The 71069-nt window shown below is 43.3% G+C and overlaps 6 protein-coding genes across 8 annotated transcripts in view; 3 read left to right on the forward strand and 3 right to left on the reverse strand.

The window, feature by feature from the left end:
- Positions 1–5628: 5628 nt before the first annotated feature.
- On the forward strand, positions 5629–7341 carry gal3st1b (galactose-3-O-sulfotransferase 1b; the record flags this gene model as incomplete). The annotated part of the gene is made up of 2 exons (XM_080017649.1): positions 5629–5726; positions 5828–7341. The coding sequence occupies 2 exons, from the start codon at positions 5629–5631 to the stop codon at positions 6951–6953; spliced, it is 1224 nt and encodes a 407-aa protein (XP_079873775.1). The 3' UTR covers positions 6954–7341.
- A 1586-nt stretch (positions 7342–8927) lies between these two features.
- On the reverse strand, positions 8928–19449 carry prodha (proline dehydrogenase (oxidase) 1a). 2 transcript variants are annotated; one of them, XM_080017277.1, is made up of 15 exons: positions 19011–19449; positions 17118–17326; positions 15826–15860; positions 15252–15293; positions 14258–14404; positions 13932–13996; positions 13678–13794; positions 13480–13559; positions 13033–13114; positions 12811–12903; positions 12000–12146; positions 11076–11251; positions 10869–10967; positions 10522–10610; positions 8928–9694 (listed from the first exon to the last, which is right to left on the reverse strand). In XM_080017277.1, exons 1-15 carry the CDS (start codon positions 19362–19364, stop codon positions 9504–9506), a joined length of 1926 nt encoding a protein of 641 aa, XP_079873403.1. In that variant the 5' UTR covers positions 19365–19449; the 3' UTR covers positions 8928–9503. The 2 variants fall into 2 exon arrangements, with proteins under 2 accessions (XP_079873403.1, XP_079873404.1); XM_080017278.1 differs by lacking the exon at positions 15252–15293.
- A 3170-nt stretch (positions 19450–22619) lies between these two features.
- On the forward strand, positions 22620–29032 carry LOC307243463 (scavenger receptor class F member 2-like). The gene is made up of 11 exons (XM_080018286.1): positions 22620–22752; positions 22856–22914; positions 23058–23159; positions 23904–24423; positions 24667–24885; positions 25089–25217; positions 25329–25432; positions 25611–25725; positions 25957–26078; positions 26617–26766; positions 27545–29032. Exons 1-11 carry the CDS (start codon positions 22640–22642, stop codon positions 28513–28515), a joined length of 2604 nt encoding a protein of 867 aa, XP_079874412.1. The 5' UTR covers positions 22620–22639; the 3' UTR covers positions 28516–29032.
- A 5462-nt stretch (positions 29033–34494) lies between these two features.
- On the reverse strand, positions 34495–35517 carry uqcr10 (ubiquinol-cytochrome c reductase, complex III subunit X). Its single transcript, XM_080018039.1, has 2 exons — positions 35310–35517; positions 34495–34808 (listed from the first exon to the last, which is right to left on the reverse strand). The coding sequence occupies exons 1-2, from the start codon at positions 35448–35450 to the stop codon at positions 34758–34760; spliced, it is 192 nt and encodes a 63-aa protein (XP_079874165.1). The 5' UTR covers positions 35451–35517; the 3' UTR covers positions 34495–34757.
- A 1072-nt stretch (positions 35518–36589) lies between these two features.
- zmat5 (zinc finger, matrin-type 5) lies at positions 36590–43152 on the forward strand. 2 transcript variants are annotated; one of them, XR_013844622.1, is made up of 7 exons: positions 36590–36701; positions 37174–37310; positions 39283–39345; positions 39450–39530; positions 40118–40226; positions 40337–40562; positions 41212–43152. XR_013844622.1 is itself a non-coding variant. In XM_080018206.1 (6 exons), the coding sequence occupies exons 2-6, from the start codon at positions 37184–37186 to the stop codon at positions 40482–40484; spliced, it is 528 nt and encodes a 175-aa protein (XP_079874332.1). In that variant the 5' UTR covers positions 36590–36701; positions 37174–37183; the 3' UTR covers positions 40485–43152. The 2 variants fall into 2 exon arrangements, 1 of the variants encoding a protein (XP_079874332.1); XM_080018206.1 differs by having other exon boundaries at positions 40337–43152.
- A 6363-nt stretch (positions 43153–49515) lies between these two features.
- The window catches only part of cabp7b (calcium binding protein 7b), a gene marked incomplete at both ends in the record, with an annotated part of 22092 nt that continues 538 nt past the window's right edge, over positions 49516–71069 (reverse strand). The window contains 4 exons of the mRNA XM_080018204.1: positions 49516–49643; positions 49745–49892; positions 50256–50368; positions 50799–50942. Coding sequence (XP_079874330.1) covers positions 49516–49643; positions 49745–49892; positions 50256–50368; positions 50799–50942 — 533 coding nt within the window. The remainder of the gene's footprint in view (positions 49644–49744; positions 49893–50255; positions 50369–50798; positions 50943–71069) is intronic.

The raw sequence follows: 71069 nt of genomic DNA on the forward strand, positions 1-71069 counted from the left end.
GGTGTTTGTGCAGGCCGGTCTTTTCTACTTTAATTTTTTGAGCCTAATTAAAATCCCTCTCACTCTCATCCTCTTAAATTCAATCCTATCCATTTATGGAAAAAAAAAAAATGTAATAGCATTCATGTGGTTGAACTAAACACAACACTGCCCCTCTTTTCCCAACCGTCTTCACCCAAAAACTCCCAACATTCACCACACAAGGAGTTTGTAGGAAGAGATGTTCCAAATCCTCTCAATCCAATCCAGTAATTTGACGCTCATTTGACTGGTCGCAGTCTCAACGGTGCCTCCCTCCTTTCCTCCCCCATGTCCACCGCCGGAATTGGGGTGGCACGAAATACCCCGGAACACAACCTCAAAGCTTTTGCCTGAATTGCGTCCAGTTTAATCAACGTTGTTGCAGCTGCAGACCCATAAACCAAAAAATCCATACTACTGAAATGGACCTTATCATAGCCTGATACATCATCACCGCTCTGCATCTATCTGCTCCCCAAAAACACCCTGTCAAACACCTCATAATGTTCATGACCTTCTTACATTTCGACACAGTCTTCTCTGCGTGTACTTTCCATGTCAAACTTTCATCAAACCGTATTCCTAGAAATTTTAACTCCCTTACCCTTTCAACTTGTGTACCAGGTGTTGACTTTATATTGTCCTCTTCCAACCCAAGATCATATACTAACGACGTTGAACTCCGCCCAAATTCGACAGTTAAACCAATAAAATGACGCCGGGTTGCCAAACACTGGCTCCAGAGAGGGCCCTACACAAGTTCAACCTGTTTTAAGAAAAGGAACACAGCCAAAGTATTTATTTAACACGTATTTGTTTAAATGGCACATTATGGCGTTTTTCTTTCTCGTCAGAATAACGTATATAACAGAATCGTCGAATAACAGAAATTTGTTTTCTATACCGCCTGCCATCCAAACTGCAAAGCGGATCCACGTGTCCGGTCCGAGTTGAAGCATCCAATAAACATCGACGAAGACGCTTAGAATTATTGGAAGCGAAAGCAGAAAAGGAACATGAATAAATGACAAATATAACAGTGCTTTGCACTGTATGACAACATGGAGTTCAATTCTTTAGCTCCCTACTTCAGTAAAAACAAACAAAAAAAACCAAAAAACTTCACAGGCCTCGCACGTTATATTCCAATTCCTAATTGTTCAACAAAGATATAATATTTTATCGTGGGACATAGATTTAGAGCTTGGAACAATCTGATGTGGGCTTCATTCATGAATAAGTGCACAGCAATGTTCTCACTCCTTACGTATTTCCTAACACACGTGCATATGTTGATAAATCCTCTGCAAAAAACAAAAACAAAAGCAAAAACAAGCTTTCATATTTTGACGCAAAACCCAAGCGCATCCCTCCGACGGCCACCAAACGCAGACGCTAACACAGGCTTCCCCAGACGTTAGCGCAGGGGTGACACATATACGTCCAACGGGCCAAATCGGGCCCCAGAGGAGGAGGCCCATGGGATGATTTTGTTATTCAAAAAAACAATTCTAATTTAAATATTCACGTTTCAATTATTCTACAGCAGTAGTGTGGGCCATGACCCCCTGGTGGGCCATAAAGGTACTGCAGGTGGGCAGCGAGCGGTCGTTGGCAATAAATAAATAAAACGTTTTTAATATCCAGTTTTGGAATTAAGTTTGAAATTACCATGAAATATTTAGGATTAAATATTTACATTTAAAAAAAAAGTAATCAGAACTAATAAAACAAAGCCAGGGGATTTAAAATTTGTGTTACTCTTCATTTACGTGACCTGTTTTTGATCCGGATCGCGTCTTATATCTCGTCACTGGCGGTGAATCGTAATTGACGGAATACCGAAATATAACTATATATAGGGAAATACTTCATCATCGTCCCGAGTGTTGATCGGAGTTGAGATAAAAGGTTCTGGTGGACCGCAGAAGATTTTCAAACTTCAAATTGGGCCGCGGCATTTCCAAAGTTAGGGAATGGCTGATCTACACTACATTTGTGCAGTTAGTACCAATAATATAAACAGTCATGAAGTAAGTAATCATGCCCGAGACAGGTTTATCTGTTCAAAAAAATCCAAATGCATTTAACCAGGACGCTGAGGCCATAGAGTGAGATGGTGATGAGGCCGTTGACCTTTGCACTTACACTTGAACCCCAGGGCTGATAAAAATGTGCTGCTGGGAGTGCGTCTGCACCAAGCGCACTCCATTTGCCACGGGGGCGATGCTGAGCCTCGCCGCCGAGGAACTCTCCAACGGAACTGCGGCATGAACACTGCGGAATTTCGAGTATGTTTGAATAAATACAGGATATCTGAAGGAAAAAAATCCCCCTCATAAGTTCCAATAAAAATAATAATATTTGTAATAAATATAATTTTCCAAAAAAACTCATGAGCCTCACTGGTAGATCCCTCATATCGATGACAAAAACACATTTTCAGACAAAGCTCCTTCACACCAGAATGTGGACTATTCAGAAGCGGCTCTTGCCACGTGTGATGTGGCTGATTCAGCCCCGTCTAAAGACAGTTGAGCCATTTGCAAGTTATCAGCCGCCCCATTGTTCGCTCATCTATTCTGTGCGGTGCTCAGACATTAAAGCGGACCTATTATGCTCCTTTTTTACACGAGTTAATAAGGTTCCCAAAAATCTTTTTTTTTTCTTGCAGAAAATACCTCTCAGACTATGCATTCTAGCCATTCTAACATGCCTCTATACCATCCTGTTCCAAAATCCTCTGTGTCCTGCTGTGAGCCAACAGGGTAGGAGCATAACTTTCGGGTTTTTGTTGCATTTACTCCATAGTGTTCACTGATTTCAGCCATCTCTCTACGTCGTCCTCAGACGAGGCTTCCATCGGTGTCTCCAGTCATCGCTGTTCTCCATACATCTGGCCAGCTCCTTTGTGCTTTCCGCACCAGCATCTTCCCTTAGCACGTCCACATAGGTAGATGCGTGACGTCCTCAAGATCGATGCCCGTGTGTTGGTTCCCACAGTACAAGCTTTTTGGCCGGTAGTTCTCGGTGGCGGTGGCAATGGCCTGCTAGTCTCATCCTCCTTACTGCTATCTTCTCTGATACACTGGGTCGTGCCCCATACAGACGTTGGTTGGTAATGTGTTCGTCCTGGTTGATGTTCAGTACCACACGTAACATTCTGGTGTAGCACCCATCCAGGGACTTCTGTAGGGCCTTTGTCAGTGTCCAGCACTCGCAGCCGTATAGGAAAACGGACTCCACGGTCGCAGAGAAGAAACCGATCTTGATGCGTCGGGGGAGGTTGGATTTCCACACACTGGTCATGCCATTGAGTGCTCTCCAGGCTGCTCTCCAGGCTGTGTGCTTTCCTCACATTAAGGTCCTTTTCCGTGGAGCCGACCCATGTGCCCAGGTATTTAAAGTCATTGACCTCTTTTAGCACTGAGCCTTCTGTTGATATTAGGGGCGGGTGTTCCTGCGGGAAGTTGTAGGTCATGACCTCGGTTTTCTTTGCGTTTAGCATGAGGCCGACCTTAGCACACTCTAGCTCAGGAGATCCTGTGCCTGCTTCACATTGTTAGATAGCAGGCAGATGTCATCGGCGTAGTCCAGGTCTGTCAGGGTTTCTGCAGGGTGTCTCGTGGACCTTTCTTCGTGCGATAGTGATAGCCCATTCAGTCCACCAAACTCTGTTTCTGAACAAAGTGAACAGAACTGAACATCCAGTTGCTAAATCTTCGCTCATATTAGATCTACGAGGCCTCATTTAAAAGTTTGTTCCGACTTTGGTTGGCGTGCTCCAGGCTTGTGGGAGACACGGCAATGTGTCCGACGGACTACTCGGTTCATGTAAACATCGGAAAATAAAATAAAATACATATAATTAATAGATTATTCTACAATAAAAACGCACAATTTTTTATTGGTTTTGTTTGGAGAAACGCACAGCGGAGTGCGCGCCGCAGCCTACGGTCAACTTATTTTTTTCTGTTATAAAGAAACACAGCAGAATTATTCTTTCAATACTTGAATTTCCACCGTCTGCGGTTTCAATACAGTCGGTATTAATTCCTATTTCCTTGAAAATATTTGTTTGTTGAGGTACTCAGATGGGGGGCGCTTCTTACTCTACTGTGTCTCCGTGTGACATAGGACTGAGAAACCAGCGTCAACGGCCCATTTCACCGCATGTTTACTGAGACAGGCAGCTCACAAAAAAACACAACCCAGACTGAGCTCTCTCATTTCACCGTTTGTGTGTTTGCAGGCTCCAAACTGAAAAAGTGAGTTTTGCATAATAGGCCCCCTTTAGCCATCTGATGAGTGACATTACTTTGTTGCTGCTCTGACGCCCTATTCTGTGCCTCCTCCGCCCCCGCGACGTACGCTTTCCAGTCTTACTTTCCCTTTTCCTTTCTTCTTACTTGGCTTTTTATTCTACTCTATTTATTATTATTATTATTATTATTATTATTATTGTTAATAATAATATATTTTTTTGATTATTTTTTAATCTAATTTCTTTTCACCGCTCAACTTTTTTTCCATGCTCATCGTCCGTAGACATGCATAATCCTGTCCATGGGAGCGCGGAAGCCATCACCGGCAGGTTTCCTCCCTTGACGCTGACTGGACCGACGGGATTCGAGGGACTCGAGTCGCTCAACCGGCTGCAGCGGCTTTCTCTGCGCAAGCGGGCGGCGTCCTCCCAGAAGAAGCATCTCAAACCGCCCGGAAAACTTTACCCCAAGCTGATGCTTAAAAAATAAATACTACGACTACTACTACTACTACTACTACTAATAATAATAATAATAAAACACCAATCTCATGCCGTGGCTGTGTTCACCTCCAAAGGTACGTTAAACCCGTCTCTAGTTATTCCGCTTCAATCCTCCACAAGCGCTTGTTTATCGGCGTCAGTGCGGAGCTGTTTTCGGTGCGGGTTCTTTTATTTGTTGTCGCTCCGTCTCGATCACAAAAAAAAAACCTAAAAAAAAAACTAAAACAAAAACCCACCAAACACTCAAGACCGTACGCGTTAAATTACTCGGATCACTCCCAGCATCAAGAATGAAAACAACCTCATCCGTGCTTTTGGACTTTGCGCTCGGGTGCGTAAAGGCGGGTTGTTGCGGTGAACGCGCTCATTATCACGCAACCGCGGTAACGTCTAAATTGCAAAACTGTCGCCGCAGTGTTTTATCCAAAATGCGACCGTGCGGATTTACCCCCCCCCCCCCCCCCCCTTGATTGCCGTTGAAGGTTATTTGGTTTAACTTGATCACACACAGATTCAGCACAAACATGTTTGGTGTGTAAACATGCGGGCTCGGTTTTATACGGCGCGTTTCTCTGCCCGTCGGGGTCGGTGTAGGTTCCCACGCCGCCTCCCCTCTCCGCGCCGGATCGCAGCGATTTTAAGAAGTCGGACGGCGGTTCAACCTCAGTCGTACAATAACAGGGTGAAGTCACTCGTACGGGCGTTGTGAGGTCATCGGGCTGCGTGTATTAAAGTGTGTTTTGTGCTTTTTTGTTCATGCTGCAGGATTTTCTTTTTGTCTTTTATTATCCCAGGTTTTCCTCCAGCGTTTCGGTATGTTTGGCACAAGAGAAAGGAGGATGAAATCGGTTCTGCGGCAGCTTATTATCTGGGGATCACTGACCAGCGTGATGCTGGTGCTGTACCTGCTGGCGAACCCAGCGCAGCACAGCCGCAGGTGAATATTCCGAACATGGAAAATCTCCCCCACACTCTCTCTCGAGTTCAATTTGATATTTGATATCTGATCCATTTTCATTTGTTTTTTTTTAACCACAGCGACTCCTTCGCTCCCCCGTGCGCTCCTCGAGCGCCCGAACCGCGGCGCGGCAACCGGACGCCGGGGGAATGCCCGCCCAAGCTGAACATCATGTTCATGAAGACCCACAAGACGGCGAGCAGCACGCTCCTCAACATCCTCTTCCGGTTCGGGGAGAAGCACCGGCTGAGGTTCGCCTTCCCCGACGGACGCAACGACTTCTTCTACCCGGCGCCCTTCCTCGCCTCGCGGGTCAAGGGCTACCGCCCCGGCGAGTGCTTCAACGTCGTCTGCAACCACATGCGCTTCGATGCCGGCGAGGTGGCCAAGCTGCTGCCCGCCGACGCCGCCTACATCTCCATCCTGCGCCACCCGGCCGCCCTCTTCGAGTCCTCCTTCCGCTACTACCACAGGGCCATCCCGCTCACCTGGGGGATCCGCGGCGACGACAAGCTCTCCCAGTTCCTGCGCAGCCCCCGGAGCTTCTACGCGCCGGGCGCCTTCAACTCCTTCTACCTGAGGAATCTGCTCCTCTTCGACTTCGGCTTCGACAACGACATGGAGGCGGACGACCCCCGCGTGGAGAGGGTCCTCCGCGCCCTCTCGGAGCGTTTCCACCTGGTGCTCATCGCCGAGTACTTCGAGGAGTCTCTCATCCTGCTGAAGGACGCGCTGTGCTGGAGCATGGAGGACGTGGTGTTCTTCAAGCTCAACGCCCGCAGGGGCTCCTCCGTGTCCCGCCTGAGCCCCGAGCTCAGAGCCAGAGCCCTGGAGTGGAACGGCGCCGACTGGCGGCTCTACCGACACTTCAACGCCACGTTCTGGGCCAGGCTGAAGGCGTACGGGGAAGGGAGGATGGAGCGGGAGGTGAACGAGCTGAGGAGGAGGAATGCCGCGCTGAACGCCATCTGCGTGGAGGGCGGGGAGGCGGTCGAAGCGGCCCTCATCGAGGACAGCAGCTTGTCGCCGTGGCAGCCGCTTGGAGAGTCCTCCATCCTGGGATACAACATGAAGAGAGATATTGACCCCGAATACAGGACGCTCTGTCGAAAAATGTTCACACCGGAAATCCAGTACCTGTCGGAGCTGGGGGTGAGCCTGTGGCTCACAAGATTATGGGGCTGGATTAAAGATGCTCTTTATTGAATTATACTGTTTTAAATCTCATCAGAACTCTGTTTACGATCCAAAACCCAGGTGCCTTCTTACACGTTTACTTGAATATCAATGTGATGGACTTATGGTACCTCTTCAGACCCTGTTTGCAAAATACTAACTTTGAATCTATCCTCCTGCTTTCTGGATAAAGGTTGTGTCTTAAAGTTAGTGGCTCAGCAACTGGCAAGCAAGCAAGGGACAACAAAGAGGGTTGGTAAGAATTTATATATTTTTGATTATTTGTTTACTTTTTTCATTGGAGTGAGTCATATCAAATTCAATAAGTGATTTTAACTATGTTTTTTTTAAATTTTGAGAATACAAATTCAATAAGTGATTTTAACCGTGTTTTTTAATTTTGAGAATAAATATTGCATTACATGAGGCAGAATGTATGATTCATTTGAATGCAGTCGGGCAAGAAAGCGTGCGTGCGTGCGCGTGTTTCCATGTGAGACTGCACGCGCATTTTTACAACAGTTTGCAAAAATGCGTCATTTGGTTGTTCACATCACACTGTTTCTGTGCAAAGGTCACGAGAAAAAAACCAACCCAAGCAACAACTGCATAGGGAGATGCTCAACTGTTGGGAGAAGGCGCTGATGAAGCTTATTTATACTGTATGGGTGGCTGCAAAGCAACCACCAGGGGGCGCTATGGTGCTTTTCATCCTTTGAAAGAAAGAGACCCGCAGTCCAAGAAAGTAACAGTAGTTATGACTAAAATGTTTAGTGACTTATAGCTGCTGTTTAATGTGTGTCATTAGAAAAATTGAAACAATATCCTCCTTCTGGAATCACTGTTCCCGATTTTTTATTTATTTATGAGATAGTTAGTTATACATTTTATTTGTATTAGAATTGACATTTGAGCCAGGCCATTAACTCACTAGAGTAAATGATGACACCACAATAACAGACCAACATTTCACCCAAGGCTCCACCTTGTTTTCACAAACAACAAACACTTTACTTCTCGGGGGTCTGGAATGTCATTTATATATAAGCTTGAGAGGCCCATTTCCTGACATTTCACTGACAATTCAGCCCTTTGTTAGCAGCTAAAGTACAACTTGTCTCGGTATAAACCAGGCTTCTAATTTACCGCTCGTGATTCATTATGCACTAATGAAATGACATTATGAGTCCAAAAAATGTAGTATATAGGAATATTCTCAATATCCCTTTTGAATATTTATTTTTTTGTGGATGCGATCTTATATTAATGGATCATGAATTTTTACACTTGTTCTGATTTTGATGTCGTAATTACAGGCATATTCATCATTTCAAAAAGGGACTGATTATTTACACGGATTGAAGTAACTTTGCATAGGAGTTAATAGTCTGGCATCCTATATATATCACTTCTGAGCTGTTGTAACATTAGTTATATAAGTAATTATGATAAGCTCTATATGACTAATGCCATTTCTGTGTTTCACTTTGTGTTTGGCTGGAATGCAAATGCTCGGATTTGCATCACTAACCTCGAGTCCACGGGTCCATACACTATTTTCAAGAACATACCATAGCGCTTTCTGTTCCCACCAGACAGTCAAATAACTGTACAGTTATCCTTTACATAACCCTGTTTTTGTAAGCCAGCCATTGCATAATCGCGAAATTTGACACGGGGGGGCCTCGCAGACACCTGCAAACCCTTTTCACAAGACGTAGAAAAAAGATGGATGTGTCACAGATTGTCAGCGTTTTTTTGTGAAATGTGTGTATTTATGCTGGAACAAAGTACAGGGTCATCTCACAACAGGATCCCTGGAGCTCGTAAGACATTCAGTACCCTGCTCAGTGAGGGATCAGGAGGTCAGATTCTCAGGGCTCATGGAAAACATTTCGGCAACTATGCTGCCCCCTGCATCAAACCCAATAATGTACAGCCTTGGAGTTAGTCAAGACTTGCCACAACTTGGATTACCCAGTAATTTACTTTAACCAAAACAAATTCACTGGCAGTGTTTAATATAAAACATTTGATCCAATATATTTTTGACCTTGCAAAAGCATAGCTCTAGGAAAATAAACAATTAAAAAATTATTTATTACTTAATATTTGACACAATCTACCAGCTTTGGTGGAAAATTGTTAAGGACTGCCTAGAGATGTAGTTCACAAAACTGAACAGGAGAAAAAAATAAGTTCACCTATTATTAGCACAGTAATAACTAAACACAAATCATGAACTAGTCAACACAACGAGACTCATAAATGAATCAATGAAAAATTCTACAAACAAACCAAAAACCAATAAGTTACACCAAACAAAAAACATTCAAATCAACATTACACACCGTGTCGTAGCCGTTAACTCCCAGTTAAAGTCTAAACAGGCACCTGACAACTTTTTTAGATGACAATTTAAGCACAAATAAGTAGAATAAATGTACAACAGGTGAAAATAAAGTTTCGCGATTCAGGGCGTGACGGCACCGAGGAAGGTTCGTCTCGCTTCACAAATGCTTACACCGAATAAAAATGGAATGCTTAAAAAAACCCACGTTGAGGGTGTGTGGGTGCGGCTCAGTAAACAGGCTTGTAGAAGACCTCGCCTCCGAGGAGCCGGCGCTTGAGCTCCTTCCACAGCAGGCTGCGCTCCCTCTGAGAGCCCTTCATGAGGCCGCGGTTCTCCTGCGCGCGGCGGGACAGGTACGGGATGACCTCGTTCACGGGGCCGTACGGGACATACTTGTAGACCGGAAAGCCTGCTTGACCTGCGCTCCAAAAAAAATTACAATTAAAATAAATAGATTGATAGAAGGGGACAAACGGCAGAGCGGGAACACAACGTCTGCGTCACTCCAAGTGCGTGCACAGCCCCGATGATCTTATTTGAGTCATTTATCGGATATATTCTATATTATGCTGTTACTTAATGATATACACTGATCATAATTTATTTCACATTACACTACCATATAACAGCTCATAGATTATTCTTATACTGTTTTGAATTAAGTTTATAGCGTACTTTACTACACTATATAATATTGTTAGAAATGTAATAGATCTACCATTGCCACTATATTGGTATTACTGTGCAGCTTGTCCAATTTTGTGTTTACTTTTCATGATATTTTATCAGAAGATAAGATTTAGTCAGGAATGCTGTCGTCCTACTTAGTCACCAGTCAATAGTCCAGTTTTTAATGATCCAGTGACCCTTCTTCACCTTTTGATTTATAAAAGCATTAGAAATTAAAGGTGCTGTTTCAACACAGTCTATGGACACAACTCTCTGAAGGAAAGTTTTGATTATTACCATGTTATGTATAAGTAAACTTTAGGATCCGCACCACTGACCTGCAGTGGTTTATTTTGTAATCTTTATCAGACTGCTATGGACACCAAGGCCTTGAGCTTGTTTGTTTCCAAGTTAGCTACCGTACACATCGCTGGATGAGCTTTTCCAATTGCGGACGTAAGCAAAGACGTCAGAATCTGAAAGTTATATATGTGGCCAAAATGGTCTCACGCCCGGCCTTCGTGTTTCCGATTGCATAACAATCTATTTAAAGTATCCGTCTATACAGCCACATACCCAGTGGGAAACTGATCTGGTCACACATGCCCAGCAGCTGTCCAAAGTAAACTTTATTCTCTGTGGGGGGGAGGCCCATCTCATTCATCCTGAAATGATTCAAAACAAATACATAGTGAAGCCCAAAATATTGTTATTGAATCATTTATAATGACTAAAGTTAATCTGTGTTCTTAGCGCACATACTACAACAACTAAGCAATGCTGACAAACCATGACAGTTTCTTTCAAAGCAATGGATCTGTGTTAAGTCAGAGAGGCTAATACCAAGGTCTCAAAACATGGTCAAACTAAATATGTCGCTGTGTAAAACTATTTTTGCCTGATCTACATCGGGTTCAACGTACTTGTCTAGCGTGAACTTCACCGTATCTTCGTTGTGGGATGCCACCATAACGTTGGCTTTTCGGTTGTGCTCGATCTCTTCTAGGACGTACTCCAAACACCTTCACGCAGGACAACATATGAAGTTATATATATTCAGATACAAACAAAAATACTCTGCAACTGACTGTAAAAACCCCTCTTTGATACTGAGTGAGGCCCTTACTCACTTGTGGTACATTCTATTCGTGGCTTCATAATCTGGATTGATAGGGTCTTCGTATCCGATCTCCTTGGCCCGGTCCCTCTCCTGGTACATGTAGGCCCCACGAACCAGTTTGGCTCCAAAATACCAACCCTCCCTCCGGGACAGCTCCACATCCACAGTCACATTGTCATAAGCTTCCTGAAATCACAAATTATTTATTACATTCATATTTTAATTATTTCCAAATGGAGTTCACCTTCCATTGCATTTTTTTTATTACATTTCACTGCATATATGTATGAAAGTAATGTGAGTAAGTAAAGTAAAATGTGACAAATAAAAAAAAAATCTTGAATCTTGTTTTTTCCAGGAAGGCGTGGAAAAATGATCCGGCACAAATAATTATAATTTAGACAGGACCTAATTTTACATCCTTTGGCAACATGAGCTAGTCACATATTCATTTTCGAACTGTGGCAATAACAAAGGCAAAGAAAATCTATAATATAGCTGTTGTAAAAATTGCTGCACCCAAATGTATTTATTCCTGTTATAGTTGTTTTAAGAGAGTAGGGGGTTATGTGGCACTCAAGTGATCCTAAAGATGGTTATCCTGTCATCCTTAGGAGGATCATCTTAGAGATGACATAACACATTGCGTGAAATATCGTCGTTTTCAGTGACATACTAAAACCAGTGGGACCATAGTACACATACGGAGGATGTAATTGGCATTCATTGCAAATGTCAGAAATATTATCTAATATTCAATATGCAGCATTCCAGTCTGACAGGACAAACAGCACAGTCTTTAACAACCCTGCAAAAATAAAGACGATTAGTCACATACTGTAACGCCAGGAAGGGATTGGACGTTGTACTATACTATAGAATGTACATGTTTTTTCAAGATTAATCATAATGTACAGGGTGCTTTCGAACCCACCTTGAGGTAACACTGGTAGGTGTTGAAAATCAGGGGCTTTTCTCTGTTAAATATCCTCTGCATTTCCAGGGTGAGTCGGCTGATTGCTGGTTGGAAGTACGTCTGCTCCGCGTCCACCATCAGCCTCACACCGTTCTCCACGGCATGCTGCGACACACAAACACCTTCATTTCCCTCACTTACCGGGCAAGCCAGAGCCTAAATATGGACTAGTAATCCACCCAGAGTAAAGTTTTTAGTCAATGTGCTATAACGAGTATCTGTAACAGACTGGCACATACAGAGCGGTTCATAGAAGTGGTAACATTTCCTAACATTTGTTAGCGGTAAGTAGTGGTCACATTTTTGTGGTAACAAGTTTTAAAGGGGACCTATTATGCAAAACCCAAATTTACAGTGCTTGTGCACATACATGTTGGTCTCTGATGGGCCTGCCAACACACAGACAGAAAGACGACTCAGTCAGTTCATTGTGAGCTGTCTATTTCAGAAAAAGTGTCCTGAAACAACCCGTTCACTTTTGCAGCCAAACACGATCAATTCAATTCTATTCAATTAAATTCAAGAGGTTTATTTGTCACATACATATACACCTCTTGAATTGAATTGAACTGAATTGAATTGAATTGATCGGGGTTGGCTGCTTTAGTAGAATTGGAACAGTCCCCCATCGGAGTAACTCAACAAACTAATCTTTCAAAATAAAAAGGAGTTAATAGCAACGGTCGTGACAAAAATTAAGTCATTTTAATAATTAAAATAGGGCAGTTGCTCATTTCAAACTGCAATATCCATCTTTTTATTGCCTTACCTTGGCCAGGACATCCATTCTCTGCAGCATCCTCTTCATCTGCTTCTCTTCCTCCATTGTAAATTTTTTCAACAGCGGCTCCAGCTGCCCCGTCTAAAAAATAAATACACAAACACCTTGAAGGTTGGGACACAGAAGCCCCAGTGATATCTTGGCAAGAATCAAAGATAAATATTTGAGTGGGGAAAAAACAACAACAAAAAAAAAACGGAGCCATCTCACCTCTAGATTTGGGACCATCAGGAGATCAGAGATTCTTGTAGTGTCATTTATAAGACTATTCCAGTCCAGCAGATCTATTGCCCTGTGAGCAATACAAGAAAATGCCAATGAATGCTAAATTCTATTCAATATCATCTGAGATGCAAAATGGCATAAATACGATGGTAACGTGAAATAAAATCGGTTGTTCGAAGGATTGTCCAGAATATTATGAGATATTCCAATTCTGTGTTTACATTTAATGATATTTGATCAAAATATATGGCTCAGTAGGGAATACTATCATCCAAATAACTCCAGTGTCACGGTTCAGTTTATCTCGACCCATTCATACATGCACATTTTAATACAATTATATCACATTTGTTGATAACAACCAGTCAGGCTATCATTTTAAATAACCAACAAATACATAACTGTTGACTGCTTAACTACTTCATGCCTCACCCCGATGAGCCCAATTTCTCTCCGGTAAACCAGTTCTCGATGTCGTTCTTGGCTCCAACGCCGAGCCTCGTTAAACTCTCCTGCAGAAAAAACAAGTGATTCAATAATACATCATAATAATACAAATGTATTGGATGCAAGGTACTAGGAAGGGTGACTGGGTTCCAGCATCTCCCTTTGGCTTCAGGCAACACTGACCATCAGCTGCTCGGATTCCAGTTTTTGCTCTAACGCAGCCATTCCCGATTTCCCTTGCTGCGCCGCCAGAAGGTTGAAGAACCGTCTCCATTTGACCAGAACCTCCGAGAACTGGAGCTGTTTGAGAAGAGCAGTTGAGCAAAATGATATCGCCGCATCGCCGTTTGACTGCGTGTGGGCCAAAGAGCCGAGGTTAGACGTGTGAAAAAAAGAGGAACATAATTACTGAGGTGACGGTAAGCAGGGAAACTCACGAGGAATTGCGGGCGACCCAGGGCGGTCATTTTAACGGCGGAAAAGCCATCCTTCGAACTTCCCCCTGAAAGGCAAAACCAAAAAACCGCTTAGTCATACAAATTTCTTCCTTTATCGCAAATACCTGCAAAGTCTGTAAGGGGTGCAGTATTTTGGCTGAAGCGGGCAAGGAAAGCTGACCTCCTGTTTATCTCCGGGGACTGAATCGTATCGCCCCTCACCACTTCCCTTTATGCCGATTTAACGATTTTAGAAACCGACTCGTTCACCATTTTCCACAATGGATGTTCAACGTAAAACACGTAAACCCCGAAGGAGAACCCACCGGAAGCTCGGATGCAGTTTATGAAGGTCTCCATCTGGTTGTCACATTTGGATTCGTCGGCGTAGAAGTACGTGCGCGCGCTGATCACGCCTCCGCGCCGGTCGCCGAACTGGCGATGTGCTCGGTACTTCTTCTCGCGATCCACGTCTGGAAGCGGGAAAAGAAAACCCGGAGACAAATTGGGGCAGTGGCTCAGGAGGTGGAGCGGGTCGTCCAGCAAGCGGAAGGTTGCCGGTTTGATCCCCGGCTCCTCCTGGTAGCGTGCTGATGTGTCCTTGAGCAAGACGCTTAACCCCCTAACTGCTCCCCGGGCGCCTGTATATGGCAGCCCACTGCTCCTAGACATGTCAGTTATTAGGATGGGTGAAATGCAGGGAAATGCAAATTTCCCCGTTGTGGGACTAAACGAAGTATATATAAAAATAAACAGCCAGATAGTTTGTGTCACTAATAGGATTTGCTTCATGAGGAGCCCGATGCTTTTTGTATCAAAATTTGCACGACGTCACGTTATGTCATCAGACCGAACGGACAATCACACAATCAACTTTCAACTGATATCACATTGGCATTAAACGTCTGGCTTCTTACGTCTTATCAAAGAACGGTCAATACAACACCTGGCATTATAAGGACACTGAAAGGAAATGGAGCAAGATAAAGAAATGAGGGGAGATGCAACCATTTTATATTCTGTAGGGAAAAATAACAAATCAGGAAATGAAGACGAAGGAAAGTATTGGTGGAATACACCCAGTCCCATAATTCCACACACCTACTCCCATACTCCCACACCCACTAGCACCAGTTAAGAATCATAAGAACCAGTGGCAGATAGAAGAACCATTGGCTCAGTATGTCAAAACCACTCGGCAAGCACATTCAATAATAAATGCAAAAGAGCCCTTCTCCCATTGAAAAAAAAAAAAAAAAAAACGGTGTTAGAAAACGTCCCCCAACACAGAAATCGAAGGCATTTTAGAAACAAGTTTACTGTCGTCAGACTCCTGTGCAATGAAGAATTCGGCCGCCTGTGCTGCAACAAATTAAGTAGAAATCATCTTAAAATCGACTTACAACAAGGAAAAGGGCAATGGGCTTTTATTTTCAAATCGAGACCGCCAACAAAACTGTTTCCCCCGTCCAGCGCAAAACTGAAGCTTCAGTCACATCCGCCTTAACCACATTGTTTTTTTCCTCTGATTGTATTATTATATCACACTGCGTGCACTGTGGCAGTGACTTAAAATCGCAAAGACAGTGAATTGCCAAGTTGAATGTCGTGAACATGAACTAGCACTGCGTTGTATTTACACAGGATTCACCTCCGCTCTGCTCTTGCTTGGGATGAAAATTTGATTTTGATGATTGATGATTATGCAGTAAGAATCCTGTTGATTTAGTTCATGTTTTCTATTAGTCGTTGATAGACAAACAACCCCCACGGGATAATAAAGCGTTATCTTGTCGCACACGTCGCCGATAAAGGATGAAAACGACATTTTTGGTGGTGGACTCTGAGACTGTATGTTTCAGCAGTGAGTATTAGTTCCCAGCAAGAGACAAACCTGGACTTTCTTTTTCCGCTTCAGACACACATGAACTGAAAGAGAGGAAGAAGCTTTGCATCAGTCATGTCGTCACACGTCCGGCAAATGAATACATGTACATGTCATTGAATGCAACAACTGCAGTCTTTAAAATGTTCTGAATGAGATTTGCTTAATTGTGGTTTTAATGCATTATTATATAACAAAGCCCCTCCCATTACAGTAGCCATATCTGAGCCATGTTTGCATTATTATGTGAATGAGTTGCACATTGAGAAGAAGGGCGCGTCACGGCACGCACTTGGCTGCGCTACTAGAAGCCTTATATTGGCCTTTGTTATCTAAATAAGGTTAAAACAACGTCTGCGTCGTGATAACGATTCTAAACAAAGGAACGGGCAGTTCCTCCTGAAACCGGGGGCGATGAGAAGGCTGCAGATGCCTCTGACGCTGACATTCTGGACATTTCTCCGTCGGCATTCATCCAAATGAGCCGCAACGTGAGAGTCAGAAACGACCCCGGGGGCAGAATGTACACGGCGTGGTTTCCTGGTTTCCAGGAAACGCGTGGTACTTGGCAGTACCTCACCTTGTCACGTATGGAATTTTAAGACGATTACTTCAAAATGTTTAAAATATATTTCTCACCTCTCAAGTCATGAACATATTACTCACATGTTCTCCTCGGTCAATGCAATGGGCCTACATTTTTGAAGCTCCCACACTATTTGAAGGTGACACGCTATTGCCCAAACCGAATGGGAGCTTGTTTTGCTTCTGTCCCGTGTTACATAACACCCGTGGCGTAGCCAGGGCAGGGCTTATTATGTTACTGAAACAGACTGGCATGTGCTGCTGCCGCTGGTGATTCGGTTCCTGGAGTTGGATAATCATGCTCCCAACTCAGCCAATCAGAATAAAGGGGTCCGGTCAACTTGACTAATGGGGGTTAGGCATTTCTTGGCAGCCGCAATGAAAAAAACGATACCCTGTCTACAGTCGGTTTCAAGTGGATGGCGGGTCACATGATGGGATGTAATATGAACTATGCAGGGAGGAGGGGAAAAATGTATAGAGCTCAAGTCTGGATTTTTTTTTCTTATCTGCACAGTTAAAGTTCTTGTGTTCACTGGAAATGATTAATTTATAAATTATAATAAAAGTATTATTATAAAAGTATATTACAGTGTCAGACGCAACTCATTAAAGTGCACAGTTTTGAATATGATTAGGATATTTTTCCTGAATTAAAAAGTAAAGGCTTCCTTACAAAAGGCCGATCAGTTTGCCAAACTCCAAGCCCTACTCACTCCATCTCCTTCTTCTCTGCTTCCTCTTGGGTTAAGTCCTCTTCCACACTGTAATCGAGAACAGCCCCTACACCAAAAGCCTGGTTCTTCTGAATCAGGGGTTTGATGGCGTTATGGTCTTCCCCCGCCACAAACTGCCCATAGAAGGTCATCTTCATCAGCTTCTCAAAGAGGCGCTGGCCAAAGACCTTCTTGCTTAGTGCCATCAACTGGAAAAAAAAACCAAACAAACAAACATATTTTTACTTTGTATATACGGTACGTTATATATGTAAGAAAACTAGCACAATTTATTACGTTTTACAATGTGTGATTGTTTTTGTTTTTTGTCCATTTTTTTAATTTTTTTGGTTTATGTATATTGCCAAATGTTTTTCTTCTTGGTTAATTTTTACTTTTATTGCATTTTGCCAGTTCTTTGCTATTACTGAATTATTAGCCTGTTGTTTTGATGCGATCTGTTTGAAGACCGCAATTTCCACCCAGAGAAGAACTGCGGATCTATTGAACAGGATATCTACCGAACAAAGAAGCAGCTATTTACATTCTGTACAGAAAACAAATCAGGAAATGAAGACAAAGGAAAGTAACCGTAGAACACTGTACACCCACTCCCAAAACCCACACTCTCACACACCTACTCCCACACCCACTAGCATCAACCAAGGTTCACTTTCCCTTTTGCAAAACATGCAGACCAGCGCGCCCCAGCCCTTTAAATCCCTAACTAGACCCAGCAAGAACCAGTACAGCTAAAAAAAAACAGTATCAGCTAGAGCAACCAGTACCAGCTAGAGCAACCAGTACCAGCTAGAGCAACCAGTATCAGCTAGATAAACCAGTACCAGCTAGAGCAACCAGTATCAGCTAGAGCAACCAGTACCAGCTAGAACAACCAGTACCAGCAAGAGGAACCAGTATCAGCTAGAGCAACCAGTACCAGTGAGAGGAACCAGTATCAGCTAGAGCAACCAGTACCAGCGAGAGGAACCAGTATCAACCTGAGCAACCAGTACCAGCGAGAGGAACCAGTACCAGCCAGAGCAACCAGTACCAGTGAGAGGAACCAGTATCAGCTAGAGCAACCAGTGCCAGCGAGAGGAACCAGTATCAGCTAGAGCAACCAGTGCCAGCGAGAGGAACCAGTATCAGCCAGAGCAACTAGTACCAGTGAGAGGAACCAGTATCAGCTAGAGCAACCAGTGCCAGCGAGAGGAACCAGTATCAGCCAGAGCAACCAGTACCAGTGAGAGGAACCAGTATCAGCTAGAGCAACCAGTGCCAGCGAGAGGAACCAGTATCAGCCAGAGCAACCAGTACCAGTGAGAGGAACCAGTATCAGCTAGAGCAACCAGTGCCAGCGAGAGGAACCAGTATCAGCCAGAGCAACTAGTACCAGTGAGAGGAACCAGTATCAGCTAGAGCAACCAGTGCCAGCGAGAGGAACCAGTATCAGCCAGAGCAACCACTGGCCGGAGGCTCAGTATGTGGTGTTTTGTCTTTGCACAACAGCCAAGTGATTAACGCAAAAGAGCCCTTCTCCCACTGAAGCACAGTTGTTAGAAAACATCCCCTAGAAGTCAAGGGTATTTTAGAAATAAGTTTACTTTCGTAATGTGCTGCAGCACATGATGTAGAAATCATAATTCTTTATTGATTTATTTATTGCGTAATGCCAATTTCTATGCTATTATTATGAGCCTGTTGTTGTGATGTATGTTTCAACAGCGCAATCCCCACCCAGAGAACAATCAAGCATCTATAGTACAGTATATCCACCCGACAAAACGAATAACTAACTTAATTTCAACTTAATTCGTTTTAACTTGATTTCAAATACAGTACAGAAGACGGCTGCCAATGGGTGTAAAGTGAAGTTAGCCGCCAACCTACCTCCTTGTTTTTGTCAACAAGGAAGTCGAAGCTGCACAGCTTGAAGACCAACAGACTCCTCAGCAGCTCCGCGTTGCCCTTGCTCCGGTACGCTTCCCTGGTGTTGCCGAAGTCCACCGCGGCGCGGGCCGGCGGCCGGACGTCCCCGGCGGCGCCCGTCGCCCGGGCGATGACCTCCGCCGCGACGGCCTTGGCCGCGGGGGGATGCTCGGAGTCCTCGTTCCGGGGCTCCTGCTCCTGGGTCGAGGCGACGGTGGACCGGAGCCTCGCCGCAGGTGGGACTCGTGTCCGGCGGCGGATGCTCGTCTCCGCGTTGGCCCTCAGCAGCGACGCCGCCAGCCTGGTGTACGACATTGTGTCTGGGAATGGGAGTATGTGATGGTGTTTATTTGTTTTAAGTGTTTTTGAATAACTTGACCGGCTGCTCACTTCAAGTGCCTTTGCTAGAACTGTTGTCAGGTCGGGTGTCTCAACATATATATAAATGCTGGGTTCTAGCGGCCCCGCCCCCTCTGCCTGGGATTGGCTGGTGAAGAATGACGTAGTCCCAAGTTAACGTTCCGCGGGAGCGCGCGGGTCCATAATTAATTGATTATGAATCTGTTATTAAGTCCGTTCCTATTATTCTTTACGCACGGCGTGAAATGCACTGGATTGTATAAGAGAGAAGGAGAGCAAAAACACCGAAAGAAAAACCTACAAACAGATTGAAATGAAATGCACAAGAGAAGTCACGGCGATGACAGGTTAAAGTGCGATTTGGGCCTCGTTCTATGGACCACGTCAGGCGACAGCGACACGTGTTTTATTGATTTCAATCTTCCGCTCCTTGTTTGCGTATTAGCTCATTTTTCATTCCTTTCTCTATTGTATTCTCTCTGTATAAAATGATGATGTGCAGAGAAATAAAAGACCACTCTGCTTCACTTCGGTCCCCGAACACCCTGATGCTGGTTTTTGGCCCTAATGACCTCCTGGCTCCACATTATGCTGCTTATTACACGACTACCTACAGATTAAATGATGCCCCGCGACAACACTCAGCATTTACAAATCAGCTGTGTAATAATCTGTTTTATTCTCTATTTTATATCTATCTATTCTTTCTGTTTACATAACATAAAAACAAAAACAAATAAACAACAAACAACATGGAAGCAAGGGCTGAAAACAACTGATTCTCCTGAGCTGAGCTGTCCCAATAACTACGCTTTTGTTGGTCTGCCTGTCTGTCTGTCCGTCTGTCTGCCTGTCTGTTTGTCCGTCCCTCTGTCTTCCTGCCTGCCTGCCTGTCTGTCTGTCTGTCTGCCTGTCTGTCCCTCTGTCTGCCCATCTGTCTTTCTGTTTGTCTATCTGTCCATCTGTCTGTCTTTCTGCCTGTCTGTCCCTCTGTCTGCCTGTCTGTCTATCTGTCTGTCTGTCTGTCTATCTGTCTGTCCACCTGTCCGTCTGTCCATCTGTCTGTCTTAACACAGATAACACAGGCATTTTATTACTATTTATAATTGCTATTTATGACTATATTACCCTTTAATTGCTGTTATTAAAATGAGTGTTACAGTTTTTTTAAATCTATTTGTTTATTATTATCTTCTTTACTGTTTTACATTTTGTGTTCTTACTGTTTGGTTGTCTCTTTTGCAAATTAAAAGCCTTTTTGACAAACCCAAGAAAATGTAATCGCCGATAAACCCAATAATTCTAAGGTGGCTGGCGGTAAAACTGGACTGTTGCACAGCTGACAGAGCTGGGGAGATTCTGGGAAGGGCTTCTCACGCCAGTTCCTTCAATGTGTTAATAACCAATTTCAAGAAAGGAAACAGAGATGAACATAAGGCTACTTACTACAATGAATGTCAAAGCACCTACCTCTACTTCACATTTACAACAAAGGTTATACCATTTAAAGTCTCAGCAGTGCAAACATCCCTTATCAACTGCCCTATTTTATCTCGTATCTTGTACCTTATCCAAGTATGGTTGCCAAGTCGCCAATGTTAAATAGTTTTCATTGACATGCCGCCTGCTGTTCTCACACCGTTAGGAAAATCAATATTGACAGTGTCAAGCAAGATGGACGTGGACGGACGGGTGATATTTCCTTGGGTGCCAAACTGCTGTTCTGTTGGGCTGGGCTTGTGCACGTGGTAAGACAAACTGCCCTTCGAGCGTTTGAACATGATATCGTCCGAAATTCCACCGCTGTGTCGTTATTGCAGTTTGGCACCTCTTTCGTGATATGCTGTCACAGACACCCCCGTCCAATTTACGTTAATCTTTGTAATTGCATATTGGTGCACATCCTCACGGGCCTTAAGCATCTTGACATCCGCACTCTTCATGAAGACGTTTTTCTGCGTCTGCTGACGTTTCAGACACGTGATATTTTTGACATGATTCGCTGAGTTATCATGATCAGCTGGAGTTTGTCTTCATCATATCCTTATTTAGTTGCACAAACATGACATGATGCAACTTTTTTTTTTTTTATCTCAAGTCTGAACAGGTTTTGACCGGCGTTTCAAAGTCATTGTGCGAACAGCCAGCAGAGGGGAGTAGTAAGCTCTCACATTCTGGGTTTTGTGGAAGAAATGTGAAAGGGTTAGTGAGCGTCACCAGCTCTCACCCGGATAAAAACCAGGCTTTAGAAAGGTACACCTGCACCTGCTTTTTGGTGCTTGTGTATCGGCTTAGTGCCAACATTTTTGATGACTGTTTAGGGGTTCTATATTAATGTCAGGTTTATTGTACATTCATCTTTCTGCTTCGCTGTTTATTTCACAAGTTATATTCTGGGACTGTTTTGGAACATTGGAACATGACCTTTCATTTTTCAGGTCTCGTTTTCACTTTTCTTTGATTGTTTGAATTGTTTTGCTGTTATTTTAAGTTGGTATCTGTTGTTTTCCCATTAGTTAATATTAGTTTTATTGTGTGTTTTCCAAAGTTTCCATATACGGCCATTTTGTTTTAGATATTTGGATTGTATTGCATTATTATTATTCTGCCGATTGTGTTGCTGTGATCCATCCATCTATCCATCTATCTATCTGTCTGCCTGTCTGTCTGTCTGTCTGTCTGTCTGACAATCTATATATCTATCGATAGATAGTTTGATAGATATATCTATCTATCGATAGACAGATAGATATATCTATCAATCTATCCAGCCCACCAGGGGCATCGTCAGGAAAGGTTAGACTCAATTTTCAGATTCGGCTCTTGACGAGCGACTCTGTAAAAAAAAGATTCGTCCGATTCTCCAAGCGTAGGTCCATTTCATTCATTTGGTGTGAATGTCCAAAAATATAATACTTAGGGAGACTAATGTAAGCTGGACGCCATAAACCGCGTGGTCAAGGCATTAAGAGCGTGAGTAACGTCGCGACCCGTTTGCCGGAGTGACCCGACTCCTTTACAACTTACCGTTCGCTACAAACGGGTCGTTCCGGAGCATCGCCCGAGTCCGACCCCGGGCTCGGAAAGTTGTGAGCGGCGACGCGGGCGAGCTCCCGCTGACTCCGCCGAGCGTCCGTCCAACCGCATCAACTTTCATAGATAATAAACCGACGTTTTTTTTTTTTTCCTCCACCCGCTTTCATTCGCCGAGCGATGCCCTGCTCTCCACGATGGCAACCCGGGCCGTCGGCGTCGCGGTGTGTTTTCTGGGTTTATTCTCGTGTTTTGCGCGTTGCCAGCGAGAAGGACCGGATCCCGGAGGTAGAAACGTCTGTCAGTACGCGTGAGTATCAGAGCGTGTGTGTCCCCCCCCCCCCCCCTCCAAAAAAAATGTCTTTCGATCGAGTTGACTTGATTGATGAGCGCGTTTTCTCCTCTTCGAACAGTCCCGGGCTCTTTCGATGCTGTGACGGATGGAGTCTGCAGGCGGGCAGATGCTCCATAGGTGGCTCCGAGCGTCCCACGCGTTTAGTTGACACCACGGATTTGTGAGAGATGTTGAAATTCCCTCCCCTCCCTCCCTCGGCCGTTTTTCATCGTGTTTCTTTTTTTTGTTTTTGTTTGTGTGTGTTTTTTGGGTTCTTTCAGCCAAATGTGAAGGGAACTTCACCTGCGTCGAGAGAGAGGTCTGCGTGCGCCCCAACGAATGCCGCTGCCGCCACGGTTATTTCGGGGCCACCTGCGACACGAGTGAGACGACAGACGAGAGAGACAAGAGAGAGATCCTTGAGAGTTTCAGCCGATGAAACAAACTTTGCTGCAGTCATTCTGTGTGTTAAAGCGTGGTCAAATGCGAAAAAGATCATCGTTTTTTAAGTTTTACACAGTGGTATCAAGTGTGGAATTATTATTATTATTATTAATAATAATAATAATAATAATAATAATAATAATAATAATATTAATATTATTATACACCGCCTACACTTTATTGTTTTTATTTTTGTAAATTGTAATGAGGATCTTCATGAGCACTATCTGCAGAAAAAAAAGGTTTCATAGCACTTTATGCTGTATAATAATCTTTAATTCTATCAGGCAGCTGGATATAAAAAACGCTTTAACTTTTAATAATTACTCTCCTTAACAGGAACTTACTGTATATACATTTACTCAAGTAGAAATGTCAATGTGTGTAATAATTGTAATTTTAATTAAGTAAAAGGGTCTGATTACTTCTTCCACCACTGGTTATATATCATCTCTTAATTTTATAACAGTGGTATTGTGCAATTTCCAGCCACTGGAGTCAGTGATGATGGGCTGAACCGGTCCCCGAAAACTCAAAAACATGAAAACAGTGTGGCGTATGACAAAAACTGATGAAACCACACATTGATATTAAACATTGTGCAATGTGACTTTGAATCTTACAAATATGATATTGAAACTTTTTTTTTTTTTTTTAACATGTATTTCATCCTTACATTTTAGAATGCCCAGCACTGTTCTGGGGGCCCGAATGCAAAGGCAGGTGCACCTGCTATCCCTATGGACACTGCGATGATGTAACAGGAAGCTGTACCTGTCTCCCAAATCGCTGGGGGGAAGATTGTGAGCTCTCCTGTGGATGCCAGAAGGGTACATGCAACCAAGAAACTGGTGTTTGTACGTGCTATCCGGGCTTCTGGGGCAAGCAGTGCTCCAAAAGCTGCCTCTGCAGCGCCAACTCCGTGTGCAGCGCCGCTTCGGGGCAGTGCAGTTGCAACCCCGGATGGTACGGGCGGAACTGCAACGCCCAGTGCGCGTGCAACGGCTCTCCTTGTGACCAGCTCACCGGTCGCTGCAAGTGCAGAGAGCGGTTGTGGGGCTCCCACTGTGAACGCATGTGCCAGTGCATCCACGGACGCTGCAACCAGACCGACGGCTCGTGCACCTGCAGGCCGGGGTTTCGGGGGAAGCTCTGCAGAGAACCGTGCCCGGCCGGTTTCTATGGGCAGAACTGCAGAAACAGGTGTGTGACATTTCCGACGTCGGTTTCTGCAACGTTTAATATTTGAGCAGCAGCGTTAATATATGGCATGCTTGTTTATAAGTCCTAAAAGGTAAAATGTATGTGTAGGTTGTCTATTTGGTACAATAACCGCTCCAGTGTCATAAATAGTGCCAGAGATCATCACCTGTGCAGGCTGCTACAGCTGTATAGTATTATGGATGTTATTGACATGTCACCCCTGATACGTGCTCTGCTTTTAAGGTGTGGCCACTGTAAAGGTCAACAGCCCTGTAAGGTGATGGAGGGCCATTGTGTGACCTGTGAACCGGGCTGGAACGGCACAAGGTGTGACCAGATGTGTGTGAACGGGTTCTTTGGGGAAAACTGCCAAGAGTCGTGCCCGTCATGCAAAGACGGACACTTCTGCAACCGTGTCGATGGCAAATGCTCCCACTGCAACCCTGGCGGGATGGGTGACAGGTACGTAAACAACCAGTTGTTATCACAAATAAAACTGGTTCCCCTTTGGCCCGTTTGGACACACGCGCGTTAAATCACTTGAAATTCGCTGCGGCAGAAATATCGATCAATTCTTAATTTATTTTACACAGAACGGTAACATGAGGATAACCTTTTTTTAACACCTGGTAAACATTGAGTTTTTTTTTTTTTTGTCGTCTTAGGTGCGAGGTCAGGTGCCCCAGGGGAACCTACGGAGAAAACTGTGCCAACAAATGTAAGGATTGCTTCAACGGCACATGCCATTTTGTGACAGGAAATTGTCTCTGTGAGCCAGGCTTCCATGGAGCAGTGTAAGTTATTGTAAATACAGTAATTTAAACAATGTATAATAATTGTGAGCCCAAACCGATTCATTGGACTCCTGTATCAAATGTGTTTACTTTTTCTTTTCTTCTGTGCAGTTGTAATATGAGCTGTTCTGCTGGTAAATATGGCGTCGATTGCGCCCATGCCTGTTACTGTCATGAGAATAACTGCGATCCAGTGACCGGAGCGTGCATCCTACGTAAGATGCTCAGTAATACATTACTTTACAGATTTTTTGTGGATGGTGTCAAATGCGCCCACCATAAATCCATGTATTAATAGTTTTTTGTGCAAACGCGGAAAATTCTTGTTTACTTCCACAGAGCTGCTGTGAAAAATGTCGTAACATTTGTCGCCTCTAACTCTCGACCTTGCAGAGACCAATCAGAGGATGGGAGTGATGGCAGCCGGGGTCCTGGTTTCTTTCCTTTTCCTTTTGCTTCTTTCAATGCTTTGCTGCTGCTATTTATGCAAACATAACAATATCAGGGGGTAAGCACATTTTACTGTTGCACTTTACATAATGATGATAATAATGATAATGATGATTATGATTTTATAATAATAATAATAATAATAATAATAATAGCAACAATAATAATAATGACAACAATAATAATAATAATAATAATAATAACAATAATAAAAAAATAAAATGATAATAATAATAATAATAATGATACAATTAAGTTAAGTCTATTTCACTCATATTTTCTCTTACAGTAGTTCTGAGCAAGAAGAGGAAAAAACGCGAAACAAGCAAAGACTTTGCGGCAGATTCACAAGAATAAGTTCCAAACTGCCTCGTGTACCGCTGAGAAGACAGAAGCTGCCCAACATTCTTGGTATGACTATATCGCCAAATCTCAGGCTGTGTGATTTAACATATTCCTCTATGTACTCTAGTCGGTGTAAACGGTGTCATTGCCACTTATTGGATGTACAGATTGCGAGACGCTTTTCACCGAAAATATGGAGATGTAAATTTGAAGTTATTTACCATTATTTAATTTCGCCTTATTTTGTTGGTATTGTTTACGTTATAAAACTGCGACTTGGAAATGATGACCAATTTGTTTAGAACTATCTCTCTTTCCCTCACACACACACACACACGCACGCACACGCAGACACACACACACACACACACACACACATTCCATAAGGGCCCCTCTGGACCACTAACAGGAAGTGGCATAATTACCCCAACCTAGAGCAGAGGGAAGGGGATAGGGGGGCGTTGTGAATTTATAAAATATAAATGGTGGTACATACAAAGACAAAACAACAGCAACAAATATCTTTTGCATAAATGCAGGTTTCTGGAGGCGGTGTCGTTATTTGCATTTAACAGTTCTGTACCCGCGCGGCATTTTTCCACAGTGACACACCACGACACTGAAAACACCTTCAACTGCAGTTTCATCGAGCCCCCGTCCACGGCGGAACAACTGTCCCCGCCCGGCTCGTCCCGGGGGTCGTACTGCTCGGCGCAGACCACCGAGGACGGCCACGCTTGCTCCGATCGGGGTGGTGAGTTGAGAGTCCGGCCAGTTGGCTTCTCCGGAGCACGCAGTGCGTGCTCCGTTCGTCGCCGCCATCTTCGGCTCATTAAAACGACGTGTGATCTTTGATGCAGATCGCGGAAAACTTTCTGACGTAATCCAAACGATCCCAACAAACGAGACGCAAGTCATATCCCGTCCCCGAAGGGGAGGGATGCACTGTTGAACTGTTGAATTGTCCGGAATCGCAGGAAGGATGTGATTGCTTACAGTACGGGCGGGTAATGGTCTTAAAATGATCGGCCATCTCCTTCTAAAATACAAAGATTTCCTGTGGTTATTGCGCTGAAAAAGGAGATGAGATGAGTTAGAAGAACACATACAGTGATGCCAAAGTGGACCGAAGCAGTTTCTCAACCCAGCGGAGGCAACAGAAAGCCCCCAAAAAGATTGAATGAGGAAAATAATAAACAACTTGTGAATTAATTTTCAAGTTTTTGACAAAGCGGTAAATATTAATGAAGAAGGTTGATGATAATTGGACAAAGGACAAAGGGATCAATAGTTTGTATTTGACTCACTTTAACTTGTATTTTCAGCATTGTAATGACAATATTATGTTTCAATTTTGTACATATATTTGTATAATGGATATCAAGGGAATTTTTTTTTACCGACAATCGGATGCATAGATAAGTATAATATTTAATAGTCTGTTGTACACAATGCCAGCTAGAACAGAAGTGCATTGTGTGTTATTCTGCACCCTTCTCATTTTCCAGTGCTTCCTTTTGTTTTTTATCTAGAAAGCGTGAAGGAAAACAAAAGCAAAGGAGACAGGATCAACCAAACGGTGACAACCCTGCTGGGGGACGAGGACGACCTCTCAGAGACGGAAGCCACGCCCGAGGACCCGCACCCGGATCCCCAGAGCTCCCCCGGCAGCGCCTCGGGGGCCTTGCTGCCGCAGCCATCCCGACGGCCCGGCAACCGCCGGGAGATCGACGGAGGCGATAGCTGTTTTACGGACGAGAAAACGCGTAAGCCCAGGCCGCCCGACCCGTCCTCGAGGCCCAAAACTTCTTGGATCCATCAATCTGGGGTGTCCGCTCCGAATCGCAAAGCTCGGGCGGACGCAGTTCCAGGCGACGGGAAGGACGCTGCGAGGAAAGCCGGAGCGCGGCCGGGGAACGCCCGGTCAACGTCCGCCGCGGATAAGGCCGGCGCTCACGCAGAGCGCGAGGCCTCCAGGAACCCGCGTGCGGGATTCATTCCGCTGGACCAATTCAACGGGGCTGTGCAAAATGTTTGGGGACAGATGAGGAAGATTGGTGCCAACAGGAATCCCGATGCTGCCATAGACTACCATCTGGTGAAAACCCCCGCCTCGTTCAACGCTCTTCGGCCGCACGCGACGTCCGAGACGACGTCCCCGTTCGCCGCTCAGCTGAAAGAGAAGACACAGGCGAACAGCCCCGCGCCCCCAGCCCAGTGGACACTGGGCCAGACGGGGACCAGTCACCTGGACGGGGCCGAACACTGCCCGGCCCTGACCTCCGGTACTTTACCGGATGGACATTCGACGCCAAAGGAAGTGAAAATTCCAATTTCGGCGAGAGGGAATTCAGAAAGTTTGGCGCAAGGGGCCACCGCGGTGAAGAAGACGGCGATAAAGAAGCCCAAGCGAAAGAGAGAAGGACGTCTGGAAGGACGTATAGATTCCGAAAGAAACCCCCAATTAGTCACGCAGCCAAGACCTGAAGATTTAACTTATTAGAAATTTCAACTTTCATATGAACAAACCGTAATCCACAGACTTTTATGTCTTGATGAGTGGTAATAGGCACCAACATCCATGAAAAGGGCGTTATATTGCATTGTATTATATCCTACATGCTAGCGTATTCATTATAGACTTTGAAGAAAGTGAGTCATGTCTACTCATAATAAGGCGTGTGTTGCTTTGTAGAGTGCGAAATGTATGCATCTTCGTTTTATATTATGCACTGTGACTCAGATATAGTACAAATAATACTTTACAAATCATATTTTATCAATGTTATTTTCTCTATTTACTCAGTACTTATAATGTCATTCATTGTTGAAACAGTGAGGCCGTTTCGTTCAGTTCTACATTTAAAGAATTATATAAAGTGTTACCTAAGCTGTTATACCTGACACGTGCGCAGCAGCTGCAGGTAACGCTCTTTAGACGCGAGACAGGAAAATGTTAAGTTGTTTTAAGACCTTATCTTGCAGCATTATTAGTTAAACGCATGCTCCGGGTTTAAAAAACGGACATTAACTTCACCTCTTCACAACTTTGTAGTGCTTTTTTTAAAAATACTGTTTTATAAAAACGTATTCTCGTTAATGAAGCCGATCTTCTTGTACTGGCCGCCGAGACAATAAAAAAAATCCATATTCATGTCTTTTCAATTAGTGCATTTTCAATCTTTTTTTCCGAGGGAAACCGCTGAAGAAAACTTGTGGAACTTGCTCGCCTTTGGACTTAAAGTAAGGGCCGTACGAATTCACAAGAAAACAACCCTCCGCTGCGCCCACCGTATAAACAACATAGGCAGGCCAACCTGAGACACAACCGGAAAACAAGAGCGCTTTTCACACTGGAACAATGTGGGATCTGTGCCGCGGCGTATGTTCAACGCGGCTGCGTCGGGGCATGTGTGCCGCAGTTGTGTGAGCTGCGGAGGTTTAGGGGAGTAGTAAAAATAAAAGAAAAAGTTTGTGTAATGGTTAATTGAATCCAGATTCCGCTGGAGCCAGCTGCAGTGGTTCCAGTGTCCGGTCCGTTGAGTCCATCCTCCCATGCTGGAGAGAAAAAAAAACCCCAAAAAAACCTTTTATTCATACCTACATTTCACAAACTGAAAAAAAACGGTCTTTACATGCCAGGTCAGGGAGTTGGAATGTACGGGTTTTTGGGGCATAACTTCTGCGTAAGGCGTTGTGCAAGCATTGCAAAAAAGTAACACCGCGACTACGGACATCTCGGAGACGGTTCCCGTGACAACACCAGGATTGTGTAATCCCGTAAAAAGAAAATAAAAAGAAAATAAAAATGCTGTGTGGTTTCCATAGTGGCACAAGAAAGCATTTAGGTCTTGTTGTGATTACAACTTGTCCTTGAGGAGGTTGGAGGCAAGGGGAAATTAAACATGCAGAACTCAAGGCGGAAAACCAAAACCCACCCCACACACACACACACACACACACACACACACACACACACACACACACAAAAGTTTTTGTTGCCCTGCTTTCAACATTTTGCCCAAAGTTCTGTTTCATTATATCCTGCTTTCCAAAATGAACCAAACCAGCACGTTCTCCTGCTGATAGAAGTGAGATCTCCTTCACGGTCTAAAGGCTTTCCAGGCGCCTGCTTTTGTAAAACTAGTTAAACCCTACAACCGTACATGTTCAGTCTGTTCGGACTGCATTTGGTCTATCTGGCTTTTGTTATAGAGGTTATCATAATAAAAAGAAAACAACACACTAGAGATTGTGCTCTCAATCCTACTGTATAAATGACCGTGTATCTTTGGTTTAACCGTAGTGATGGGAGTCTGGGAGGCTTGATACAATCGGTCAGTGTTTAGAACGACCTCCGCCTTTCTTGTTTTCCAAAATAGAATAAAGGTTTAACAAATCTGAAACAGGGTTTGAAATGCCGTCTAAGCTTCTTATTGTGAGTCACAGTCCAGAAGGGCTGGACTGGGAAAAAAATTGGATAGCATGGTGGCCTCCGTGGAAGAGACATGACCGCAAATCTCGTAAAAAAACCCGCCAAAGGCCCTCTCTAAAACCAGCGTTTGGTACGTCCTTTCTGGGCTACTGTAGAAACATGGTGGTGCAAAATGGCCGCCTCCGTGAAGCGTACCCGCTCCCCATGTAGATATAAATGCCCCATTCTAAGGTAATAGGAACACAACATTCTTATTTTCATGGGATTATACATTTATTAAAACATGCTCATGAAAATTGTACTACATTTCTGCCATTTCTGTCAGTCTGGATAAAATACAGTGAAACTGTATTTTTTAACAGATGACTATACAAACATATAAATAGAATAAAGTAAAACCCAACTCAACTCCAAATAAATTCTTGACAAGTTTGGGATTTCTTTAGACTTCCCTCATCATGCTGTAAACAATAGTCCACAAATAACCAAGTGTGTGCATGTTGTATGACTTACACTGTATATGAAGTATGTGATTGCCAGCTACTGTTGCTACTCACTGTACCATACTAAGCTTTTAATTTATGGATAAACATGACATTTATTTTACTTACAATTTTGTATATATTTTTTTCCCCTCAACATTCAGACCGTTTCAATCCAGTGAGGGTTCAATAACTGATTCGACAAATCTCTCTCTGCCACTGCATAGACAGACTGCTTTGCTTGCAGGAGCTACGATGAAGCCACTGGTGCAGGGAATGCACTTGCTATCCTGTCAGCAGCTCTGAGAAGGACAGCTAAGTGACCAGGACACCAGGAGCTTAATAGATGCTGCCCTGTCTAAACACTCCCACTTACCCGTGACGTCGGTTCAGCCATATCATCAGCCATGATGATTCGCAGGCAGATTTGGCTGGTGCCCTCCCGGAGAATATCAAGAGGGACCTTACCAACATGCCCGTGGTACCAAGGAGAACCTTTCACGACTCTCTGTGTAAGTGTGCTGAACAGAGCTGAGCAGTCTCTGCGTACTCGGGAATGCGTGCAACGCATGTTCAGTCGCCCTGTGACGGCAAGGCAGAGACCACCGGGCCAGCAGCACCCATACCCGGCTGCTTGGGGTCATCAGGAGTATTGGACATATGGCAGGCACCAGGACTTGGAGGCCCAAGGCTTTGGCAATGCTACGCAAGGCTGCGTCAGTAGCAGCAGGGCTTCCAGCCCCGACCCACAGTGAGGGGCCTCTTAAAGGAGACTCCATCCACAGAAGGACAGGCGGGTGAAGCTCCAAATAACGCAGTCAAGTCAGCGAGCTCTGCGCCCATGGCGGGACTGCAAGATGCTTACACAAGGATCCTCTTAGGCAATCTGCCTTCAAGAAGGACATAAGTGTCCACAGATGCCTGGGCAGGCTAGGGAGCAGTCAGGGGAGGGCAGAATGGTGAGAAGTGTCTGGGAACCTCCATGGGACGCCGAACACATCAATGTGCCGGAGCTGCGAGCAGTGTATCTGGCCCTCAGGGCTCTTCTACCTGTCATACACGGCAGGCATGTCCTTGTGAGGACAAACAACTCTTCCACCGTATACCATGTCAATCATAAAGGGGGGACTGGCCTCAAGGTGGCACAGGACTGTCTGTTTTGGGCCTTCCCACGTGTGGCCTCACTCAAGGCAGATTATGTACCGGGGGTTCTGAACCAGGCAGTAGACCCTCCCTCCTGGTCCCAGGGGAGTGGAGACTGCACCCAGAAGTGGTGGTAAGCTTGTAGGCCCGCTTTGGCATAGCTCTCCGCATCCAGGGAGACAACCCATTGCCAGGTATGGTTTTCTATGAGACATCCAAGCGGCCCGGGGGGGCCTGGATGCTTTGTCTCAAGAGTGGCCGAAGGGGTTACTATACACTTTTCCCCCACTGCCAATGATTCCCCATGCGCTGAACATAATCGGATCTGGCATCCCAAGCCAGCTGTCATGCAGTTGTGGGCCTGTCCCTTTCTCAGTCCCTCTCTCAAGAACGTAATAAGGCTCTCCTGGAGACTATAATCAATGCCAGAGCACCCTCCACACGCGCCAATTACAAACAGATGGAAATTGTTGTCGTCATGGTGCCACAATAGGGGGTTGGATACTGTCAACTACCAAGTGGCCACGGTGCTCCACTTACTCCGGTCCCTGCTGGATTTAGGGAGGGCAGCTAGCACCCTGAGGATTTACACAGCTGCTATCACTGTCTTCCATGAGACAGTTTCTGAAGGGTGTTAACCCGTTGCGCCCAAGCAGGCGTCTGAGGGCTCCATTTTGGGACCTCCCTCTGGTAATGAGATCCTTGGCTACAACCCCATATGAAGCACTGGAGCAGTCTGATCTGAATCTCCTGTTGCATAAGACTGCATTCCTTTTAGCCGTATGTTCTGCCAGGAGGGTGAGTGAGCTACACACACTGTCAGCGAATGAGGAGTGCTTGAGGTAGTAAGTGGGAATGTCCCTGTGGCCAAACCCATTCTTCCTCCCTCAGGTGGGAAGCTCTCAGACAGTGAATCAGGCAACTGAAAGAGGCCTTCTGCCCTGATCCAGCTTACCAAGGGGGAGTGGCTCTTCATACATTGTGTCCAGTAAGGGCACTGAAAGCTGATGTTGAATTGTACACGGCTGCTGAGGCAGGCACACCCTCAGCTGTTTGTATGTTATGGCGCTAAAGAGTTGGGCCTCCGGTTGTCTTAGCAGCGTCCATCCCACTGGCTGGTGGAGTCGATTTCTCAGGCCTACTCAAGCCAGGGTCTCCCAGTCCCTGGAGGTCTGCTGGCTCACTCCACATGCAGTGTGGCCACTTCATGGGCAGCTTTAAAGGGGGTAGCTCTTGCAGATATATATGCGGCTGCATCGTGGAGTACTCCATGCAACTTTGCTCAATTCTATAGGGTAAATGTGATGCCTACAGCAATTGGCCCCACGGTTCTTATGTCGGCTGCCCGAGCGGGTTGGTGAAGTGGTGGAATCTTCCGTTCTTCGCGACAATGTTGGTATGACTCCTCCAAGGTGAAGACCGTGGTGACGGTCAGAGAGAGGTTAAAATAGATCGCAAGTTAAGTCCATAACTATGGATCTATGAGACCGAACGACGACTGTCACCATCTCTAGTCGCTCGGAACGGGCTGAGGCGTTCCACGCAGGAGGAAGTGGCGTGGTCACTGGTCAGAAAGCTTCATTAATGAATGAAGAATTGAGCTAAAATTAGTGAAATGTTAATCAAATATTCCACACCCTTTATTATGACTGCAAATTTAATACTCTCAAATAAAATTTCGGTGCTGCCCCATGAAACTAGCATCACCTGGAAGTTGATACTCAGTGAAATAATAGATATGAGGAAACTAGAGATATTAACAGAAGGTTAGTCAAGTATTAGCCTAAGAATAGACATAGTCCTCTTGTCGGTTTTATTAACTTTCGTCCAAAGCAAATAAGTACATTTGTCACAGTATCAAACCAACTAATCAGATAAACATTTTCTAGAAACTAGTAGAGTTAGAGGTTATTAGGGGTCCAGCACCATAGAAAGTTCTAAGAACCTTCGGAGGAACCAAACTTTTGTGTTTGCACTGTCATCCAGGAACAATCGAAATTCTTAGAACACCGTTCTTCAGGGATATTTAAAAGCCAGAAAAGCAACACGCAGTGACCGTTAATTTGGTTCAGACGCAAGTACACGGTGTAACTTTTGCTGCGTTTCACAGAACCCGGAAAACAAATACATACCTAACACGACTAAACTGGGCCCTGTGTACAGTGTGTGGCTGTTCTAACTCCCACACACCACAAGGTGTCGCTTCACCCATCCAGCACCAACCGCTTATTTATAGTCCTTTAACAGAAGCTTTTTTTCCCCCCAAAGCGACTTACAATAAGATACTTAATCAGAATTCTCTTTAAACTTAAAAAGACACTTCATCAAGGTACTTTCAACGGACCTCAGATCAGACGCTGGTACAAAAGACATGTTGAACCAATGTTGTGGTTGCGCAACAATAAATAAAACCATCGTGATGTCAGATTACATGGACAGGCCTTTGTTTAATTTGACAATATATTTACAAGTTATGAGGGATTAGAGGGAACCACAGAGATGAGAAGCTGCCAGGAACAAGCATTCCACTTCGGTATAATACCCTGGCCAGTCCTTTGAACTTCCGCCATGGTTATCAGAACATTGTCCACGTTGATGGGGATTCGGGGAATCGTCTTCAGGAAAGATTGGACCATGGACATGTGAGGCTTGTTCCCCAGGCAACTGCAGCGTCGGGCCCCATCCTTATGACTCATCCTTACCCTCGTAATTATGTTTGATGTGTTTCCAGAGTTTCTGTAACAAAGCAAAAATCATCATGTCACACCATCTCTATGGATGATTCTACGCCGTAGGGGCCTGGGTGATGACCTGAGCCTGACAGGGGGTTCTTTTGATTAGATAAAGGAGTCTTTTGCAATCTTGTATATACATTAGATTTTTGTTGTAACCTTATTTTCCACCTTGGTACACACACACACACACACACACACACACACACACACACACAGTAAACACACACACACACACTTAACAGTGAGTTGTTAATACGGAGAGTATTATTTAGGTTTAGTGCATATCGCCATTTTTTCAAGGTTTACTGAAGATTGCCTTTTTTTCTTTTTGTTAACTATTGGGATCATTGCTTATATTTCATTTAGCCATTTTCCAAATATGTCGATCTATCCATCCAAACCTACCTACACCTATATGCAGTGAGATCCTGTGAGCTAGCTGCAAGCTAAGCTAGTCCTCGTTCGCCCTCTAGAAGGTCAAAATGAGAACGGACGAACTCACCCCCCGGTTGAGCTGCTCAAAAATGGCATCGCCCCCTTGGTCGAACACTCGCTCGAAGAACACGGCTCCCACAACGATGGTTATGGCGAACGTCGACGTCCTCCTAAAGAGCATGTTGTAGACGGACCGGGCAAACGCCATGTTGGCACAGTGAGCTGTGGCGGAACAGTGAGCTGTGGCTGTGGCTGTGCAGCGGCAGCGCGACGAAAAGCCAGCGCACTTCCGGGTCTATGACGGCTTCCGCTTTTGCTTATTTACCTTGAATTGTTAATTTAAAATTTTATGTCGCTGCTGTTGTTTTTATTATGATCAGAAGTGAAACACACAGCAACGCACCAACACAACAGCCAGGGGTAGAACATCACAGAAAGATCTGATTTTTTTTTTTTTTTTTTTTTAACGTTAATCAGCGCCATGGCCTTCCCGTCTGCAGAATTCGAATTCGTTCTAAAGATTTACATTTATGTGAAGGAAATGAGCAAAATTAGACAATTAAAGGTGATTCCTTTTTTTTTTTTTTTTTTGAGGCGAAACCGCTTTATTTCCTTGATAGCTTCTCAAAAACAAAACAGACAGCGGTTCCATCCACCGCGGCGCTTTGTGACATAACAAAGACATCACAACGACGGTCACAATCACAATCAACGTTTCTATGTAGCGTTAAATAGAAATATAAGAAGCTATTTGCTTGTATATATATTTATACATACATATACCTATCTATCTATCTATCTATCTATCTGTCTCTCTGTCTGTCTGTCTGTCTCTCTGTCTGTCTATCTATCTATCTATCTGTCTGTCTGTCTGTCTGTCTGTCTGTCTGTCTCTGTCTGTCTGTCTGTCTGTCTGTCTATCTATCTATCTATCTATCTATCTATCTATCTATCTATCTATCTATCTATCTATCTATCTATCTATCTATCTATATAGATATATATAGATATATATATATTGCTGACATCCCTATTATGTATATTACCTACCACCTATTTTGCACCATCATGTGTATCCACAGAAGTATCCTCACATTCTTAAATTTAATCAGATTGTATTGACACCGGCATTGAATCATTACCGCATTTAATCACAGCTCATATTTTTCCATTCACTTTTATATGATTCTTTGCGGGCGCTTGGGGCTTGTATTAAGGATGAAGTGCAAGTGGCGCGAACCCGCCGTTACGCATCCGCGCCGGCTGGCGGCGGTAGTGCGCTCAGAACGCGGTTTCTGGCGAAGAAGAGCCGGAAGCGGAACGAAAACCGGAAGCGGAAGGAAAAAAGTACGTTCAGCGAAACGAAAACAAGGAGGGCGGCGCGCATCAACTTTTCTTTCTCCTCCTGGACTTAAAATAAGCGAACGAGCGCCGTTATCCGCGCAAGACCACGTCGAGTGTACGTTTGTATTCACGCTCCTCCGACGCGTGGTAGCCGGTGTTTCATCCCGCGTTCACACGCAGCTATTAGACGCGACGGTTGTACGTTCGACCCCCCTTTTTTTTTTTAAACGAGAACGTCGAGACATTGGGAGAAAACTGTGCGACCTGAAAAGGTTCCGAGTTCTAGTTCGATGGCAGTGGCGCTGAACAGCTTAACTATCGAGCCATCATTGGCAATAACACGCGAGGGGTCATTTTAAATGATGGCGTGGGGTTGGGATTATTTTAACATATGGGATGGTTGGGGATTGGGATTATTTGGAATCATGAGAAGGAATTTGTATTATTTCGTCCAGTCATTCAAGATGAATGATTTCGTTTTTTTTTTTTCAAACATTATGTCTGCATGTCATTTTTTAAAAGTCTTGAAATATATATAAATGACTAGTTTCTGTTTAGTAAAAAAAAAGCATTGTTTTTTAATGCAGGATTTGAGCCATGGGGAAGCGTTATTTCTGTGACTACTGTGACCGATCCTTCCAGGACAACATGCACAACAGGAAAAAACATCTGAATGGAGTTCAGCACCATAGAGCCAAGAAGGCGTGGTTCGATTATTTTAGAGGTAAGCCTTTGAGGTCTGCCTTAGTATTTTCTTGAATGAGTTTTATTGCAGTTGTGATCCGACTCAGTGATGTAAGACAAGCCAACACTTTATCAATGTCAGCGGCAGACCTGCCAACCTGCACCCATTCTGTGTACCAGCTACGCAATTCTGAGTCAAAATACGCAGGTACGAAATGCCAGCTGAAACTACGCCAGAAAAAAAGTCTATATATATTATTGTCATTTAATGACGGAACTCAACCAATCAAACAATCAGTACCGTACATTTTATTGGGTATTTAAAATACATCCCTCAAATTGGATTACATGCTATGACCCGTGGTTCTGTAAGCCCTCCCTCTCCTCTCACTCAACATCCACTGATACGCAGCAGCACTGAGTGGTGCTTGATTATCCACCGAGGTGAAACGCTGCGTTGTGAGGTAAAATGGAAAGTGGGAGAGTTATAATAAAGCACTAAAATGTGACTGTAATGTTAACATATTAAACGTGAGACGCACCGATCGATCGGCCAGTGACCGGAATTGATCGATTTTGGCCGGCCCATCAGTGTCAGATATATTTTCAGATTCTGTGCGGGTCAAATTTACAGCTGGAACTGTTCTCATGTACTTTACTCGTAAAAATACTCTTATACAAAAACACAAGACCAACGTAATGTAACGCTTAAAAAAAAAAAAAAAAAGCGAAAGAAAGATAATGTGGGCTGTTTGGAGGTACTTCAAGTTAAACAAAGAAGATTAGATAAATGATTTGTTTATCGTCACAATGACAACATTCTAACATTGTGCAGACTGTGTTTCTATTGCTGTCATAGTAGATATCTGATCATGATGAAAGGTTTGACTTTTTTTTGAGACTTGGTTCTTGATGAGCCGTTGGATTTGATTCAGTTGATTTAATGCACGGTGAGCGAAGGAAGACTTCCAGTCAAAGTGAGAAGAGTCTGCCATTTATTTTAATTTTTTATTTTTTTTGTAATGATTGGAATTTATTTGCAAAGTACCGTATAAATATAATATAAATGTATATTTGCACTTTAAGTGAAAGAGACTTTGATTTGAAGTTTGAACTGGACATTTTCATGTTTGTTATATGTTGTGATCTACTAGGTTGAATTATACTGAAACTTGATGAGAGTCCATATTCTATCTTTTTGGAACTCAGTGACACTTTCCATTATGGTTCCATAGTGAATAATGAACAATAATAAACAGTGTCAAAATCAGCAATCTCACTATAGTGGTAACTGAAAATTGCAGTGTAGCTTGTATGTGCAGTTGTCCTATCACGTGAGTGTGATCAGATCACATTATGTATTTGTCCTCGATGTATAGCGCATCGGGAAAATCGAAAATCTGCAGGTCAGACTTAAAAAAAAATCGTCAGAAAATTGCAATGGGTGCATCTCTAGTTGGTAAACATTTTTTCGGTAACTTTGCAAGATGATGCATTTCAAGGGGTGTATCCTAATGAGATAAATTACTGTATATAGTTAGCGGTAGTATCTTGCCTATGATGTGATTGTTCTTGTTATGAGACGGCTACAGTGTGAATAACTGATGGAGTCATTTAGCTGCAGTAACTCAAACGCCACAGAGACTCCCTGTTACACTGTCGTGGTACTCAAAGTATTTTCCCAAGGTTGCAGCGGTGGCTGGTTCCAGTGAGATGTCACACATATGGAATGTGAATAGAAGGTGTATCATTCATGATCATTCATATCATCTATTTAGGACTGGGAGATATGGAAGATTTTATTATGGTCATCACAGAATTGCGCAAAATAACAATAATTTTCATCTGCTTGTGAAAAAAAAAAAAAAAATCCCACTGCATGTATCACATCAAACCGAGACACTTATTATATTTAAAAGTTCAAGAGTTGACATTAACTTTTCACAGCACATACAAGCGTGATCAGTGAACTTACCGTGTTTTTCCATCCCACCATCTTGACCCGTAACAAGACTCAGAGGCCATTCTTAATGACGAGCAAGCAAAAAAACCGTGCCGGAAGTTTCTCCAGACAGGTGAGACAAGAGTTGCGTTTAGAATTCTATCAATAGAGGCTGATTTGACGCAGCTGTATGTGCTAAAATATTTTATCCTTTTTTTTTTTTTAATATATAATTAGGAAATTGCGGCTTTGGACCCAACTGTCGATTTTCCCACATGTCCGAAGATGAGATGGCAAACCTAAAAAGGCAGGTTGAAGGTGAGTGGAAACCATGAGAGGGCGCTGTTCACCATCTTACTTGAATCCTCTTAGTATGCGTGACACATCACTCGTGACACATCACTCGCTGTTTATTTTTTACTTTGTTTTTCTAGTTTAATGAGGGAAAAAAAAAAAAGTAAATGCATCAAAATCCCCCCCAAAAAAAAAAAAAAATCAGGCCTAATTTCTCTGTAACACTCGGATCCAACTGAAATGCGTTGCATTTTATGTTTTATTACATTACATTACATTGCATTTAGCCGACGCTTTTATCCAAAGCGACTTACAATTATTCAAACACCGACGGACGCAGCCATCAGGAGCTAAGTGTCTTGCTCAAGGACACTACAGCATGCTAGCAGGAGGAGCCTGGGATCGAACCAGCAACCTTTAGATTACAAGACGACCTCCTGAGCTACCGTCCCGCCGAGGGAGGTTGGATTCATCTACGTTGTGGAAAGAAATGGTTAAATTGTTCTATTTTTTGTACAAGTTAAACCCCTGCAGAGTATCTGTTTCTAAAAGCCCACGTGACAAGGTATGACTGACTCTTTTTTTTAATTCTTTTATTTTTTTTCCTCCAGATGAAAGACTTCATCGGGAGGACCCTAAAGACACAAGATCCTCCGAGAGGAGCATAGAAGAATGGCTAACTAGGAGGGAGAAGCGAAAACTTGCCCTCAGCAGTGAAGGGTATGAATTTGAATTAAGCGCTAAGTGCTTAATTATGCACGGCCGACGTGACTAACGTTCTTCCTGTTGATCCGAAATTCAACCCTTGCGTTTCGCTCGTCTCTCTACAGAGAGCTGAAAGACAAGGAGGAGAGTGAAGGAAGTCAAACGGAGAATGGAATACCTGCAGAGCTGCTCTCCGTCCCCGACCTTCCCCCCTCACTCCTGCCACCTCCGCCGGGTGGATGGAGAGCGATGGCGGTCGGCGAATGGAGTTGAATGATGCGCAGGAGTTTACTCAGATAGGCCTGCCCAGATGTGACCTTCCAAGAGACATGAAACATGCCACACCACATGGTACGCTAAAGCCTGGTCTCTTTAACACTGCAGTTCTATGTGGTGTATTACCTTTGTGGGATGGAGTTGTCAGTTGTTTATATTGCCAAACAGCATGTTTTCATATGTGAACCATCGCAGCAAAAGCCGCCATTTTGTGCATTTCTAAAATTGCCAGGGGCCGCCAAATAAGTTGGGGGGGATAAACCTTTCTTGAAGGAAAATTAGATTTTTCGAGATTCATTTTCCTTGGTGTGTTTTTTTTATTTATATCTCTCAACGCATTTTCAAAACCTAATTTTATTCATAAATAGTCGAAAAATGTTAAACCGTGGAGTTGAATATTCCCATTAGATTACATGGGGAATCGCAGTTCACTTAGCGAGACGCTGAACAACGCCGATCGATCGTTTCCTTTAAAGCGAGCGTCCAGGTGAAGATCATTCCTCCGTATTCCATGCCATGTGAAGTCACAACGTGGAACCGTTTTGATAGAGTTCAGCCTTTAAATCGTTCTACTTTTACACACACACGCACACACACAGACGTTGTTGTGGAGGGGCCGTGTACCAACGTGTATCATCAAGTAAGAATTGCTGACGTCACTGACGTAAACAAGCCGAGAACTTGTCTGTAACTTTCCTTTCCCTGTGTTATGGATTACGAGAAGCGGGTGGAGGAAGATGTAAATCATATCGCGAACCTTAATCTGACCAGTGCGATAGATCCAAGTCAGTTCAAGCAGCGGCCACTGGACTTCATTTTCCACGATGACAGTCAGTTCTCCGACAGCGACGCTGAATCTGATATTACTCCGGACTTGGGGAACATTTCAAAAAGCGGATTTCAACCAGAATGTGACAATGAAACAGAATATTTTCAAGAAGCACCGGAGGAGACCGACGATACCTCCGTTGTTGTTACAACGTAAGAAGTTGATGACGTGATGAAGTCCATTGGGGTTGGTGACAGATTTTCAGATTTCCGATTTTCTGAGACTCATAATATTGATAGACTCTACATTTTGTCGTGTTGTCCGTACTTTTAAACTCCAAAATAATTCCACTTTTACAAAACATGTATATTCTCACTGTTAAATAAAAGCTTTTTTAAAAACAAAAATAGTTTTGTGTTGACGCTGTTCAACGCTGTTCGTGATTGGCCCATTCAGCAGTATGTTAAGTAGCCATTGGGCTTTATTTTGTCCGCCAACCGCCTTTTGCATTCTTGGAGCTGGCTGGATGAACCGAGCCTGGGCGAAACTTTCAAGGCGATTTTCTCAGAGTCACGGTTTGCCCCACCCTTGTCATTAGCAAGTCATAGCTTTAAACATATTTGCTTGATTTGCACAAGTGACACCTTGTTTGGAAGCTCTGATTCTCCACTTTCAGATGATGGGAAAAGAAAAAAAAGTCGAAAGTCGCCAAATGACCCTAAAGTCTGCGGTGGGTCACATATTAAAAATAAATCCTTAACACTTGAGTTTTTGGTGCTAATATCTAATTTTGATCACTTTTCAGAAGTATCATAGTTACACAACACGGTTATATTGTATTTATCATATAATTGAGAAATCAAATACCTATTTATTTATTCACGCCCCCACCGCTTACTTTAGTTAGTTGATGATTAATTTTTGGCAAGCTACCGTTTCCTAAAAGTGATAGACCAGACAGACAGGGTAATTGGTGGCTGGCCATCTGGACACCTAATTGGCAAAGAAGTGGGTCCAAAAGTCTCCTCTCAAAAACAGCGAGAGCATCCTAGAGTTTTGATATATTAAAATAAATGTTTGATTAATATAATTTAAGAAGTACTTCACGCGAAAGATTTGCGTGCGCTACCTTGATGTTTTTAATCAGCTGACCACATCCTTCACATTTACGGATGGATATTTGCACAGTTTTTGAGTTCTTTCTAATCTAATCAAAGATTATTTGTACAGCACATTTTAAAACAACCACAGTTGACCAAAGTGCTGAACAGGCTTAAAATGTGAAATACATGAATAATACAGAAGCACCTCAGGAACGCAGTAAAACAGTTATATCTGATAGCTTAAAAAAAAAAAAAAGAAATAGCAAATAAAAATAAAAGAAAACAAAACATACACGTAAAAATGAAGACAAACTAATAATTTAAAAAAGTAAGAGATAAGAATAAAAATAAATAAAAGAAATAGAAACAAATTAATAAAATAATATATAATATATCAATAAAATAATATCAGCACAGCAGACAAAGCCTTCCAAGTTGACCGGTTACTCAAGGGGAATGCCAATGAATAAAAGTGTTTTTAACAAAGACTTGAAGGTTTCCACGGTTCGGGCAGCTCTTATGTGTATAGGTAAGCTATTCCAAAGATTAGGGGCCACCAATGGGACGGCACGATCTCCTCTGTTTTTGAGCCTGGATGGCGGAACATCCAGGAGCACCCGGTTTTGTCGACCTTAGCGCTCTTAATCTGAAACAAAGTTTAGATTTCAAATTGAAGTTTCTCTTTGTCTTTGCTCTCTTTGTCTGCTTCATTGGCATACGGGTTACATTATTGGTTCTGTATTTTCCGCTGCACTCTCTGCCCATTATGTCTGCACCTTCTTCGTGCTCTTTAACACTCTTAACCTCTACCCGGTGACAGGTGGCTCTGCTGAATACTAAATGATACAAAGAGTTGATCAAGATGAAATCGTCTCTCGACTCGATCTCAGAAATGCCCCCGGGACAGGTTAGTTGGTAGTCTCTGCATGACAACTCCCCCAGCACTCATGTTGCTTTAAATGCCCAGAATTATCATAACTAATCAACTTCTGTCGCAAAGCTATTCCGTTTTTTTTCCTCTGTCACATGATTGTAATTTGTGAATCAAAGCATAATTTATTTTTCCCCTCAAACACCTCAGAACGTTATCCTGCTGATATCAATTCGTCAGAAGAAATCAACAGTGCTTATTATTATTATTATTATTATTATTATTGCCTTTTGGCGTTGGCACACGTAATGACACAAAAAAAACCAATATACATATAAAATAAAGAAATGTCAACATGTCTGTCTTTCTCATTTCACAAAATGAAACCTAACCCGCTTTAATGGCTGGTTACTGTAAATACAAATCCTGATCACATTCTGAGATTGCGTCAATCTGACAACTTCGTTCTCGGATGGAGTGCAGGTTAACATCAGATGTTTAGACCTGCTTTAATGACCTGCTTTGACGTCTTCACAACTCAGTCATTTATCGTGCGTCACCAAATTTGATTTGAACTTTAAAGGAGGAGAACAGTGACATCAGACACCAATGTAAAACAACCAATCGAACACACATTTATTAATCAAGTGCTGGCTAAGAAGCCCTTCATGTATCCATCAGTTACATTTCAACACAACTACGAATGCCCGTCGGCAGGTTTCTAGATTTTAAATGTGAATAAGCCAAATGAGCATAATCTAGAAAAAATGGGCTCAGATTTAGTTATAAATACCACCAGTTATGAATGCAAGTATCTCAATGATCATTACACTTTGCTTTCAAATGCCACAGCAGTTGGCAAGTTCACAGTGGTAATTGAAAATTTATGAAGAATAAATATCTTTAGCAGTTGGGCCCACAGGCATTAATATACATGGGTTAATTTAACCATCAAAGCAGACCTAAATGCCATAAATATGTATAAAAATTTATATTATTTTATCATATTATTATTATTATTATTATTATTATTATATATAAATATATTATTATTATTATTTTATTTACACCATATGCTGGTATGGTGTAAAAATAATAATAATAATAATGATACAAATAATACGATCATACCAATAACAACAACAATAATAATATGGATAATAGAATACATTTCAAAGCTAGGCCTACACCACAGTCTGAGTGCAATATTAGTATGTGGGCTGTGTAAAATAAGCATACCTTTCACATTAACTTTTTATGAGTCTAATGGCTTTACTCATGAAATTACAAAAAATAGTGAGCAGGATTTCAAAAAAAGTGGCAAACATTACTGATACGACCTTTTAAAAACTAGTGGTGTGTTCCTTCACTTTTGGCACGGGAGCATTTGAGCGATGGAGCTCCTTGGCCCAGAGCGGGAGCGATGTTCCATGTGCTGAGTCCTGGACCTGTCAGCCCGACCGGGACTTGTTTTGGGGCGAGAGCCTGAATTTGGTGAACGTATCCACGCCAGTCGGCACGTCAAACTGAGAAATCGTCAAAACACCGGAGCCGTCAAGTCAACAGAGGAGAAGCGTGGAAACCCTCTGAGCTGTTCCTCGTGAAAAAACAAACAGACGCCCTCGGGCAATCCTGGCAAGTACAACGGTGAATTCAATGGAGGGCGGCGGCGCTTTTATTTATGTCTTCGTTCGAGACGTATTAGCGAGAGAAAAAAGACGAGAATGAGTTTAATTGAGTCGTAATCCGCGGACAGAATAAGAGCTAATTGCTGCTACCGGAGCGGGAAGGTCATTCTACAATAGGAGCAAATTAGAGGAAGCGGTCGGGGGCGGGGGACGGGAAGCAAGTGTACGTTCGACATCGGCGACGCAGGACTCCGGTGTCCTTGGTGTCAGGAAAGGTCATTCAACGCCTGAAAAAAGCCCGGGAAGGGTAATAACCAAGAGTGATTTGGATCAATGGCCCCGGGGTCAGCGCAGGTACCGCGGATGTGTTCGCCGGAACGTCTGCGACATCAATCGCCGACGCGTGCTCCACCAAACGCGAACGGGAGGAGCGGATCGAAACGGAGCGAGGTCAGGGTCCCGGGGAGGTGAGGGACCGTCCGATGAATCAAAATGGGATGGTTTGGAGTAAAGTGGAATGGACTTCTTTCGCTGAGGAGCCCAGCGTCTGCAAAGCGGGCTGCAGGCTGGAGGGAATCCGTACAGGGGCTGAGAGTTGGACAGAAAATCATGAGGAGATGCTGGAGGGGGGAAGGGGGGGGGGGGGGGTGAAGGGAGGATTATGCATATTATGCTAAATGGGGATTGTGCATTCTGGAAAAGGTTAGCAGAGAGGAGGTGGTGACGGAAACAGCCTCGTTGGACTGACCTGCAGAGGCACAGTGGAGCGGCTGCGAGTGAATCAAACTCGGGAGATAGATAGGGGGAAAACACAATTCCCAAACGTGCGGGTAGACGGGCGAGGCGATTGAAAAATAAACAAGAAAAACAGAAAAAAAGCGACCAGAGTTTTTCGAACTCCGGCTTCCGACAGCCTGCCTCGGCGGCAGTTGTGAGCTCGAGCAAATCCGGGTAGAGAAGCCGGAACCGCCGCCAAAAACGGTTCAGGTGGAAAGCAGAGCAAGGTCCTAAACCCCCCCCCCCAAAAAAAAGGTCAGACGTCGAGGACCGAGAGGCCAGTGAATAAAAGACAAAGGAGATTTGAATGCAAGATGGAGACCCGGGACCACCTGATCAGTGCAGGAGATTCGGCCACGCTGTTGATCCGTCTCTTGGCTCTTAATGGAGTTTGAAAATAGATTTCCTCTGTATAATGAAGGTTATTTGCCGCCGCCAGAATGTAAAGCGAGGCGTCGGCTTGTTCCTCCGCAGCGCAGCACGCGGCCGGGTTTTGGTGTGAAGGGGGTCGGGCGCATATAAGACGGCGTCGCGCGGAAGTCGTTGCGGTTGCGGTTGCGGCTGGAGCTAAAAGGAATTAAAGCCGCGTCCGTTTCACTCAGCGGGTGCTTCTGCATTTCCCACGCACTCGTAGACACCGTCGTGCGTTTTAACAGAACCGCCCCTGGGTAATAAATCCACGATTGCATGTCAGGGTTGATGTTTTATTCTGTGTATTTTCTCCTACTCGATTTCCCCGTCCTTGCCCCTGACAACTTAAGCTACGTCCCGTCTCAATCTGTCGCCTTTTCCTTTTCCGTGTCCCATTCATCCTTTCTTCCTCCTCTCGTCGTTTCCTTTTCCAGAGTGCCGGCTGGAAGCCCCGGCGGGTAAACGTCTTTGTATCGCCCGTTTAAATGTGCAAACAATAACACCATTTGTTGTCACATCATTAACATTTATTTATTATCCATCCACTGAGCCTGCCGGCTTTAACAACGAGAACAAGTGTGGGACATTTACGGCGTCGCATTTATCGGACGGCATGCATTGCTTACATGAGTGCATAAATGATGCAGTAACCAAAAGCTTGTAAAGTTACAATCTATACAAATATGGAAGTCGCCCCGAAATACTTCTTCAGTCTAAAGGTTAAAAAAATAAATAATAATAAAAAAACAACAACCCGCGCCGTCGGCCGTAACAGCCCAAACGGAGCGTGGAAAGCAACAGGAACTGAAACGGTTCACACCAGGGGAGTTCCCCCGTTCCTTTTGTGGATATTGCATTAATATTTATTGGTACTCACTTTACAACAGTGACATCTCGGCTGAAAGGAGGAGCTTAGCAGCGGGTTCAATCTTCACGAAGGGAATCCGTCGTCACCCAACGGATGCCGCGAGCGTCTACAGGTCGTCGGAGCCGCACAGTGTTTTTTTTTAAATTTTATTATTTTTTTTACCTTATTACCGGAAACATACGACAGGGAACATCCACGGTACAAACATGTGCGGGGGAAGTAAAGGTGACGTACTGCGGGTGAAACACCGCGACGTAGGGATACAGGAGGTGGCTTTAATGTCTATTTATCACTGTCATTATTGATACAATAGCTACAGTATATTATACATTCTCACAGACGCGACACCTAGGTTGGCGATGGCGCGGGGCGAACATCACAGGAGCAATTCTCACGTACAAAACAGGAACCAGATACGACATAAAATATCCATATTGCATTGCCAGCGTTTGTGTTCTCTCACGTGGTTTTCGTCTGTCTCCGCTACCGGTTATAGCTCTCGATAAACTTCAGGGTTAAAAAGAGCAAGAGGAAAATATATCGTCATTTTGTTAAAAGTCTTTTTTTTTTTTCCTTTTCTTTTTTTTCTTTTTGATATGTCAAACACTTAGAAAGGAAACAAACAAACAAACAAACAAAAGAAAAGATTCTGAAAAATAAAATCTTTGACGCAACAGGAAACGCTAAAGAAAGTGCATGGCATTAAAGCACATCGTCAATTGGATCTCAGTGTACTTGTATGTCCAACTCCAGTTCACCTGGAAATTATACGTTCGAAACCTGATTGATATATTTTGTTTACAAAATATTATGCTTACATTCATAATAAAATCAGTTGGATTTAACGAGCCACTTTTTCCAAGTAAGAAAATATAACCATGTTATAGTTGAAACAATAGCGATATCATGGTGTTTTTGTGGTCTATTTGAAAAACAAAAAAAACAAAACATTAAAAAACATTAATTATGATATGTTTAAATGTCCTTCACAGTATACTACAAAGTAGTTTCTAACACTTGTCTCAACATCCACATAAAAATTGACACTTACAGATAAATGTCAGTTATTACGTTTTTTTTTTGTTTTTTTTTGCAATCATCACTATACAATTTGCATAATTATTGTATTAGGTATATCCGACTTAGAAATGTAAGTTCACATAAATAACATATTTATTTAGATTAATCTATTTTTTTTGTACATGCAAGTGTGCTATGTGTGTTTCAGTGTATTTCCTGTCATCTTCACTACTGGCGTACAGATAGCGTGTTATTTTGCTGCTCCCGCCCTATGGAGGATGTGTTCACAAGCGTCGGTTCGGACATGGAGCTGTGGAGCTGTGGAGTCCGTGGTTTCGGCAGCTCCTCTATACGCCACGGTCAGCACAAACCCAAGGTCTACGCCGGGGTTTGGGTGTGTTGCATAAACGTATTGCTACACAGATTCTCATCTGTTCTGCTCGACAAGAATTTCTTTGAATATACTAATTTCCCCTTTTCTGCGCGACGTTTCCCGTTTCACGCATGTTGTTTGGCTCTTTCGCAACCCAATTTTTTTTTTTTTTTTTCAGATTGTTTTTTTGTTGTTGTTGTTGTTGTTGTTGTTTCTTTCATGGCAAAAAAATATAAGGATTTTAAGATTCACAAAACAACAATACTCAACAACACTCATTCGACATTTTTAGATAAAAAGTCGACTTTAGTTCCATTCTGAGGTCATTATAGTGCACTCACTATCACCCTGGAGAGTCTTTTGTTCATATCACTACAGAGCATTTGTTTCGTTGCAATAAAGCATCAGTTTTTGTAAATCAGAATGTATTTAGTGCAAATGATGTTGTAAACGATGTGCACGTTAGGCTGGCGACACACGTTTTAGCTTTGAGCGGCCCACTTATGGATTTTTTAACCATTTGAATAACTTTAAATGCTGCAAGTCAAAATATTGAGTGAAATGTAAAACCTAAAATACTACGGCAAAATAAAAAATGTTGATTGCTTAAGTTTAAGCGGTTGTCGGTTGGTTTGCAATTTTGCCATGACGATATAATTATTGTTGTATATTTGGCAGGACGCTGACGCAGTGCGGCTCTTTTGCATACAGGACAGCTACTAATAATTACATTTATTCTGATTAGCTTACAATCCATCCTTCTATCTAAATTCTATAATGTCACCAAATCCAATAGATTCTCAAGTTGTATTCTACCGTAGAGCTGTAGGTACATGGCAAACCGTTATTTTAGGATAGTCTTCAGCCCTTTAATTCAAATCTATCTGTATCTTGGTTTATTGTTCTATTTTCTTCTATTGTTTTCTTTGTCATACATGTTACACATGGGTTTTGTGCACAATAGGCCGTAGCATGTTTGCTAATGAGCATAGAACAACAGACCCGGTGCTCTGTCAGTTCATTTTCGGAGGTGAAGAGTCATAGTGATTGGTCATTGCAAGTACAGCGGATTTTAGGCCCAGAACAATTAAAATGTCCAACACAATATGCAGAAAGCAAAATGAACACATCATTTTGGTTCACGGCGTCCGTGGGAGTCGGCCGTCGTTAATACCTTCGGGCTTTCCGGGCCTCTCGAAGCCTCCGCTTTACTTCATCCCTCTCCGCAGCATCTGATTGGCTGCGATGAGCATCACGCTGATGATGAACGCGATGGCAAAGGCACAGATCAGGCTTTTCCGCACACACGTGTGCTTCACTTGCTGCGTGGGGCTCGCTGCGAAAGAGATCGGGAAACGTATTAGGATCTCAAGAATGTATTATTATTATTCTTTGCTGATAAGAAATGATGGCGCCACGGCAGATTAGAAGTCCTACTGTCGATATCCACTTGGCACTCGGGGCTGTTCAAGTGGCTCTCCTCTGTCATGATGATGTTCTCAATGTCTTTCATCGTCAGGTGGTCGCAGAAGGTGTCGTAGAGCAGCCTCTTGAGCTCGTCCACGGTCAACTTCTGCATGTCGCACTAGATCACGAGAGAAGAGCCGCAACACAATCCCTTGAAATCCCTTAATTAATTAATTAATTAATTAAAATATACATATTTTATAGACCTAGAGGGCTGAGGAGAGCGTATTACCAACATTAAGAGGATTTGTCTCTTGCTACAATTAAAAAAAAAAAAAAAAGAAATAGCGTGGAAACTGAGGCAAAGTGGGAAAAGCAACAACGGTTATTATATATTACGACTGTGAATTACAAGAGCCGCTTGATTATCACATGACATATGAAAAGCCCCCGGGCAAAAATTATTTCATTCATTTATTTGTATTTTTTGAAAGAGGTTGACAGTCTTAAGTCGTTTGACATCTGGCTTGATGTTGCGTACCTTCCAAAAGACGGAATCAAAGTCGGCTCCGTGGAACTTATCTGGCAGTTCGGCAGCTGCCAGCTTTGGCCCGAGCAACGTGACAAATTCCTCAAAGTCGACCTGCCCATCACCTGGCGGAGCAGGTGGGGAGAGAAACGTTACCGCAACTCTTCACATTTTGGATTTCAATTATTTCTACATTTGTAATTAATGGTGATTATTTAAAACATGCACTTTTCATTATTATTATTTATACCTTTTTTATTTGTGAAAATTCCAATGTATGGATAATAATGTTGATGATTAGAATAAGAATAAGAATAATATGGTATTATTGTCATTATTCTCATTATTACAACTATAATAAATTTTAACACAACAATAACAAGCATATGATATGAAATAAAAACAATCACTAACAACACTGCTGCTTAAAGCAGCCGTGTTTGCTTTAAGTTGTTGTTGTTGACATTTTGTCAATGTCTAACCTCAAAGCGAGCATCATGCTGCTTACTTAATGGTTTTTAATTGATTAACTTTCAGTTTTGCGGCGCTGCTCACCGTCCATGTCCAGTCTCTGTATAATGACCTCCAGCTCCACCTCGTTGGGCATGTAGCCCAGCGAGCGCATGGCCACGCCCAGCTCCTGCTTGGAGATGAACCCGTTGCCGTCCCGATCAAACACTTTGAACGCCTCCCGGATCTCTGTGGCCAGGAAGTAAATAAAGCCAGGTAAGCGTGGAGGCCACCTGAGGGGGTCGTTTCATCGACGGCTGCCATTAGGCCTTCGCCTTCGCGATGCCTTATTCTGTTTGAAGCGCTGAAAAGAAACAGTCACACATCAAAGACACAGAAATTCAGGCCTCATGTTTAAACCCTTAAGTATGGATCCTCAAAGATATGGAAAGGCTCATTCACATATATATATATATATATATATATATATATATATATATATATATATATATATATATATAAATAAACAAACAAATAAATAAATGAATGAATAAATGAATAAATAAATACATTTATTTATATATATGCGCCGCTCTATGCCGGAGACTCTCCGGCTCGAGAACAGATTTCAAGCCTTATAGAGAGACAGTCCATGTCAGGGATATCCGGGAGCTCACAGTCCACCGTGGCATCGAGGGCGCCGAGACGCCCTCGACCGCCACCATCCTCATCTCCACCGCCGCCAGCCGCGGGAGCCTCCCCCTCCTCCGCTTCCGTGTCTCGGCGGTCTATCCAGCTGTCCGTCAATTGCCAAGGGAGGCACGCTCCCCTCCCCTGCCACCGGCCTTCTCTTCACAACGCAGGACCTCTGCCTCCCTCCTCCTTTGCTGCGCACCCTGGGACATTCTCCCAGGCGGCTGCGGAAGACAGTCGTGCTGGCTGTTCCACCGTGCTGGGCGTTGGGTCATCCGTGGTCCGCCATGTGCGGATCAACAGGTGCCGCACTTCCTGCCCACCCAGGGTGCATGCGTCGAGGACATTAACGTCGTCATCCCACGGCTACTTAGCCGTCCCCCGTTAGTCCCTGCTGTTGTGGTGCACGTGGGCACAGACGACCTTAAATCGCAGCAATCAGAAAAACTTAATTATTGACTCTTTTAATCTCGCTCAAGCGGTACGAGAACCTCCACATTCTAAGGGCCATGACTTAGTACTGTACAGTGGTCTCACCCCCGAAAACATTTCGACAAAGGATCTCTGTGTCCGATAACAAAGCGTTTTTTATTCAGTGTGGTCTCCTCCCAATTTTCTTATCGCTCACAAGAATCCGGTTTTCTGAGCTTTTCAATGCTGCTGCTTTGCCTTTTACTGCCTTTCATCCAGATTTTAACACAGAGGAGCTCATCTCCCATTTTAATGACACGTGTCTGACTGCCCTGGACTCTGTCGCCCCATACATAGACAAAAAGTCAAATAAAACATCGCAGCCCTGGCTAGATGAATCCACCCAGGAACTAAAGAGAGACTGCAGGAGATAGGAGCGGAAATGGAAGATGAGTGGTTTAAACGTATCTTATGAGATCTGGAAAGACGCTCTGCACAATTATCAAAGGGCAGTTAAAGGAGCAAGAGCAGCTTTCGTCTCCAACCTGATTGTTGAAAACCCTTCCAACCCCAGAATTATTTTTAAGGTAATAGACGCCGTCATCACCCCGCTCCCCCCTCTCATCTTACTGAAGCCCCACCAGAGATGTGTGAGGAGTTCGCTGCAAACTTTTTTGCGAAAAAAAAGCTGAGAATATAAGACAGGAAATTATAGCCCCTGACCAAGTTATTCATGCCAGTATGGACATTGACAGCTATTTTAGCAACCTTGAAGCTGTGTCAATATAATTTCTACCTGACACTCTATCCCATCAACCACGTGCTGCCTTGATGTTATCCCCACCAAATTTCTCAAACAGGAGATTGACACAATTGGACCCAGTATATTATCCATTATAAATAGCTCGCTGGAGAAAGGCATTTTCCTTCTGTTTTTAAACATCCTGTGGTCCATCCTCTTTTAAAGAAACCTAACCTTGATCCCTCTGTTCTTCACAATTTTAGGCCCATTTCTAAACGTTCATTACTTTCAAAGGTTTTAGAAAAGGTGGAATCAACCCAGCTTTTGGCTTTTATGTGTCATAATAACATCTTCGAGAAATTCCAGTCTGGTTTTTGGGCTTTACGTAGTACAGAAACTGCCCTCCTCAAAGTAACCAGTGATATCCTTGTAGCAGCTGACAAAGGGTAAAGTGCACTCTTAACTCTTTTAGATCTACGTGCAGCCTTTAACACTGTAGATCACGCCATTTTAATTGACCTTCTTAACATCTGGGTTGGCATCAAGGACACTGCACTTGGCTGTTTTTTAGAAAGAACCTTTGCGGTCTCCATAGGTAACCTCCTCTACAACTCACGTTACCTGTGGTGTACCCCAAGGTTCAATTTTAGGTCCAATTTTATTCTCAATCAATGTCTGCCTCTTGGCCAAATCATCCAAAGACACAATGTCTCTTTGCGTTGCTGTGCAGAGGACACACAGATAGACCTTCCTCTGAGACCTGGAGACCCAAACAGCCTCGCTGCTGCTGTAGTTTGTCTCAATGATATCAACCGTTGGATGGCACAGAATCTTCTTCAGCTCAATAATTCACAATCAGTAACTGTATGTTAACTCCCCCAAACTCTACCAGTCAAATTGAGAGTGGCCTCAGCAGTCTGTCCGCAAATGTGAAATAATTTGCCAGAAACTTGGGAGTACTGTTCGACTCTGACCTAATCTTTGAACAACAGATTAAAAAAAATGGCCAATCCTGCTTCCTTCAACTGAGAACCATTTCAAGAATCAAGCCAATACTATCACACAGCGACCTGGGAAAAGTAATCCACGCCCTAATTTCCTCACAATAAGACTACTGTAACTCCCTCCTTTCTGGCATCAGAAGTTCCTCTCTCGCCTCCAACTAGTTCAGAACGCAGCAGCTTGGCTTCTTACCTTCTTACGACATCACATCACCCCGATCCTGGCTTCTCTCCATTGGCTCCCTGTTCGGGTCAGAATCGATTTTAACATTTTACTGATCACTTTTAAAGCACGTCTGGGTCTGGCTCAGAGCTACATAACAGATATGTTGACCCCATATGAGCCAGTGCGCAGCCTCAGACCCTCAGACCCTCAGACGGGGCCCTTCTGGCTGCTCCAAAGTCTAGACTTAGAACTAAAGGTGACCGCGTCTTTCCTGTCTGGGCCCCTCGACTTTGGAACGACCTGCCTGAGGAGATACCGCAGCAGAGTCAATGGCTTCTTGTAAATCACACCTTAAAACCCATTTTAATAGATCTGCTTTTATGTCATGTCACCTCCTTTCTTTATCTGATTGATTTTTTTACTTACTTATTTATTTATTTGTACTTTTTCCTTTTTATTTACATTTCTTATTATCATATAGTATCTTTTAATTTATTTTTTTGTCCCTTTATCCGCTTCTAAAATGTAATGAATTAATTTAATTCCTGTTTATTAATGTCCCTTTGCCTTTAATATTCATGATATGACCACTGCTTTTATCTCATCCGTCAAAGCACTTTGTGTTTTTAAAGGTGCTATATAAATACAACTATATATATAAATATATACAAAATATAAATATATATATACAGTATATATGTGTGTGTATATATATATATATATATATATATATGTGGTCTGGGCGTGGTGTGGTTTAAGCAGAAAACGTCAATCGGGTGGCGCGTGGCAGGCAGAACTGCTACAAGATTCACTGTGCTGTATTTATACAGTATATTCCCTTCTGTTTGCGGTGTTGAATATCAGTGTCGTCATTCAATCTCGTCTGCGTTACTTTCATTACACTGCGCAATTACTCATATTAGATCCAATCCCTTCGCACAGAACTCCCGGGAACATTCCAGGTGCATTTTACTAATTTATTCACAATTTTTTTTTACCACTGGTACAGCCTGACAGCAGTATCAACGGCATGGCAAGATCCATCAGAAAGCAGGGAAGGGCATCAACATGAAACATTGTCCTCGGGAGGAAAGGCCCCAGACTGAGAGACGTCAGTTTGTCCCGATCACCTTGCGGCATGTTGCAGAGCGGGGGCGACGGGGTTGACTTCATGCATTATATTGATGATCGCTCCTCCATTATTACTGAATTTAATCACAACAATGAATATGGAGAGCAGGTAACATTGCATATATCTATTTTTACATTCATCACATTCAATCTTCCTGAAATGTGTTCGTAAAAGGTTGGGCGTGGTAATTATATTGGGCGGTCCGACTGCGTTGCACTTTACTAAACAATGTTTCTCATTCACATTCCATGTGAAGGACAGTTTGGCTATTTCTAACCCTGGTATTGGCATGGACTCTCCTCACTGAATTGGTAAATAAGATTTATATTCATGGAAAAAAAAAAAGTCAAGGGGACAAGACAACTTTAATGGAGATAAGCCAACTTATCTCCAAAGAGCCTTCCATCATTAATCATCCAATCGCCCACCTCAGTTAAGTCGTGAGTAAAGAGATTTGCCGTTGTTCCCTTCTAATAAGAATTTCGAATAAATCATTAAATATCAGCAAGGTGATACACACCTAAGAACCAGATAGCAAAGAATGCTCTCCAATCTTAGATATTTGGCTTGCACTTTATTATGGCTTCTGTGGTAGTTATTGCCAGTTCAGATCCACAGGAAAACATGTTTTTGGTCAGAAATATAAACATTTGTAAACAATAGCAATTACATTATTCATCGTTCAGTATAGGTTCATTATCCCGGAGAATGTTGTGATTCTAAGTTGTATAATTTCGCAGTTATTGTTGTAAATAAAGTCCGCGCTGAGGGAAAAGCAGCAAGAACAGATACATGTACACTGTAGAAGCTATCACCCAGTCAGCATGCACTTTATGATGCATGAGTCCAGATATTAACATATATAATCAATAATAAAGCTATTCAGATAAGAGGTCTATTATTTTACCTTGGTCGGTGCATTTCTAATGGTATTTGAGAGTGGCATTATTTTGATAAGGCGTTAAGAGCTGTATTAAACGATCAAGCCTCATGCATCACACGTTGCATTTCGAGGACCGATTTAGTATCGACGGGGGTGAAGCGTGCGCGTCTAAAAATGCTCCAGAGAAAAATGCCACAATGACAACCGCGGCTAACGACGACAGCAGCGAGAGCAAAACACCTTTTTTGAACGCAAAGGGTTTCAAGCCCCTTCTTTTATGATGCATTCAGTTGTTTGGGGGGGCACATGTCACGGACAAGGTGCAGCTGTGTGAAATGCTTGACCTCCCATTATGCAGAGCTTGGTGGCGGGGCACCAGAGAACGGGAATGCCGCTGGAATGAATCTTGCACACGGGGGCGTGGCGGTGTTTGGTGGCTGAGAGGGAAGAGAGGGAAGAGTCAACCCCAAAGGAGGCACGGAGACAGTGCCACTCCAAGTGAGATATTGGTTTTATGACACAGTGACAGGGAGGTGTGAGCAGGATGTGCAATGGAACACCGAGATACTGTGCTCCCAGCAACGGTCAGCCCCCTCTGGACAGCTAGTTTGTTGATATTCCTCCCTTTCTAAAACCATGTTGACACACACCTCCTTATTTTCCGGGCCTCCTTCCCAGATTGCTCGCCGAACCTTTCTCGCTCCCTCAGGCATGCCCGCTCATGATTGGAACGGGCACATTCAATGGACACGGTAAGGAAATTGACTGCAGGGGGGCGCCTTCGGACATGGGGCGATACGATGCAGCGTTAAATTATTCTCCGGCTTTTCATGTGTCATGATCCTCAACCTCGGGAATCTCCCGCAGGGCCTTCAGAGATGTTTTAAAAAGCAGCTTGGTTTGGTTGTGAGCTTGTCGGTGTTTCTCGCAGAAGTCAGATATATACTGTATATGAAGAGGGAATGCATTGGTCACCTCTCAGTTTCTACACAGACAGCTCACCGTCGCTTTGCGTGGATGCTGTGTTGTATCCCATCGTCATCATCATCATCATCATCATCATCATCATGTCTGTGTAAACGGATATCCGACTTGCTTCAGTCATGTGGAGCCAAGGCCGTGCACTGTGGGTAATTCCTAGTGATCCTACACAGTCATTAACCTGCTTTTTTCATGACTCCGCTTAAATCACAATGTTTCCCACTGGATCATAACTTCACTTTACAACTACATTACAGGCCATAATGGTGATTTTCACTGCATTCCTCTTTAACGGTGTTTTTTGCACTAAAAAATATTTTTAGCACCTATTGCATGCCTAGCCATGGTGGGAGGGAAGAAAGGAGGGGACATCCATTCTCCGGCTTTCTTGTTTTTATTTATTTATTTATTTATTTATTTATTTATTTATTTATATATTTATAAAAATAAATAAATAAATAAATAAATACTGATGGCCTCCTGTGAGTCGATGCCCTCCCACTGTCCTGGAATGTAAGCTTGACAAAAGGCCTTTGTAACTGTGATAGTGATAAACACACTTATTTGAGTTAACTGATCCAATCAACTTGGTATATGGTGTTTTGTTCTTCTTCAAGCCTTATCTTTTTCAAAATATTTCTAAATAAGCAAAGATTCAAAATAAGTAAACCTACCCTTTTAATAAAATATGAGTTGTCTCTTTCTATTATTGCCGGCCAAGAGACTCTGGGACTGGGTATAAATTGTAATATTAATATTCAGAGTGAGGCAATTAATAAATGGTAATGTTGCTGTAACCGATGCTTGGAGCTTTCTGCTGACGGTATTCAGGTATTTTTCAAAATGTAACGCCGCACTCCAGAAAACTCACTTTGCAGTTCAAGGTTCTCCGTCAGATTACTGACCGTGCACTAAGGGGTGAAATCTTAAAAAATTGTTCAACTGAAATATTCCAAGGTTCAATTTGCCATGTCAGCCTAGCGTGTCCGACAGGCTTTATCTCCAGAGCTGCCTCTCCCAAGAAATACCTCTGTTGTGCATCCTCAGAATGGTACACTGGCACATTTTAAAATAAACAGACCACTGCGAATTCTTGGGTAGAATCAGACCCCCAATGGGTCTGAAGGGTCTGTTATTTGTATATTTTTTCCCAATAACTTTTACACGTCTGAAACTTTGTGTTACTCTGTCTGTTGAACATGACCATGTGAATTGTACTGATTTTACTTTATTCATCGTTGCGAATTAAATCAGTGAATTGTGGAATGGCAACACATACCAGTTACAATTACTAAAGGCACTCTGCACTTCAATGATATGTTAATGCTGTGTGTCGTCCTTTGAAGTCCAACCTCACACACACACACACACACACACACACACACACACACACACACTGCTCTTCTTTTATTTATAGGGTGATGTCATCCAACATCAAGCAGATTTCCATCACTTAATGAAATACCTTCTCCTGTAATTCATTTTAATGACCTTCAGCTTGGACAATTATCTCCCTGTCAACATTGTTTACCTCCTCCGAATCGATTTACTTCAATGTTTACATTTTGACAGGTGCGCTCAAAGCCATTAGGTAGCGTGCGATCGCGCTGTAGTTTAATTGTTCGGGTCGTTCTTGTCTAATGACTATGTTAATGGCGCTCATTGGCTTTGTCCAAAAAGAGTCGACGCTTTATGCATAATTTCACCAGACAAACAAACAATATACATTTTCCCTGTCTGGGGTAAGGGCGTGGTGTTAAGTACCTTCATTAAGGATGCTTCAGCCGAGGAAAAAAAACAAAACAAAAGAAAACACCCCTGCATTGTCCTGCTTGAGGCCCGCCTCACCAATCACTAGACGATCCCACCCCCGAATGTCGATCGCCCTCGCTTGAAATTGAGCTGACGTGCATTTCCGGACGCCTCAGCACCTCCTCCTGCCGTTCTACCCTTCCTTTATGCTACGTGGAGCCACTACGCTGGCTTCACTCACAATACAAGTACCACTGGTTGGAATCCAAGAAGTCTGAGATGTGATTCAGGAAGAATTTAACACAAATCAACCCGTTCCCCATGACCGCTCTCCCTACTGAATAGACCTCTGTCGGCAGGGGACATATGTCTGATCAGTGACTTTATATCAATACAGCTAGTCCATATTTATTATACTGTATATATTTCGTTTGGAGCGGACTATGGGACTCTCTCCTGCAGCGGATTATTTCTTTAATCACTCTCGTTTTGCGGGGATGGGAGCCACGCCGGGCCGAGTTCCAGTTGAAATTGGCGTTTTAGGAAGACCCGCTGCGTCAGCTCTCAGGGGCCTCATCCCCGCTGCGTGCTGCCAAGAGGAGGAAGCGCCGGTGCTCCTGCCGTACGATTGGCTGGTTGTGTCACATGTTTGAAGTAACATATTTATAATAATAATAATAAAAAAAAAAAAAAAAAGATAACAATGATAATAATAATAATACTAAGGATAATAATAATAATAATAATAATAATAAGAATAATGATAATACTGCTACTACTACTACTACTACTACTACTACTAATAATAATAATAACAATAATAATAAGAATAATAAATATAGCTGCAGGCAACAATGCACAGGATCCAGCTGAGTCGTTTTATGTACGCATTACAATTTTCCCGATTCTGTGAAACCCAGAACAAGTTACATAATGCAGCCGTTGCTTGTCGGCTGTAAATCACGGTTTGTCATTGGTATACTTGACTTTGATGCTTGCGGAAATACAACTCCACGGCGTTGTGATGATCCACTCTGTTCTCCCCTCGTTGGGGGGTGGTCGACGCCCAGGCCGATGGGACTTGGTCATGTCGCACACGTGTATTGTATTGGTAGCTATTACAATTTGTCGAGGTTCTGTAAAACACATGTTTTTATAGTGACACACATTACAAAATTCCCAATTATTTGATTTTAATGCTTCCAAAAATGGCAATCTTCTGAAATTCCAATAAATTAAATAAAACAACAACAAAAAAAACACAATTTACAACTTAAATGAAGCTGTCAAATAAAACAGTTGTTTTAATTTTTCATTTTTTTCTTGGCCAGAGGTTCAGGACTTGATATTACATTATGGACTTTGTGCTTTTCAGATTTATTTAGATATATTTTACATTGTGGCTTTGATGTAGAATACTTGGACCACTTTTGACGATTCTGTATGAATAAAGTACACCAAGGACATCCACTGCTGCCTGTATTTTAGCTTCAGTAGCCCAACTTCCAACATATTTAATTTGTGATACGTAAATAGTTTGCAACAGATAAGTAGTCACGTCTTAAATTATTACTGTATATATTGGAGTTTTCCTACATGAAATTAACCACTAACCACCAAACCTGATTTTTCTGTGATCCTCTTCATTTTCCCTGATTGCAAATGATAATTCCCGAAAGAAGCAGTCACTGTGGGCCCCAATGGGTTTTGTTTCACAAGCGTCACTCATCACTATAACTTTATGGATTCTCAAATTATCATTTGAATGACATATGTTACATTTTCAGAAAAGTTGATACATTGTCAAAGGAAGACATTGAAAACATGTATTTTCATAATCATTGAAAATAATAATATCAGTTGAAGTTTTAATTTGTTACATGTCTAGTTCTATCAGCAAAATTTGAGCTATTTACAAATCGATCTTGGTTTTTTTAGCCGTGTCGACTAAATACAATTCCATTTTTCAATTAATCATTTCTTGTTTCAGGTTTCTCATTTCACAGACTGTGTAATGAGAAACCTGAACCTGAACCTGAGGTATTGCCAGTATGGTCAGTTATGACGCTGAATGAGTGACTTCTTATGATGTCACATGTCTTGGGTATAGTTGCTTGCACAGAATTTGTGCAAGCATCATGATTTCCTTTGAATTCTGTGGGGTGGAATAGTTGTCTTCCCCATATTATGTCTCCGCTACTGGATGCTTCGTAGTATTGACCTACTCAGTGTTGTCGTTGGGTGTCAATAACATCTGTCTGTAGTCCGGTGATCTCAATTATCGGTTGACTGAATGAATGTGTAGTATCACAGAAATGACTATAGGCAGATTCAATCTGGTTGTAGTAAGCTACAAAAGTACTGGGTGAGTCATGCTGATGGTGTCCAATTTTGCTCCTTGCGTGTGAATCAACAATTGCATAGCACGACCCCTGCTGATAATTGCACATGTTGCCAGAAATAGTTAACAAGCAATGCATCATCAACATTTAACAGTGATTTCTGAATTGCTTCATCAATTGGCATAGCTATATTATCCAACGCAGAATCATAGTGATCGACACCAATACAGCCAGTAAAGCATACGTTATTTTGAATGTCGTATTAAACATAGTTCGTCTTCTTGGCAATTCGGTTATTGCAATATAATCTCTTCCTGTAACATTATCTTTTGTTCTACCAGCCTTTTTCATGTCCTGATAAAGATTGGCTCCTTTAATCAAAACATGGTCCAAGTCACTTTGTGTCCATGTGCAAACATTCTCGATCTTGTTTTTAAGTATTGCTGTTGAACTGATAGCCGCACACTGCTTGGAGTGGCTGGAGTCTCCAAACTGTGAATCACCCTGATGAAATGAGCCTGTTAAGACCGATATGTAAGGGGAATCAACAGTAATATCTAAAGGCTTCCCATCTACATTAACTTTTTTCGTAGATATAGTTCCAATATTTATTATGGATCTTTTTTTGTGGTTATTTCCACAGCTTTTTCAATCCGTGTTTCGAGGCTTTTTTTCCAAAGTTTTTTTAATTCTGCTTAGTATTTTCTTTGAGAACAATGTGACCTCTAAGGCTGGATGTTTCGGCAATTGCATCTTTATTGCTTTAGACTTTCGGCTACTTTTGGCATCTGGAACATGAATAAACACAAACTTGGCAATTATGTTATATCACAAACAAAATAAGTACATGTGACTTTCAATTTGTATTTTGCTTTATCAATTTGTGCATAGAACCTACAATTCAATAACACAGTTAAATAGATGAATTGCCTGTAATGCAATACAGACAACATTTATAGGTCATTAACATTCATTTGGAATTTGAGTTATTATGGAAGGTCTGGGCAGCATTTAACGCCTTCTCCTTGTTCAATTGAAGTTTAGCTGCAGGGAGATGCATGATGAAATGTCTTTAAAGCAACGGTCTATGTTTGCTGTAAGTCAGAACTTCTCGTTGTTATAACTCACGGTGTTGTCTGTGGAAATAGAGCTGCGCTCTCAGTGACGGACTGGGGAACGTTTGATGCCGTTGGGCAATGATGACGGAGTGACGTAATCACGCGGTGACGACTTTCTCTGGATTATTTATACTTTTCCCGGTCCTATTTTTCCAATGCTATCCGAGTACATGAAAGGCATCATGGACTCCCACAGTTTTTATGTTACGACTTCCTCCAATCCCGAAAAGTAAGGAGGGACACAACGCCGCATCTTACATGGGGTGGAAAGGATTGAAAAGCCCCGCCAACGTCGAGCAGGTACGACGATACACAGACACCTACACACCCGCAGTTTGTAACCACTACAGAGTGATGGAATCTAGACCATGCAGCTTGCACTGTGGGAATGGACGTTCTGAGCCACCACCGGCAGATATACAGTATAATGAATTGGATCATGATGTCATTGTGGCGAACTAAGGGGGCGTGATCAAGCCGCCGCTGCAGACAGGCAGTGCCGGCTCCCATCCTGGGGCCACTCATCTGCTGGGGATCGGGCGAATCAACTGCGGGGCTCCGCTGATTCGTCCGAACCCGGACCAGGAAGTAATTTAACCCCCAGAATGGGAGGTGGGTGGGGTTTTGGAGACACGGGATCGGATCCAGCACGGATACTAAGCTCAACAGACCGGCCACGTTATGGCAGCAGCGCGCAAAAGCACAGACGCGCCGGCCTCTCCCCCTGTTTGCCAGTGCGCATTTGATTTTGCCTTCGGCCCACGAGCCACCTTTTTGTTTATTCCATAATAAATACATCGCAATGGGTGCTGTTTTGCCTCCGCCTGCCTCCACTCGCTCATTCCCTGGCCCTGGGCCAAAACACCCATTCACAAGTGACGCCGGAACAGAATGGAGCAGCTCAAGGCAGGGTCCCGGACGCCTTCCCCCCTGGAACAGATGGTGGCGGCCCTCACCACAATGCAGGAAGCAGCAAGACCTGCAGTTCCAGGAAATGGCGAGGGTCCGCGGGCAGGACCGGGGACGCCCTAGACAGGGCGAGGAACGTCCACTGGGCCCCCCTGTCCCCCCGCTACGAAGATGACAGGGGAGGACGATCCCGAGACGTTCCTCACCAGTTTTTTAATAGATGGTCGAGGCGGCCGGTTGGTCGGACCACGAGCGGGCGTGTCGGCTCGTTCCCCTCCTCTAGGGTGAAGCCCAGCTGGCGGCGTATGCCCCACCGCTGGAGGAGCTACGCTGTGGTCCGGAGGGTGGTGATGGAACGAGTCGGGAGAACGGCAGGAGGCCACCGCCTGCGCCTCCGATCCCTCCCCTATGACACCCTGGCCTGGCCATTTCCTGCACGCCCAGCAGCTCCTGGACCTGGCCCAGCAGCTCCTGGACCTGGCCCAGCAGTGGCTATGACCGGAGGAGCGCTCCCCGAACCAGATTGTCGAGGTGGCGGCCATCAAACAGTTAATTGACAATCTTCCGGCCCGGGTGATTGGTCATTAGTCGAGACGCCGTTCGAGAGAATCGCTAAGGATCTCATCTGGCCATTAGAACGCAGTGCTCGGGGCTATCGATTTGTGTTAGTCCTAGTGGGTTACGCAACCCGATACCCCAAAGCAGTGCCGCTGCGCAGGATTACGGCTAAAAAAGTGGTGCAGGCGCTGTTTCAGGTCATCTCCCAGGTCGGGACTCTGAGGTAAATCCTGACCAACCAGGGCACTTCGTTTATGTCATGCACACTGCCCAAACTGTACGGGTTACTGGGCATCTGCTCAAGTTTTCAAACCTTGCCGTGTAGGCGATGCATTTGTCAAATTCATGCTCCGTATGTGGAGAACCCGGTCCACAAGACCTCAACCATGTCCGTGGGTCCAGCAGTGTTCCAGACACTTTTAGCCAGAAAAATGCCAAAGAGAATAATAATAATAATGATAAAAATCGAACAATAAATAATAATAATAATAATAATAATAATAATAATAATAATAATATAATTGATAGAATAAATGGGACTGAATTACTAGTAAACAAGAAATTATTTCAGCTTACACCACAGATATGTTGACTGCTATGTGTACTGCAAAGCTATTTTCACTTTCACATTATTCACAGACTCACATTATTCTGCTCCTGGATGCCAAATCAAAAATTACAAATTCGAAAATTGTGAAAGATTACAGGTACTGCTTCAACGATTACAAGACCTCAGGGGGAGGTACACAATAGATTTCAAAAACCCTTTAAGCAGATGCTTCAGAGATCGACTTTGGCAGCATTGCATGTTTTGATTATTTATTAGCCATGGGCTGCGTAATCAATTACGGAGCCTTGTGAATTAGGAAGGAAAATTATTATTATTGTTGGCTGTTTGGAGATGGAGGGCGGTGCCATGACTATGAATGAAGTTCAGATGCGTTTAAAATACGGAGCCCGGTAGTCGTGTGCAAACATCTTGCGTTAACTTGTTTTCAGGTGATACATAAGTCTCCACCGTTGTCAGAACAAACGCGGCCGCGGTGTCAAGCTTCCTCATCCACGGGCGCATTGTAAATATTGACAAACAATTCCATGGCAGGTTGAACAGCAGCTGTGCAAATAAACGGCGCCGGGTTGTTTCCCTGGGATGCAGTTGCACATCGCTGTTCATTTGTTCCTCAACAACACACCTGCACGCCGCTGTGTGTTTTGGAATATTGGATGTGCCGTGAGGTTACGCTCTGCCCCCTTCTTGTTTTCTGTCTTAAATATGTACCGTCTCAGGGGAAGGGATGCAGCCTCCCCGGTCCCAGACCCACGGGTCGTACCCGTCCCCTTTTGATTTGAGCCTCCGCACAAGTCACGGGACACACGTGGAGGCATCAGAGAGATAAGGTGACATTGAGCTGGGAACAATGGAGCTTTATGTGCCGACGGAGCAACAAAGAGAAATAGGAACGGGACGGAGGAAGGCCCCGTCCGGCTCCTGGTTCCTCCCCGACGAGTGATGGACTGTTCTACTGAAACGAAAGCAGCAGGTTCTACCAGCGGGTTCCACCGGCAGGTTGGTAGTGACAAAAGACGGGAGCAAAATGATTCATCAAATAGCAATCGACTGAAAATGAATCACTGAAATACATTTTAGTAATTCAGCTTTGGTCAAGTGATGGATGATGTAAAACACTTTAAATGTGCAACTTTCAAAAACAGGTGAATTACTTTGTTTCATATTATACTATGAAGAGTTACGTTTTAGACTCCTGGGTTTGGGCAACATTTTTTTTAACACATTATTACTTCCGGCCATTTAGTCCTTAATTATTTTTTTTATAGTATATAGTATAGTATAAACTATACCATAGTATATACTGTAATACTGATGCCTACTTAAATGAAGAAATTCGAGCTACTTTTTTTCCCTGCCTCTCCTCATAATATGAGATATTTTTCTGAACAATTTCACGAAACAATAATCAATAATAATGATATATTATATTTTTATAGTACAATACATAACAGCGGTTCTGAGAATAGCCGTTATTACACCAAAAGGTTAAATAAACAATAACAAGAAATTGAAACAATTACATAATAGTTTTGAAATACAAATTGATAGGTTGAAACTGAAAACCACATATGAAGACCGTTCAAAAGACTGGATTCTGATTAAAAAAAAACAAGCATAAAATTGAGCTGTAGCTTTGGATCATCTACAACACTTGCCGTAGTTCTCAGGATGCTCGGTAAATCGTATCGTTTATGTTCACGTGTTACACATGGTTTATGGACTGGGGAGGAGTCCAATATCTGTTCGTCCCTTTCGGCGTATTGATCTACAGCCTGTTTCTTGGATGGATGCCACCGGAGTCAGACTGACTTGACCTGCATGGTCATTACTTATCTATTTAATTCTATTTAATTCTATTTAATTCTATTTAATCTATCTATCTATCAATCTATCCATTCATCCCTCCGTCCGTCCGTCCGTCCGTCCCTCTGTCTATCTATCTATCTATCTATCTATCTATCTATCTATCTATCTATCTATCTATCTATCTATCTATCTATCTATCTATCTATCTATCTATCTATCTATCTATCCAGACACCGAACTGAACAAAAGTCTCGCGACTGACATCAGAGATTTATTAGGGGGTGCGATGGAACCCAGGGGCTCCCCCGTGGCCAGTAAACCAGGATGAGGGTTCCCCCCAGGGTGCCTCTCTCAGCTGGGACGCTGTCGTTCAAAAAAAACAACAAAACAAAAACAAAGCCAGGCGACCCCGGCGGCCGTTGTCTTTCCATTTCTAGCGCGGCTGTTTCATCACCCTCCCGCAGCTCAAATCGCACCGTGGCCTCTCCCAAAGAAAGCGGTAGATCGACACTACAGGATATCGAACTCCTCTTCATAACTCCCAACCCCATATCCCAAATGACGTGTGAAAGCTTTTGTAGGTGAACCCGTGGAAAAAGAAATCACGCGGCGCGATCAAAAAAACAAAAAGAAAAAACATCGCAGTCGGGACAGTAACGATTATATTTCAGTGTGTTATACCCTCTGGCGGTGGCGTCACTAGGGGGGGCGGCGGGGGGCAGCGGGGGGCGGCGACGCATGGCCGCACCGGGTGATCATCAGAGGGAGGCGACACCGCGGTCGGCGAAACGTGCGTCTTGCCCGCCCAATCGGAAGTCGCCGCACGATCAGACTCATCAGAACAGGACCGTGCATACGGGGAGACTTCTCAGTCACTCTCACCGCCCCACACCCACCCCACCACCACCCCACACCCATGAGTTACCGCACCGGCCGACATCCTGGTGGCGCCACCGCCCTCTGGTAGCTACACTAATTGTTAATAGGATAAATCTATTTACAATTGTAAATGATGTGACCTTATGCCCTCTACACAATCAATTACATTTGATAACACATTTGTATACACATCAGTACACAGTCGTCAGATGTACCCAGCACCCAGAATTGGCTTTTGAAATAGCTTCCTATAATTAATAATGCGTTTCAAACAAAAGCAATAGGATTACAAGTTTCGGAAATAACCGCTAGATAGTATGAAAGCTCGCTGCAAAAAATCCCGCCGTTCCTAAAGGCGGGTGAAGACAGCTTTGCATACAAAGTGGAAGATGATGTATGCCATGTTATAAAGCCCGGTGTCTGGGAGTTCTCCAACGAGCTGTCGTCTATAAATACTGAGCTTCCGTCGGCGATTGCGCTAAGGAATGGAGACGAGCTCGAAGAGACGTGGGAAGAGTGATGCTGCCAGGGAGGCAGCGCTCTCTGTGTTATAACGACAACCCTGACAAATTACAACACAAGCACAATTGAAACATCTGGCAGTTTATGATTCCCGGTCTCTCCTGTTTATGAGCCTGTGCGCTCAGGCCTTGAATTGCTTTTGTCAGCGTGTGTGTGTATCTGTGCGTGTGTGTGTGTGTGTGCACTTAAATCTCTTTTGTTTCACATTTCATGGTAAATGCCTTTAGTAAAAGCCTGTAGTCGGGGTGCATGAAATAAGGCAGTTTCCGAATTCTAAGCAGACTTTGAGCAATTGTTCCTTATGTTTTCAATTGTAGAATACCGACCAAAATTGTTTGTTGACATGGGATGTGTAGAGTGAGTTTACTTGCTATATTTAAATTTCTCAAGTCACACTTTCAAGGACAGGGAGGTCAAACATGCAGCCCGTGGGCTGATCCGAGTTTTTCTTTAAAATAAAAATAAAAAATTAAATACAGTCATTTTCACCGTGTTTCTGCACTGTTTTTCCATATTTTAGGTCGACACAAATTTGTCAAAGACTGCGTTCCGCTCGCGTCAGGACCATCTGGATCAGTTGACCGGTCGATTGATTGCATCTCACACGGAGATCTCGAAAAACGGTGAAGCGAAGAGATTCAACAAGTTCAAGTTCTAGGCTGGTGAACGGTCAAATCAGAATGTGAGAGGGGTGTACGGCACGTACGGCACGGGTGGGACGCTTCCTCCCGGACCCCGTACTCCCAAACCCAGTGAACAAAGACAATCAGCGCTGGTGTCAAACCACCTCTTTCTTTGTTTGTTTTTAAACACTAGTCATGCGACACTGTGACTGGAACCTGGGGGGGACTCATGAACTCTCTCTGATTAGACACTGAGGAGAATAACACAAAGGCGAATGTGTTGCCAAGCCCCTTCCTGACAGGTTCCCTGGGTGCATCGCAGACTTCCGCTAAAGAGCCCGCGGCGTCACGCGTTCTGACCCGCCGCAGCCGCCGTGACCGTTCGCGGGGATGTCGTGCCACGCCGCCGCGCCCGCAACCGCTGACATTTTCTTTTCTGACACGGGTGTCGGTGTGGATTCCTAAACCTGGCGGTCTGACACCACCTCACCCTCGACAAGGTGCGTGGCGAAATCAGCAACACTTGAAAAAGCCAATGAGAATAACAGTTCAGGCCAGGGGCTGAAACGTGTTGGTTTTATCAAATAGACAGTTGGCTGGTGTGGTTTATACAATATACAATACAATAGTGATACACACAGTATACACACTATATCAATATATATGTAAACGTTATATATTGTATATACTGTATATACGATATATACAATGCTTAAATATATATATATATATATACATATACACTGTATACAGTATATACAGTATATCTATATATATTTAAACATTGCATATACAGTGCAAAAAATATACATCTATCAACACTGTATATACAGTGCATATATATATATATATATATATATATATATATATATATATATATATATATACATATATACTACAAATGTATATATATTTTCTGAAAATTGCATTACTTCACTGTAATGCATTTTTTAAAATATATATTGTCATGTTAAGTTTATTAGTATGGTGCCTTATCACAGCCAGTCTCTCAAGACAACAAGACAACAAGACAGCAAGACGACAAGACAGCAAGACGACAAGACGACAAGACAACAAGACAACAAGACAGCAAGACGGCAAGACAAGACAACAAGACAAGACAACAAGACTACAAGACAACAAGACAGCAAGACGACAAGACAAGACAACAAGACAAGACAACAAGACAACAAGACAACAAGACAAGACAAACAGACAACAAGACAACAAGACAACAAGACAACAAAACAACAAGACAACAAGACAAGACAACAAGACAAGACAACAAGACAGCAAGACAAAACAAGATCTCCACACCCACCTTTAATGAGAAAACTATTTGCTAATTACCTTGTTGCCTCACACCTACTCCTAATCCAATTCCATGATCTCAGTCCTAGTTCTAATGCAAATCTAATACTTCATGACAAAGCCATTTTGTTATTTTTCCATACAAATATAAAAATCGACTTGAACATAAACAGGCACTTGATACTGTACGGACTCAAAACTCCAAACCCCGACTTAACGAGATATATATTTTTTTCCGGTTACAGGTGACATTGGTTTTCAGTTCAACATGAACATGTGTTTCGGTCACGTCCTGTGTTCATTCGCGAAAAACACATAATGAGGTCAAAAGACAGGCTCCAAAATAAGATGTGACGTCCGCTATTTTACGCAGAACGTGTCCACGCTCGGCATATCGTCACGCAGGCTCTTTTGAATTCGGAGCACAGTTCACCAGCTCGGGCGGCCGCCTGAACTGAAGTGAATAAAGTGTGTCGGCGGGATCGCTGGTCTGCATCCTGAGAGAGGCCCGCGCGTTTACGTTGGGGAAGAAAGTGAAACGGGAGAGCTCCCGCCCTTCCACCGACACCTTCCTGTTCTGTGGCAGACGGAGCGAACGGCAACTTCCCAGGAATCAATCTGCGCCCCGGCATAACTGTGTGCCTTTGGAGAATATATTGTCGGGGAGCCGTTCACCGAATAAATCGAGGCCGTCAAATAATTAGTACGCCTTCAAGTTTCCTGGGCGTTTGAAGCTCTCAATTTACCAAGTACGGTTTGAAAGGAAAAACTCCAAGACCTGCAAAGCTGAGACTGCTGTATGCCGCCCCCACCCCACCTCCCTCCTACAACAAAGGCTTCTTTTGCCATTTTGCTTTTGTTATGTTAGTCATCCTTTTAATTAGATTTATGTTGTCACTGCCGATAGCGGATTTCCATTGTGGAATGAATGGCTCAAAGCAAGGACGTCGGGCCAAGTGCGGGCAGAGGGAACCCACAAACAGAAGGAAAGGAAATGGGATTTCCTCTGTATAAAAGATGTTGGGATATCAATTTGGATAGTTATCTCTTTATTGCCGTCTGCTCGGCTAGGCGCAAAAATAAACCCCCCTCCATCTTAACACTTTATCATTAGGATTGAACAGAAGAGCGCCTACAAGAAGGTGTTTTATATGTTATTACACCAAAACCATGCCAGGTATGATAAGATAGAAAATATTTCCCTGCCATTCCATCGTAATCAATCGTGCCATAGTGATAGTAAAGTTGGATGTACAAGAACAGCTTAAAGCAAAAATAAATAAATAGATAAACAAACAAATAAATAAACAAATAAATAAATTATACTATCATACATCCTAACCGCTGACGTCTCCAGCGACTTAAAAGAAAAACACAACACAAAGAAGACAGATGTTTATAGATCCTGATGTGGCTTCTCCCTCAAAGTGTCCAAATCTCCCTCACTGCCTCACCGTGCAGTTGTATTTGTATCAGTTAAGTCAATCCTGTAGGAATACACGGGGGCTTATAGAAGAAAAATAAAAACAAAAAGCAAAATAGTATGATGAGCTTGTTGACACCAGAGGTAGAAGAAGTCTCAGACGTTTTACTTCGTAAAAGTACAAATGCCCTGACACACAATTGCTTTGGTAAAATTGAAAGAGCCACTTTGACATTTGTACTTAAATAAAAGTATGTGTACTTAAAATATATAGAAATAAAAGTAAAGTTACTTGTGCCCTCACATAGCAGAGGCTATAATATCGCATTAAGTAGTACTGTGCTTTTTATTCTGCAGATGATGCACATGCATATCTTGATTCCAATTCATAATAAAAAAGTATAGGCTGAGTCAAAGTATGTTGATCTAACGAATGAATCGAGAAATCGATGAGTAATCTTAAATCAGTAGTTTGATACAGTCATGATATATATATATATAGTACATGTTTGACATTTCACTGCATATATGTATGAAAGTATGTATATGTATG

The sequence above is a fragment of the Zeus faber genome (assembly GCF_960531495.2).
Source record: "Zeus faber genome assembly, chromosome: 17".
NCBI lineage: Eukaryota > Metazoa > Chordata > Actinopteri > Zeiformes > Zeidae > Zeus > Zeus faber.

Excerpts from the sequence above, each read along its gene's own strand:
- zmat5 (XM_080018206.1), top strand. The coding sequence starts at position 37,184 with ATGGGGAAGCGTTATTTCTGTGACTACTGTGACCGATCCTTCCAGGAC. Across the intron at positions 39,346-39,449 it reads CCGGAAGTTTCTCCAGACAG|GAAATTGCGGCTTTGGACCC; the intron begins GTGAGACAAGAG and ends ATATATAATTAG. Across the intron at positions 40,227-40,336 it reads CTTGCCCTCAGCAGTGAAGG|AGAGCTGAAAGACAAGGAGG; the intron begins GTATGAATTTGA and ends GTCTCTCTACAG.
- uqcr10 (XM_080018039.1), bottom strand. The coding sequence starts at position 35,450 with ATGGCGTTTGCCCGGTCCGTCTACAACATGCTCTTTAGGAGGACGTCG. Across the intron at positions 34,809-35,309 it reads TTGAGCAGCTCAACCGGGGG|AAACTCTGGAAACACATCAA; the intron begins GTGAGTTCGTCC and ends GCTTTGTTACAG.
- prodha (XM_080017277.1), bottom strand. The coding sequence starts at position 19,364 with ATGTCGTACACCAGGCTGGCGGCGTCGCTGCTGAGGGCCAACGCGGAG. Across the intron at positions 14,405-15,251 it reads TGCACAGGAGTCTGACGACA|ACGTGGATCGCGAGAAGAAG; the intron begins GTAAACTTGTTT and ends TCCCGCTTCCAG. Across the intron at positions 12,147-12,810 it reads GAATGGATGTCCTGGCCAAG|CATGCCGTGGAGAACGGTGT; the intron begins GTAAGGCAATAA and ends TGTGTGTCGCAG.
- LOC307243463 (XM_080018286.1), top strand. The coding sequence starts at position 22,640 with ATGGCAACCCGGGCCGTCGGCGTCGCGGTGTGTTTTCTGGGTTTATTC. Across the intron at positions 22,915-23,057 it reads GGCGGGCAGATGCTCCATAG|CCAAATGTGAAGGGAACTTC; the intron begins GTGGCTCCGAGC and ends GGGTTCTTTCAG. Across the intron at positions 24,886-25,088 it reads CCTGGCGGGATGGGTGACAG|GTGCGAGGTCAGGTGCCCCA; the intron begins GTACGTAAACAA and ends TTGTCGTCTTAG.